The following is a 69897-nucleotide window of genomic DNA, read 5'->3' on the forward strand; positions in this document are numbered from 1 at the left end:
ACAACACACACACACACACAAACACAAACCACCCCACACACACCCACACACACACACACACACCCACACACACACACACACACACCCCACACACACACACCACACACACACACCACACACCCACACACACACACCCCACACCACCACCCCACACCACACACACCCCACACCACACACACCCACCTCTCCTCTCTCTCCCTCCTCTCTCTCTCCTCCCTCTCCTCTCTCCCCTCTCCTCTCCCTCCCCTCTCCTCTCTCTCTCTCTCTCCCTCCCCTCTCCTCTCTCTCCTCTCTCTCTCCCTCCCCTCTCCTCTCTCTCCCCTCTCCTCTCTCCCTCCCCTCTCCTCTCTCTCTCTCTCCCTCCCCTCTCCTCTCTCTCCCCTCTCCTCTCTCTCTCCCCTCTCCTCTCTCTCTCTCTCTCCCCTCTCCTCTCTCTCTCTCTCTCTCTCCTCTCCTCTCTCTCTCCCCTCTCCTCTCTCTCTCCCCTCTCCTCTCTCTCCCCTCTCCTCTCTCTCCCCTCTCCTCTCTCTCTCCCCTCTCCTCTCTCCTCTCTCCCCCCCTCCTCTCTCTCTCTCTCTCCCCCCTCCTCTCTCTCTCTCTCCTCTCTCCTCTCCTCTCTCTCTCCCCTCTCCTCTCTCTCTTTCTCCTCTCTCCTCTCCTCTCTCTCCCTCTCCTCTCTCTCTTTCTTCTCTCCCCTGTCTCTCTCTCCCCAATCCTCTCTCTCCCCTCCCCCCTCTCTCTCTCTCCCCCCTCTCTCTGTCCCCCCTCTCTCTCTCTCCCCCCTCTCTCTCTCTCCCCCCTCTCTCTCTCTCCCCCCTCTCTCTCCCCTCTCCTCTCTCTCTCCCCTCTCCTCTCTCTCTCCCCTCTCCTCTCTCTCTCCCCTCTCCTCTCTCTCTCCCCTCTCCTCTCTCTCTCCCCTCTCCTCTCTCTCTCTCTCCTCTCTCTCTCTCTCTCTCTCCTCTCTCTTTTCTCTCTCCTCTCTCTTTTCCCTCTCCTCTCTCTCTCTCCCCTCTCTCCCCTCTCTCTCTCTCTCTTCCCTCTCTCTCTCTCTCTCTCTCTCTCCCCTCTCCCCTCTCTCTCTCTCTACTTCCCTCCACTCTCCTCTTGCTTCTATCTGCAATTAGGAATATATCCTACTAGGGAATTTCTGTGGAATAAATTCCCTGCCACTGAAAGAAAACTTGGCAGCCTGTGATTTGCCTCCTCTTCACGGTCTGTGTTATAAACAGGGTGGCTGTTCTGTGGGCTGTATCCTGTTAGATGGATGCCCGTGGATTGTGATCGGCAGATAGAACAGCCCAGGTGACTCCTAGCTTGTGTGACACACATCTGTATCACCTTCTGAACAGGAGGAGGAGCTCAAGCAAAGCCCAAATTCTGAACCACTGTGTGGGTTGTTTGGTTTTGTTTTTTTTTTCTTGTGTCTTTACATCATTTTTGGGCTGTATTTACAAGCTCAGCAGGATAATTTAATAAAGGAAAAAGCTAGTCAGTCAGGAAATGTGCTGCAGATTCTCCAGCTTGGTGCTGAAGCACCTGTACTGATACAACATGTATTTTGTGCTGTCTGCACTCGCTCCTCTTCAGTTTTATTGGCCGTTGCTGTCAGGAGAAGAACGAAAACAGGCTGCCTGGTTTTTATGTTGTGGTTCTCCTGAACCGACGCAGGGTGGCGATGTTGACATTGCACAGTGTTCCAGGAGAGTGCTAAACACAAATCCCTTCCCCTCGGAGCCCTACATCCAAAGAGTCACAGGCCAATTTCTAGACCTGGCATCTTCTAGAACCTGACCATAAGGCACTCCTCTCTCTCCTTTGACAAAAGCTCATTGAATTTGGACTTCAGAGTGCCTTTTCCTTCTTTTTTTTTTTTTTTCTTTTTTAACTTTGATTATTTGGAAAGAGTTGAGGACAGTGGAACTTCCTGGCTCGAAGAGAAACTGTGTCCCCTCCTCAGCAGAAGCAGCACAGCAGAGCAAGTGTGAGGGGAGTCTTTTAGCTGCTGAGTGTGCAAAAGTGGTTTTCACACAGAAGCCATGGGAATGAGGATCCCCTTCTTTTGGGGCCCAGTTCTCTCTCTGGCCTCTGCCTGGTGGATTCTCATCTGAAATCCCTTGTCCTTTCAGGAAGGTGAGATCAGGGAGTTGTTGATAAGAAGAGACACCTGGAGATTTTGCCAGAACAAAGAAAAATTGTTCTCACTCTAAAACCTGAACTGGGTCTGGCTGGTGAGAGCTGAACAACAGTTCTTCAGTGTGTCAGGGGTTTTAACAAGGATTGTGGAAGCTGTCACCAACATCTGTGAACTCTGAAATGCTGCAGATAATCGTGGATCTCTCTCACTGATTTACACTGCTTGCACAGGTGCAACTGGAGAACATAATCTGCCTTGCTCTCTTCACAGACGCTGGACAAACTGCAGAAAGATAATGTATCTCTGAAGTCAGAAGTGGAGAACTACCAAGATTTACCTCCTGTAAGTATTTTTTTCCCCACTGTCCTACTGTATTTGCCATCAGGATAATTTTAATGTACTTGGGGATGTAAAGGATATTGTGGTGGTTTTGGTGGACAAGTAGGTCTGCAGGTCTGTCAGTGGTGTGGAAGGAAGGCTTCATTAATGGAAGCCAAGAAACTAAGTATGCTCACTGTGTGAACTTTGTCTAACAAAGGGCACAGATGTGGTGGGTGAGCTCATTAAGCTTGGGTTGGAAGGGACCTCAGAGCCCACCCAGACTCACCCCCTGCCATGGGCACGGACACCTTCCACTAGGCCAGGGCGCCCAGAGCCCCATCCAACCTGGACTTGAACCCTGACAGGGGTCCAGGGGCAGCCCCAGCCTCTCTGTGAACCTGTGCCAGTGCCTCACCACCCTCACAGGGAAGGATTTCTGCCTAATATCTAATGTAAATCTCCCCTTCTTCATTTTAGCACCACCCCACCTTGTGCTGTCTCTCCCTGCCCTTGTAACCAGCCCCTCTCCAGCTTCCCTGCAGCCCCTTTAGATACAGGAAAGCTGCTCTAAGGCCTCCCTGCACCCTCCTCTTCTCCAGGATGTACAAGCCCAACTCTTCCAGCCTGTCTCCAGAGCAGAGGTGCTCCAGCCCTCTGAGCATCTTTGTGGCTGCCACTGGACTCGCTCCAACAGCTCCATGTCTTTCTTATGTTGGGGACCCCAGAGTGGGATGTGGTACTGTGGGGTCTCAGGAGAGCAGAGCAGAGGGGCAGAATCAGCTTAGTGTGGCAGTTTTGAGAGTTACACACGCTGTGCCTGTCATCAGACTGTCAGCGTGGAGGATGCAGCACATGGTGCAGAGGTTGGAGCTTTGAGCAACACTTTAATGAAGAAACAGCCAAATGTAGGAGTTTTCCCCCTAAACAGCTCCTGTGCTGTGTGTGTAGATACTGGCTGCTCCACCCTGTTCTGTGATTGCTCCTGAGGGTGCTGGGTATTCAGCTCTTTGGAAATGCAGGTTTCTCTCTGGGGACTAAACTGCTATTTTGGAAGCCCAACTGTACTCCTTCATGTTATGTTTTAAGCATTAATCACTCTTGGCCACTGTTCTGGAAGTTCCTGTCAGACTGCTGAAGGGGAAGCATCTCTTGTATGAAAGAGTTATGCTGTAAGATTAGAGCACTTGTTAAAAAGACTGTTTCAGTTAAGGGTGATTTTGAGAACAATTTCATAGTGGCTTAAGGAAATCATGGCTAAACAAGACTGTAGTCCATGAAACAGGCAGTTTTCACTTTGTGTGATGCCTGCAGTTCCCCACCTGGGGTGTTTTATAGAATCATTGAATGTGTGAGGTTGGAAGGGACCTTTAGAGGTCGTCTAGTCCCACCCCATGCAGTGGGCAGGGACACCTTCACTGCATCAGGTTGCTCAAGAGCCCCATCAAGCCTGACCTTGAATGTCTCCAGGGGTGGGGCCTCCACCACCTCTCTGGGCAACCTGTGCCAGTGATCTACCACCCTCAGAGTGAAGAACTTTTTCCTAATAGCCAACCTAAATCTCCCCTTTTCTAGTTTAACACTGTTACCCCTCATCCTATTGCTACATGCCCTTGTTAATTGTTTTGGATTACTAAACCTAGGTGCACCCAGTCTCCTTTGGAAGCATGCCACTGCTTTCACAGGGAGCATTGAGGATTTTTCTCCTTGTCCTTTGGAAAAGTAGCAAAAGCTGCAGTGTGAAGAGTTGGGTGGGCTTTGATTTCATTCGATGCTTGTGACTGTCTAGTTTATGGCTTTGTATTTGAGTTGCTTAGTAGGTCCCCCCCTTGAGTGCCCCACAGCCCCCAGCAGAGCTAACCTCAGACATTTCTAAGGGGTGAAAGAAAATTACTCTGCTTCTTATCAGTGGGGCACAGAGGTCCAGAGAAACTAAGACACTTGTCCAAAATGACATTAAAACTCTGTCAGGTATCATGGCTCCTGTTTCACGAACTGGGGACCTGTCTGCTGGGCCCCACTTCTCTCCCCACCTCCTCAGCCCCTCCCATCAAGTGCCTGCCCCTCAACACATCCCCCTCATACAACTGAGGCCCCATCTGGAGTCCTGTGTCCAGATCTGGGGCCCTCAATACAAGAAGGATGTGGAACTGTTGGAGAGGGTTCAGAGGAGCCACAAGGATGATCAGAGGGCTGGAGCACCTGCCCTACAAAGAGAGGCTGGGGGAACTGGGCTTGTTCAGCCTGGAGAAGAGAAGGCTGCGGGGGGACCTCACTGCAGCCTCCCAGTCCCTGAAGGGAGCTTATAGGCAGGAGGGGATTCAACTTTTTAAAAGAGCAGATAATGGCAGGACAAGGGGGAATGGACTAAAGCTGAAGGAGGGAAGGTTTAGATTAGATATTAGGGGGAAGTTTTTGACAGAAAGAGTGGTGAGGGGCTGGAACAGGCTGCCCAGAGAGGTAGTGGATTTCCCGTCCCTGGGGGTGTTCAAGACCAGGTTGGATGGGGCCCTGGGCAGCCTTGTGTAGCTCCAGGCTGGAGGTTGGTGTCCCTGCCTGTGGCAGGGGGGTTGGAGCTCTATGATCCTTGGGGTCCCTTCCAACCCAGACCAGTCTGTGATTCTATGATTCTATGATTCTATGATTCTATGAACTGCTGCTGTCCGTTCCTAGAGGAAAAGGATGTAGGGAGAGGGTAGGATCACTTCTCTGAATCGATCTTACTCCAAGAGGCAGCTGCCTACTTTCCTCAAGCAAAACAGGGCAATCAAACTGGACTGGGTTCTCCAATTCCCCCCCTCCTAACCATCCTGCTGTGTGTGGAGACAGGGAGAGGCCTGACGCCTCCCTTCTGGTGAAGGGTGAACATAAAACTGATTGAATTACCCCTGAATTCCCTGGTGGCTCTTGCAGCGATGAAGGGACTCTGTTTCCAGCTAAAACAATGATGTTCATTTTTTTGTTTGTTTGTTTGTGCTATTTTCTCTCATTAGAACATTTTCCTTGCAAAAGTGAGGATCGAGGAAGTAAAACGAGAACTGGTAAGGTTTTTACCTTGTTTTATTCTTTCCATGTTTCACAGAAATGCTGTTGTTCCAAAACAAGCTCTATGTGTTAGTCATGGGTTTACCTACCTCAGGTCACAGCCTCGCTGCTCTCTAGAGGGAAATTGTGCCCTGGTAGCTGTGCACGCTGGTAAAAGGAATAGGTGGAAGCAAACTAGAGGCAGTTGGATATAGTGGTGTAATCTGCATCCCCCTGGATTTTTGCTTTGCCTCTCAGAAGGTTTATTCACTCAGCTGTGTTGCAGCTTCTTGGTCTCACAGCCTTCCTTGCCCCTCCTGAACTCCGAGGGCTCCCAGGGTCTGTGGTTTATTTAAGAGCTGCCCTGTAGCCTGCAATGGGGACCTTTCCCTGTTAAACATAATGCCCCTTTCATCCATGCTTGTGTCATTGGGAGGTAGGTTGGTGGGGAAACATCCCTGTAAAGCTGTTTGGAAGTTCATTCTCAGTGTTCCTGAATGAGCTGGGCTACATTTGAGCACAAACCCTGTCTTTATTTCCTTGGACTACTCTCTCTCTGGAGACTGCTCCTGTTTGCAGTAGTGAGACTTCCCAGTTCAATGCTGGGGCTGGTCAGTGCTAATGGGATCTCACACTTGCATCATCATAGATACGTTTGTCTAGCAAGAATGTAAGGAAACTGTTCTGCATGTCACCCACTCCCTTGTTTTTCTGTCCTGCTACAGAACTACTTGGAAGAAGAGTTCACAAAGGAGATCACCTTGCTGTCTATTGAGTTTCAAGAGATCCTCAGACGCTAGCTGACCTGAAGTAGCCTGCCTGGAAGATTTCACTCCTTTTAACTTCTTAACTTACCTTTCAGCATTCCTGCTGTCCTCCTGCAGCTTTCTGCCTCACCCTTGCTTGATGGCTCACTTGTGACCTTCCAGCAAGCCTGCTTGTTTTACGGGGTCGTGTACCCTGGTTTTTGTAAACTTGTGTTTCTTTAATTAAATGATCCCTAAAAGCAATTTTTTTTTTTTTTGTCTTCTCTGTGTGACACAGACCTGTAACTGCCCCTCAGGTCACACCTTCACCAGGAGCTGTGCCTGTCAAGATTCTTCACCGTTACCACTCAGAGTTAAACTGATCAGGCAGCCTGGTTTTGGTTTTCCCCCTGGAATGTGCTTTTTTTCCTGGAGTCCTCTCTTTGGTGGTGCAGGTACAGTGAGGACACTCTTTCCATCTGCTAGATCACTGGCTTTTGTTCCTTGTTTTTGTTTTCTCTGTCACTTCAGGACTGGGGACACCTAGTTGCTTTTTCCCTCACCCACAGCATGTGTGATGTTTATGAAGTTCATGAGGATTTCCAGGCTCGTGGTGGGAATGCTTCCTTTGAGCATTTTCCTTAAACAGAACTGAACAGCTAAGATTTTTCCATAATGTCTTCAGCAGGGATTTGATATGTTAGAGTGAAGGATTTACACAATAAATAGAGCTAAGGAAATGGAAGCAGATAAATAGCTTTATGGATAGTGAAGTCATAGAAAAAACAAACCAGGGCTTTACAGCAAGACCTTTCTAGGTCTGAAAAATGTATAGATATGTTTGCAGAGCTACTGTGGGATGTGACCATTCTGAAGCTCCCTTCCAGTCCTACCTCAAATGTCATCTTCCAAAAGGGTCCCCAGATGCTCCACCCCCTTATTTCCATGCCACCACCAAAGATCTAGAAATAGTGGCAGCACCTAGAACCGTCCAGACAAAGTGCGTTGACACTCCCTCAGTCACAGTTTGTAGCTACGTCAGTTTGCAGTGAGAGTTGCAAAGGCTTATGGTGTTGAGTTAGCATGGTGAGCCTGTGTTTGAGAGCTGGTACTTCACCATAGAAATGTGTTTCGCTGGTGTGCAGGAGGAGAGATTCTTCCTTTTGCTTTACATCCTCTCTTGAAGCAGTAGGATCGTGACATCTGATGATGCGTAGGACGTCGCTCTGATTTCTGAGAAGCCACAAGATGAGTGTGACACTGGAGTTGGTGTTTGACCTTTCACTCTGGTGTTACCTCCTCAGTAACTGGTGTGAAATCAAAAGCAGGCACAGCAGTACAGGGATGGCTGCAGGTACAGCTGCTGCTTTCTAAAAAGGTGGGTTTTTATATAAAAAAAACCAATCCCACAATAAAAACTTACCAAAGAAGGTAAGGGAGGAGTTGATCGTGATTTGGGGTAGGAAGATGGATTAGATGAGGGCTCAAGGATGCTACCAGACCCTGCCTTTCAATGAGAGCATCAGGACTCAGCTAGCATCAGATGAAGGCTTTTTGTCCTGCAAAAATAACCATGTAACCATGACTCAAGGCTTGGGAGACTTTCCTGAGGCTGTGGCACCATCTAACCACTCTGCAAGAGTTGTGAAAGCGAGGAAGGGGCTCTCCCTCTCTACCCGGGGGGGGCAGCTGCACACTGCTCCTGGGCGTGTGCTGTGTCCTGCTTGTTGGCACAGACCCCGAATGCAGAGAGCGCTGGGGCCAGGCTCTGGCTCAGGAAATGTCCAAAGCTGCCACGCTCTGATGGGATGAGAACAATGCCCAGCAGCTGCACCCGAGCTCAGCCACAGCTGAGCTGTCTGCAGGCACATGCAGTGTAAATCAGAGCCCCACTGTCAGCTTGGACACTTTTGCTTTTGGTGGAAATAAGGTTAAACTAAGGAGATTTATGCAGCTTTTGGTGACATCTGTGAGTTACCTCAGCTCTTCTGTGAGGTGTTTGCATGGGCAGTGTGCCTTGCAGGGCGGGGAGAGAGAGATGTCCTTCTTGCTGTTGGTGTTCTGGGGCGGTGCAGTTTTTCCAGCACAGGGATAACTCACAGAGGTCCTGCTCAGGCAGGAGCACACTGACCCAAGCGCTCTGCTGAGGAAATCACAGAATCACAAGGTTGGAAAAGGCCTTTAAGATCATCGAGTCCAACCATTCGTGTCCTGTGCTAAACCAGATCCCTAAGTACCTCATCTACCCTTTTTTTTGGAACACACCCAGGGGTGGGAACTCAGCCCCCTCCCTGGGCAGCCTGTTCCACAGCCCCACAACTCTGCCAGGGAAGAACTTTGCCCTCCCAGCTGAGCTGACCCTGCCCTGGGGCAGCTTGAGCCCATTCCCCCTTGTCCCATCTCCTGTCCCCTGGCTGAAGAGACCATCGCCCACCTCTCTGCACCCTCCTGGCAGGGCAGTGGAGGAGGGGAGAAGGTCTCCCCTCAGCCTCCTCTTCTCCAGGCTCAACACCCCCAGCAACCACAGCCGCCACTCAGAGGATTTGCCCTCCAGCCCCTTCCCCAGCCTGGTTGCCCGTCTCTGGACTCGCTCCAGGACCTCAATGTCCTTCTGATGGTGAGGAGCCCAGAACTGGACTCAGCACTCCAGGTGCAGCCTCACCGGTGCCCAGTCCAGGGGCACAATCCCCTCCCCAGACCTACTGGCCACACCGTGTCTGACACAAGCCAGGATGCCATTGGCCCTCCTGGACACCTGGGCACACTGCTGGCTCATGTTCAGTGTGGAGTCACCCAACACCCCCAGGTCTTTCTCTGCCTGACAACTCTCCAGCCAGTCTCCCCCAGCCTGTAGCTCTGCATGGGGTTGTTGTGTCCCATGTGCAGCACTCTGCCCTTGGCCTTGTTAAACCTTATCCCACGGGTCTCAGCCCATCGGTCCAGCCTGTTCAGATCCCTCTGAAGAGCCTCCCCACCCTCAGGCAGATCAACACTTCCTCCCAGTTTAGTGTCATCTGCAAACTTACTGGGGGAACATTCAATCCCTTCATCCAGGTCATTGATAAAGACCTTGAACAGAACTGGACCCAGGACTGAGCCCTGGGGGACTCCACTCGTGACCGGCCTCAGCTGGGTTTGATCCATTCACCACCACCCTTTGGGCCCGGCCATCCCGCCAGTTTGTAACCCAGCTGAGGGTCCACCTGTCCAGGCCAGTGGCAGCCAGTTTCTCACTCAGAATGGTTGGGTTTGGAGTGCTCCCTCTGCCATGGCAGCCCCTGAGTGTTTCCAGAGAGGTCACAGGGTGGGGAGGAGCTGCGTGGCAGCTGGAGGGGGGCTGCCAGCTGGACTTCTCGGCTGTTCCACGTTACGGAATTACCACCCAACCCAGGACGACAGGAATGAACGCCTGGGGAGGCCTCCCTGGCTTCCAGATTGCATCAGCTGCTCTGCTCTGAGCTCCCAGGGTGAATTTTGGAGACACCTGTCCATTAACACCTGTGAGCTGAGAGCAGTTGTGTTTGTGGGGAGCCTCGTGTGGGGCTTCTGCAGCTCTGGGGCAGCTGCCCATGGTGTGGGACGGGGCTGGAGCTGGGCTGAGCTGCGGATCCCGCTGTTCTGTGCACAGAATGCAAGAGATGCCTGTGCTTGATCATGGCATGCTCGAGTCCTCCTCCTGAAAAAGGATCCAAATTCCACCTGGGAAAATAAAAAATAATAAAAAAGAATTAAAATTGCACAGTAGATGTAAAGGCCAGTGGTCAGCCCCAAGTGAAAACTTGTGTGCCTTTTACCACAAAGGGACATGCCATTCTTGTCAGGAAAGTTTTTAGAAAAAAAACCCCTAGAATTTACCCCTAGCTTAGCTAGGGATTATTTAAGGTCGTTATTTAGGGTATTTATTTAAGAGAAATCATTCAGGTACTAAATCCATAATAATAAAATCCTAGAGGAATACAGAATTCGTGAGGCAAAACTGAGGCTGCTGAGCTGAAACCTCCATCTATTCACTCAAAATGCTCTGGATCAAAAGATGATGAAACATCTTTTAGGTAACTTTTTTTTTGGCTAGTACTACAAAAATGCCTGTTGCAAACATTTCGTTGTGGTTGCTCTTCAGTCTTCCTGCACCTGGGAGTACTAAAATTTTTTTCATTCACCTCAATCCTGTTTGAATATGAATATGGGACTTTAAGTAAATACTGGGTTTTTAGTGTATTAAAATAGCTTTGGGATTGACTTAAAAAGTAAGGTGGTGGCATTTGTCTCCAGTAAAACACTCCAGATGTTCTATTGATACTCCATGCTCTTTTGGGTACTAATAAACAAAAATTGTGATGTGTCAAATTTCAAATATTCAGATTATTTTTTTTTTAAAATTAGGTCTCATGGGTCTGGGAAAGACTTCCTATTTTTGAGCTGTTCTCTGTAAATTACAGGGTCAGAAGTGAAACAGCAGTAAAGCTGGTCTGTCACGCCGCAGGAAATCCTTCAGTTTGAGTATGCATTTGCTGCTCGTAACTTTAAGCAGCTTTAGAAACTTTATACATTCCATTTAAAAAACCAAACCAAACCCCAAATCCACAAAAACCCCACAAACAAACAAACCAACAAACCCCAAAACCCCCAGTCCCAGGCTAGAAGGATTCCTGCATCTTCAATTCAGAAATACTTCCTTATGGGAATAAATAAAAAGCAAACCCAGGAGTGAGTAAGCAGAGGCTTTACAAATAAATGTGTGCTCAAAGCAAAACTTGCAGCTCCTTCTTGCTGGGTACCACCTACGTGGGAAGATGCTGAGCTGCCTCCATCTGCCTCGAAGCCATTCAGCATTACACAGTCCTTCCTGAACCGTCCCATCTCTGGTAAAAAAACCCACCAAAACCAACCACAACACAAGCAACTCCCAAACTATGACCTCATCCAATAAACGCTTCCTCCAGCCCCTTGCTAAAGCCACCTTTAATACGAGCTGGTAAAACTCATCAGCAAGGGAAAGTTTGCTCTCTCCCCCTTCCCACAGCCAGGAGACGTGTGGATCGGGGTGGGGGGTGGGGGATGAACCCTTCAGTGTCCTGAGCATCCTTCCTGTGGTGCGGCTGCTGGTGGCTGCGGAGGAGCCTGGGTGGCTGGAGGGAAGCTTTTGGCCAGGGAGCAGGGAGGGAGGAGCTGTGCTCCCCCCCCTACCAAGAGCCGGGAGAGGGAAGCCAGCCTGGAAACCCTTTGAGACAGAGTGCTGGCTCCCACGGCCAGCTTTTACTTTGACACTTCTCCTTTTCTTTTCTTCCCTTTTACTTTGGCTCCCTGTCGCTCCTGCCCGCTGCTCCAATTTCCTCTCATTGTCTTTGGGGAAGCCAGAGGGAGGGAGGTGGCGGTGAGAATCCCCTGGAAACTCAGCCATGGGGCTACTCAGCTGCTGGGCCCTTTGCAGCTGAAGGAGTCCCTGCTGCTTCCTTCCCCAGGATCCTTTCCAGAGGTGTCCCACCGAGGCTCCCATTCCTCAGCCACATGTCTTCATAGAATCACAGAATCACAGAATCGTAGGGGTTGGAAGGGACCTCCAGAGATCATCGGGTCCAACCCCCCTGCCAAAGCAGCTCCCCAGCTCATATTGCACAGATAGGTGTCTAGATGGGTCTTGAATATCTCCAGAGAAGGAGACCCCACACCCCCTGGGCAGCCTGTCCCAGGGCTCCCTCACCCTCACTGTGTAAAAGTTCTTCCCATGTTGGTGCGGAACTTCCTGTGCTCCAACTTGCAGCCATTGCCCCTTGTCCTGTCCCCACAGAGCACTGAAAAGGGTCTGGCCATTTCCCCCTGCATCCCATACTTAATATATTTATAGACATTAATAAGATCCCCCCTTAGTCTGCTTTTCTCCAGGCTGAACAGTCCCAGCTCACTCAGCCTTTCCTCGTAGGGGAGATGCTCCAAGCTCTTCATCATCTTTGTAGCCCTTCTCTGGTCTCTCTCCAGGAGATCCCTGTCCTTTTTACACCAGGGAGCCCAGAACTGGACACAATACTCCAGGTGGGGCCTGACCAGGGCAGAGCAGAGGGGAAGGATCCCCTCCTGTGACTCTCTTAGCCCCCAGGGCACACTGCTGGGTCATGGCCAACCTGTCTTCATGGTGGAGAACTTCTTATCGCTTCCCTGTGGAAGTAACTAATGCTGAAATCATTTCACTCTTGGCTGAGGTGGTTGAAGAGAGAGAAAATGGAGCCAAAGGAGCCTAGAAGAGGCGCTGGGCTGTACTCCCAAAATTCCTGGAGCCAGCACCACCTCCTGCCTTCCCTCCTCTCTTCCCAGTCTTTCAACCCATCTCCCTGTAAACTCGGAACTCAGTCCCTCAGTACTTCTCCTAACCTGGCATTTAAAATCTCAGGCAATAAAACTTTCACCACTTCCCTTAGGGAGACAATTTCCCAGCCTACGGTTTCTCCATTCAAAAGCTTTCCACCCCGATTCTCAGCTTAAACGTGCCCTTCCTTAATTTCACCCCATTAAAACCACTAAGGCATCACCAGCCTTCTCCCTTCCTGCCACTTACTTCACTCAAATATTTACAGATCATTAATGCCTCCCTCCTCAGCTTACTAATCCCACTGTACCTATGACAGAATTCCCTGGGTTTCCCCCCCCCTCCCCACACACACCCACCTTTCGTAATGCCTCCAGGCTGCCGGTTCCTTCAGTCGCGGCTCTTGGAGCTCCATTTATGACTCCTCCTTGCAAATGTGAGGCAGATGCTCGCCGCCCTCGCCTGTGCCACTGTGTTTTGCTGTACCCCGTCCAAGGCTGCATCGCCTGTTCCTCGTCACCGCGTCCTGTGGCAGCAGCGTGCTGTTCCCCAGGGTCGCTTTTCGGGAGTCGTGCCTCCCTCAGCGCATCCTCCCCGGTAAAATACAGACCCAGAGGTAGCCAGGTGGCTTGTGGAGGTTGATTTTATGTGGTTGGGAGGGCACGGCTGGAGCTGCAGTGGAAATCGGGATTCTGGATTAGAGCCCCCCACCCCCAGCAGCCCCACGCAGGGCAGGTTCCATCTGCACACGAATTTCGTTAGCACCTCGCTTGTTCCCTCTTAACACCGTCAGTAGTGGAGGGAAGACAAGGCTGGTGCTCTTGGAAAGGAAGTTTCTTGGGTGTTTGGTGAGAAGTATCTGGCAAAGTACTGTTTCCAGAGGATTGTGAATTCGAGTATGTAGCACTACTTCTACCAGAACCTCTGTCTGACTCTTGTCTCTCCTTGATGTGACCCATCCTCCTGAGGGAGTGTGGGATGCTGTCATAGTTTTGCGAGGCTGGGTTCTGGCAGAGGAGGGGGCTGCAGGGGCAGCTTCTGCAAGGAGCAGCCAGAAGCTGCCCCCAGGCCCCACAGAGCAAACACCAGCCGGGAGTCGATTCTGCCCAAGGCCCAGCCCATCAGCGACGGTCACAGCGCCTCTGGGAATCACCCTGAGGAGAAACAACCACAAGCGGCTGCTTTTTGCCCCCAGAGAAGGGAGGGAGAAGGTGTGAGAGGCTGTGCAGGCACCAAGGGCAGGGAAGGGGGGAGGAGGTGCCTCAGGTGCCGGAGAGAAAGATGCCCCTGAGCCCCTGGAGAAACCCATGGTGGAGCGGGTGTCCCCCCACAGCCCATGGAAAAGGCCCAGACCCCACCTGCAGCCTGTGGAAAGGCCCCAAGCTGGAGCAGGGGGAGACATGCAGGAGATGCTGTGACCCACGTTGGAGCAAGACCCTGCCAGCACTTGTGGCCAGTGGATACAGAGATACAGAGATGAGTGAGGGAGAGAGGCCCATGCCAGAGCAGATTTGCTGGAGGGGCTTGTGACCCTGTGGAGGGACCAGGCTGGAGCAGTCTGGGCCTGGGAGACTGAGAGACATTCTGTGATTTATGACTGCACCCATAGCAGTGACCCACGCTGGGGCAGCTGGGGAAGAGCTGAAGCCCTGTGCGAAAGGACTCACGTTGGAGAAGTTGGTGGAGGACTGTCTGCTGTGGGTGGGACCCCACGGTGCAGCAGGGGAAGGGGGTGAGGAATGTCCCCCCAATCCCAGCTGAGAAGGAAACAACTGGTGAGGAACTGACTGAAACCCCCATTCCTCCAGTCCCTGCCCCTCCCCGTGCCACTGTGGGGAGCAAAAGAAGGGGACAAAATCCTGACTAAAGTGAAGTCTGGGAAGAAGGGAGGAGTAGGGGGAGGTGCTTTAGGATCTGGTCACACTTCTCATCACCCGACTCTGGTGTCACTGATCTCTCCCTGTCCTTATCTTGACTCCTGAGCTTCTCAATATCTATTTTCTCCCCTGTCCAGCTGGGAAGGGCAGTGATAGAGTGACTTTGGTGGGTGCCTGGCCTCCAGCTGGGGTCAAACCACCACAGATGCCTGCCAATGGCAGAAAGTCCCAAAATCTGGGTTCGCCGGTGTAGATACATACACGCTTTCCCATACCATCAGCCCTGAGAGTGCTTCTGTGCCAGGGCAGCGCCAGGGGAGTTGGGGGGTGGAGGGGATGAGGGGGGTGGGAGTGGGGGGCAGGATGCCCCACGGGTGCCCCCGGATTAAGAAACACGGGAGCGATGCTCAGTGCGCACCGCGATACCCCCCACCCAGCCCCCGGGGGAGGGGGGGTGACTCTGACCCGGGCAGCGCGGAGCCAGGCGGGGGGGGAGAACGACCCCGGGCCCGTGCCCGGCTGCGCATGGGGCTCTGGGGCAGGGCCCTAGGTGGGGGGGGGGGGGGGGGGGAGGCGAGAGGAAGGAGGGAGGGCACGGGCGGGGAGGGGGATACACAGGTGGGGACTCAGGCCCACCGCGCCCGCAGCTCAGTGCCGGGGCGGGGCGAGGGGGCGGAGCCGCGGCCCGGCGGCGCTTAAAACCGCCTGGCGGCGCTGGAGGGAGCCGTGGGCGCTCTGTGCGAAGTTCGGCTGCTCCGGCGGAAGGAGGGCGGAAGTGACGCCGCGCAGCGGAGCCCACGGCGTCCGGTGACATTCTCTGGCCTCGGGGGCGCGGATTGGCAGCGGCGGGGGGGGGGGAAGCGGCGGCGGAACCCGGACTCCTCCCGGCCGCCTGTGTCTCAGGTGCCGCCGTCCAGCCGGGAGGACAGGAGGGGCCTCGTGTCGGGCAGGTAAGCGGCGCCGGGGCTCGTCCCTCTGCGCGCTCGGACGGGGCTGGGCCGCCTCAGGGCGGGCGGAGCGCGGCCGTTACTCCCGCTGTGCGCGGGCGGGAGGCGGCGGGGCGTGAGCGGGGGGCGCGGGGCCAGGCGGGCACTGCCCCGATGCCGGCCTGGTACCTCTGACCCTCCTTCCCCCGGGCCGGGCGGCGCGGCCGTGGCCCGGAGCGGACGGGGGGGATTGGGGAAGGATGGGGGGGGTGGGGGGGTGGTTTGGTCCCGCCGGGGAGGCGGGCGGCCTCGGGTGGGCGGTCAGCCGCGCTGTGAGGGTGACCTCGGGCTCGGCGCTTGGGACGCGGGAGCCCGGCCGTGGCTGCCGCTTTTGTGTCCCGTGGGACGCCTCGCCGAGCCTCGCAGCTCCCGGGGGGCGGCTTCTTCCCCGGGGGCTTCGTGCTGCGCCGCTGGGGCCGCCTGGCCGCTCGGGTAGCGAAGCAAAGGCTGCGACGGCGCCGGTTCCGCACGCCTCCGGTTGTTTTTTTGCTTCCTCCTTTAACCCTGGGTGATGGTGTGGGGATGTGAGTCTTAGGCGGGGAGGGGACGGCAGCACACACGCCCCCCCAAACCCAAGTTCCAAGCTGTTTGTTCCTCATCTATCCCGCGTTCCCCTCAGCTCCCGGCTCCTGACGTGCCGCAGAGGCGGCTCTCAGCGGCACAGCCAACCGAGGAGAGGGTGAAATCTAACCACGCTGCTCGCCCGCTGCGAGGGGGAAAGGCAGGCACAGCCTGAGCGGGCTTGTAGCATCTTTAACAAGCTTCCCCCCCCCTTCCCAGTGGTGTAACTAATCACTCCCATGGTTATCGGGCAGACCTTTAAAAAGCAGCTCACTGAAAGGCCTGGGGTTTGGTTGGGGTTTGTTGGTTTTTTTTCCCTTGTTAGGTTCATGTTTTATAGCTGGCAGGGCGGGCTTCCGCCTTTGTTAAGTGGAACCTAATTGTACTTGTGTCTTTAGTTTGTTAATTACTGGAGCGAGGCTGCTTGTACTGAAGTTTGTAGGTGCCTCTGTGAACCCACAGCTGTAATAACTTAGCTGGATGAGGCCTTGGTTGTAGCTGGTTGTGTGCCTTAAGCCAGCAAAAAGTCCCTAAAAGCATTTCGAAGGCTGGGAAAAGGGCCCCTCTGTATAGGGGTGCTGTGGCATAAGGTGATCCTGTTTGGTACTGGGCTTTTGTCCCCCTGGAGAGTAATTCCAGTTTTAAAAAATGAGTAGTAAGTCCTCGAAACCTCGAGCATCCTTTTAACAACGCAGATTTTCTCTCAATTCCTCCCTCCCCCAAGATTGTATTTGGTTTTAAGCCTTCTCTTGTAGATGCCAAGTTTAAGACAGAACATAGTTTTGCTTACAGGCTGAGTGCTAGCCCGTTTCCAGTTCTCCAGCTAAAACCTGAAGGACAAACAGGAGCAGCTCCCCCTTTAGAGCAGCCAACAAGTGTGAAATTTAAAATGTTTGCCTTAAGTTGTTAAAATAGATTTAAAAGTTACCTTAATGTTTGACCTCGAGGTGGAAACCAGGTATGGTGCTCTTGTGAGGTCTTCATCCTGTGGTTCTCCTGCCCTGGTTAACACGTGTAATTGCAAGTCAGGCAGGAGCAGCAGTGCAGCTTCCCCAGCTGCCCCAGAGGAGGGAAACTCTGCCTTTAGCCAGCAAGTAAGTTTGTAACACGCTCCTGTACGTGCCCCATACAAAACCGGTGATGTGAAGCATGGAGAACCCCTCTGGCCATCAGCAATTGCTTTTAACCATAGCATTTTGAGTGTTTAGTGCACCTAATGACCTGGGGGTGTCTGGTGCTGGGAGAAGAAGCTCCAAGGGGGGAGGTTATGTGGCTGCTAAGAGATAATAAAATCTGCTTTTGGCGGTTCTGGTGTGCCAGTAACAGTGATGTTTTGCCTGGGGGATCAGGGAGTGACAGAAGGTGGTACGTGAGTTCGGGCAGCTGGTATTTGTGCTCGAGGACGAGGGTAGCAGCCATGACTCATTTTCAAACACTTGAATTTTTAATTATAACGAGCAGACTATTTCTGTTTGCTCTCCAGCCTCACTGCTAGCTGGCGTCACCGGGGAGGTGCGATGAGAAATTCTCGAGAAGCCAGAGGAGAGGAAAGCACTGTGGTCTTAGACCTTGCGGGGTACGATGCCCGCGGCGGTACGGCCCGCGCGCGCGCTCAGTGCACGGAGGCTGCCGGCTTGGCAGAAGCTGAAGTGCACAAACAAGTTGGGAAATGAGTGGATACAGCAAGCTGGGTGCTGCGAAAAGGGGGGGCGGGGGCAGGAGGGACGGGAAGGAACCTGAAGCCGACCACAAAGGCGGTTGAAAACGGTCAGAAACCAGGCACTGCGCTGGGTGATACGAGAGAGGTAGGAAGGATGTTTGTGCGTGTTCGAGAGATGGGCCGGTCATGGTGGCAGCTGACAGCGTGGAGGAGGTGGGGGGGTTAATGAGTTATGATAAAATTGGGTGGACAGAGACTAAATAGAGAGAATGATGAGGGGCTTTGAGCGCTGGGGAGATGAGTTGTTGTGACTTGGTCGGAGCAACAAGAAGTAACTGTCTCGGTTGTCCTGACCCCCATCTCCTTGCTGTGTATTTACCTTTACGATCTGGGCTCCTTTGCCTTGCCTTGATTTTGTTCACTTGCTTTGCTCTCCCTTGTACATGACAATGTCAGCCCCCTGTTCCTCCAAGGATATATGTGCTGCCTGTGACCTGTTTGTGTATCAGCATCTCTCTAGAAAATCTGTTAATGAGATGGGAGCCTTTATGTACCACGCTGTGAAAGCGGCTGCAGACCCCCTCATAGGCAGCTTGTTGTTACCCTCTGGCCCAAGTGCTGCTGCTAGATACATGAAGGCTTTGGGAGCTTTTTCAAATAAGTAAATGGTTTCAAGTGGTCTGTGTTCAATTTCTTACAATGTTTCAAAGTTGGTGTGTTGATGGTAGTTTCTGACAGAATTGGGTCTATGGCCAGCCTCAGCTTCTTGTGCTTTTATCTGTAGTTGAGTAATTGATTTCTAAAACTGTAAACACTGACTGAAACCAAGCAGCAGATTCAGTAGATAAGAGTGGAAGATTCACATACTGTAGGTGCAGGTAACTCGTGCCTTAAAACAAGCTCTCTGGAAAAGCAGTACCAAAGCTTGGGAGCCTTTGAACATCACTGCTACCAGGAACCAGAAACACAGCAGTGCTGGGAGAGAGGGTCAGGGTGGTGGTCTGAGGGAGCCCTGGGATGAAGTTGTGTGACACAGCACGTGTCGCTGTGCAGTTACAGCTCCGAGGGTACCTGAGGCTGACGTGGCAAGGAAACCTCTGCCTCTCTTCCCCAGCACGTGAATAGAAGTTCAGCAGAGAGCTGATGCTCGGGCTGAGCCGTTAGGGCAGCAGACTCTCTGGCAGCAGCAACTATGGCAAGGAACTGGGTGCAACTTTTTTCTCTTTTTGTGGTGATTTGTGTTGTCTTTCTGTCACATCTTTGTTCCAGCCTTCTAATGCATGATGCAGTTCCGAGTCAGCGACTTCAGGTCTAGAATGCAGCTTCTGTGGATGAGCAATTCTGAGCAAAAACTGGATGAAAGAGGCTGTATAGGAAAATGCACATAGTGTAAACGTTAGCCTCTGCTGTCTTCTTACCATGACAGATGTCCCTGAGGTAGGATGGAGTGACTGATCACTTGCCACTTACTCAGCGTTACTGCCACAAGTTAGAATTTGAATTTGTGGTTGCCCGTTCCCACTTGTTAGTGTTGCCCCTCCGCCTGTCTGATCAGCATGAGTAGAGCCTGCACGCTGTAGTAGTTTCTCCGTGGATGTGCCTTCCTTCCTGCAGCTCAGAAACAGCTCAGAAACACGTCTTTGATTACTCATTCAGGACTGAAAACGAGATGCGGCTCCACCGCGGAGGTGTTGCTGTTACACCGCCGCAGATGCATTACGGAGCACCCACGGGGGTCAAGTGACATGCCTGTGGTGGGCCAGCTTTAGGTTTGGAATGATCCAACCCAAGGTCCCTCTTTCATTTAAGAAGGTATTTAGGGTTTTATATCAGTTTGACTGTGGAGTTGTGTCTCTTGAGTGCTCCAGAATTGATTTTTAAGCTAGCAGAGTAATGCAAAAGCTCCACGTATATTGTGCCTGGAGCTATTTGGTCTCCAAGAAGACAGCTTAGAAGCTGTTAGGACTCAAGTCTGACAGCTTTTTTTAATCATAAGCAGAACAGGTGATCATGTCTTAATTAAGTGCAAGTATTTAAGATTCTTTCAAGCCAGCATTTTTGTGTCTGTATGCTTGGATCGTGGCTTTGATTTTGTTGTGAGATCTGTGCAGTGTCCTGCACGATGTTCTTCTGCTTTGATGCTTCCAGATTTCTTGGAAATGAGCAGGCAGAGCCAGCCCATGGTTGGATAAGTGTTCTTATTGCCATGTTTCTGCTGTAATGTCTTGTTTCGCCGTGCTTGGTCATTAGTCTTTCAAGATTTGTTTTGGAGAAGGCAGATTTCACATCCACTCATCCAAAATGGGTAGAGACCAAGTGACTCACAGGAGCAGAGCTAGGAATAGCTAACAGCCAGGACTTCATAATACCAATTGTCTGTGTGATGATGCAGTTTTTTTCAGTAAAAACAAATTTCAGTAATCTGTTTTTCATTGGGAATCTTACATTTCCATGCTGCTAGTTTGAGATTGGCACTGTGTGTGCCAGTAATACATTCAGACTTTCTGAAGTTGAAAGAAGCAACTTGCTGTGATAACTGGTAAGGTAAATTAGTTCTGTTCTCTGGTACTGTGGCTTTCTCATCAGCTGGTAATGTCCCGATGCCTCTGTTTCCTCTCCTATTTCTTGCTCTCTGGGAATGCTGGAGAGGGAGGGACCTCCAAGTAACCTGGCAAAAATGAAATTTCAAGGGAAGGGAGTGATATAGAGTAGGTCAGGATGCTGTCCACTAACTCAGAGCATGTGTGGTTGGAAATGCAATGTAAGATAAGGGGGTTTTGAGGCTGTTTCCTAATGAAGTTGAATGAAAAGCTGGTAGCCTGAGGCCTTGTAGTGTTAAAGATGTCTCTTGGAAATGTAGCTGTCCGTGGGAAGGAGTGGGCTTGTATGTAGTCGTGCCCATGAGCTGCATTATGGATAAAGGTAATAGGGTTGGTATTATTTCCTGTGGTTACAGTTGATGATGCTAAAAAGGCATTGTAAAGGCAGCTTCCAGGCTGTGCTTGACCTACAGCTGTTTCAGCTCACTGCAGTAAAGAAAATCCAGATACTGTTGAACACAGAGAAATATAGTACCTTACCACAGCTAATTACAGAGGGCTGATAAAGATGCAGACCCCACTTAGCTCAATTTATAGCTTGTTTGACAACAGACACCTGATTTCCTTTTTTTGTTCTGCAAGATCAAAGTGGTTTTTTCCACTTTCTAACACCTGTAGGAGGCTTCACTGATTGTCTGCATGGACCTCTTTGAGCTGCAGCAGTGAGGTGACTGTGGTGGACTAACAGAGTGGGGCTGAACTAATACTCCAGGCTTGATGCCTTTTTTCCTTGTATCTCTCTTTCTGATGCAGGAGTTGTAACTACTGTTTACATCTTCTGCTGGTAACCATTGGTTTTTATTCTTAAGAAAACTCTTGAAGCTGAGCCTTGTTTTTTCTTAAAGGAAGGGGAATAATTCAACAAATCATTTTGAGGTAAATGCTGCTTTTATTTAGGTTTTGTTTGTGGGTGTGTTTTTTCCTCCATCAGTACTTAACATGACACTGATGAAAACCAACTTTTCTTTTGCTCTTTTTATAGCTGGTAACTTGATATCTCCTTACATGCTGTTACTTAATTTCTGTAGTCAAATATGTGCAAAGTCTTCAGTATGTTGTGGGGAAGGAATGTCTGTTTCCTGGTCTGTTACCCTCTCAAAGCAGAGGTCAGGCTTCTTCACTGGGGGGAGGTACTGTAGGAGTTATCTGGCAGTAAAACCCATGTGTAACTGGGTTTTGACCCAGTTCTGGTTTGTTTTCTGTTGTTTTGATTTAAGTACCCAAAGTAAATTTTGTTCCTTTGTAGAACCAACCTGTGTATACTTCATACTTTTTTTTTCCATGTGTTGTTTGTCAAAAGTTTAAACTAAACCAGCCCCCTCCTACACTGTCCTTTTCCTTTACTGGGCTTCATTCTCTATCCACAGCAGACCATGTCACAGCCCCTCTAATTCTGCCTGTGTCCACGGATGTTCCTCTATGGCTGCTGCGTCCTGTAAGAGTTTTAACTTCTTTTGTTGCATTAGTTTCTCAGGGAAGCTTGACTTAAGGATGAAAGTGTCTGGGTTTGTGGAGATGTAGGCTCAGAGGTTGGCTGTCTTGAGTTAGCTGTGCTCTGGAGTATGGTCCAGGTGAGCTTTCTTGGTGAGAAGGTGGCAGGTTGTTTGAGTCCTGAGGTCATGGCAGAGTGCTTCCTTCCTCAGGGGTACTTTGGATGTGTAAAGACTATGATAGGAGTTAACAGCTACCTGGCAGGAGGGTGTAGCCAGGGGACATCAGTCTCTTCTCCTGAGTAACAAGCAATAAACAGGAGGAAATGGCCTCAGGTTGTGCCAGGGGAGCTTTAGGGTGGCTGTTAAGAAAAAATTCGTCACTGGGAGGATTGTCAAGCACTAGAACAGGTTGCCCAGGGAAGTCATCACCCCTGGAGGGATTTAAAAGAGCTGTAGATGTGGTGCTTGGAGACATGGGTTAGTGGTGGCCCTGGCAGTGCCAAGTTATGGTTGGACTTGATGATCTTGGAGGTCTTTTCCAACTTAAATCATTCTGTGGTTCTGTGTGGTTTGCAGGGTGGTGGATGCTGAAATCAGTTGGCACCTCTGATTGCTGTTAAAATCATCAAGGGTTTGGTGTCAAGAACAGCTGGACAGTGGTTGGTATTGTGCTGTTACTAACATTTTCATCACTTCAATGCAGTCTGACTTTGCCTTTAGTATATTGGTACCACTTACTTGTAATATATCTACTGCAAATTCCTGTTGCAATATTTAGATTTTGTGCTACTAGCTTAATGATTAAAGCAACAAATTAATGACACTGGTACTTGTGGATGAGAAGATGACTGGAGATCAGGGATTGGTTGGCTTAGAGCTCCTTTCCAGCCTTTTTGTAGCATTTGGGCATATCACCTGATCTCTCTTCTTCAATTAACCAGAATGTAAAATGGGTTTTTTTCTGCCTTGTGCTGGTGTTGAAGGGTTTCATAGAATCACAGAGCGGTTTGGGCTGGAAGGGACCTCAAAGATCATCAAGCTCCAACCCCCTGCCATGGGCAGGGACACCTCTCACCAGCCCAGGCTGCTCAAGGCTCCATCCAACCTGGCCTTGAACACCTCCAGGGAAGGGGCAGCCACCACCTCCATGAGCAGCCTGTGCCAGGGGCCTCACCACCCTCAGAGTGAAGAATTGCTTCCTAATATCCAATCTAACTCTCCCCCCTTCCAATTAAAAACTATTTTGCCTTGTCCTGTCACTCCAGGCCCTTCTAAAAAGCAGCTCCCCAGCTTCCTTCAGGGACTGGAAGGTGCTGTAAGGTCTCCCTGGAGCCTTCTCTTCTCCAGGCTGAATCACCCCAACTCTCTCAGCCTGTCTTAATAGGAGAGATGCTTCAGCCCCCTGGTCATCTTCATGGCCTCCTCTGGACCCATTCCAACAGTTCCATGTGCTTATGCTGGGGACTCTGGAACCGGACACAGCACAGTGGGTGGGGTCTCACCAGAGTGGATCAGAGGGGCAGAATCCCCTCCCTTGACCTGCTGGCCACAGGTTATTGCAGCTTTGAAATACCTGGGGGATGGTTTTGTTCATGTCCTGTGTAAAAAGGTCTGATCATAGAGTAGTTACTGACTGTGGAGTCACTTTATTTCTGCTATCCTAAATGGCTGTCACAAGTCCACACCTCTTCTAGTTCAGTGTCTTGAGCTTTTAATTGCTCTAAGAGATGAGGAAATGCTGGTGGCATCTCCCTTTGCCTGCTGCAGAAGTGCCCATGGGGCAGCCTGGGCAGCACTGTTAGTGGCACAGAATTTGTGAGAACAGCTCTTTAATCTGCTGAGGGTGTCTGTGCTCCTGATGTCAAGGGCTGTGCAGTCTGTGGAGTGGTGTTTCACAAGATCAGGTGGAATAGCCCCCCGCTCTCCCTTGCTACAGGCCTGCTGTCTGTTGTGTAAGATGGTCACCTTGTTTTCCTTCTGGACCTTAACTCTGGTCTCCTTCAGCCTGCTAGCCCTGTGGTGAGGTGAGCAGCTTTCTCCTGGGAAGCTGAGTCACACAGGAACGTGGTGGGTGCTCATGGGCCCAGCAGCCAGGTGCTTCCACCTCTCTGCAGCAGCACTGGACTGCATATGGAGTTACAGGCTCCTGGAGCTGCATCCCAGGGCATGCATGGACACTTCCAGATTTCCAAACAACAGCAGTAGCCAGATACATCTGTATCTGTGATGGACCAGCTTTGATTTTTGTAGGAGATGGGCACAAGTCCTCCTTGAAGGAGTTCTGCAGTACTGGGTGGGGTGACTTTACTGCTTTGAAGTTACATTGCAGCTGTCCTGAGCTACCAGTTGGAGCTGTTAGCAGGTAACGAAATGTGTAATTACTTTCAGGATATTTCAGGTGAATGCTCTTAATAGAAAGAAATCCAGTGCTCTGAGGATCACGATTTATCTCTCACTGTTATTCCCCAGCAGTTTAAAACATGGTTTTCTGTGAGGGTTACTTTATTGACCATGGTGGAACAACAGACCTGCATTTCCTGAGAGAGAGGTCTGTTCATACTGAACAGCATGAACCAGCAGAGGAAGCACAGAATACATTTCCTTTGAGCAACAGGGATAGATGGGTAAAGTGACAAAATATGCCTTAGGAAAAGGTGGTACACCCATAGGACCATCCTCAGCAGTGTGATCCACAAGCTAATAGGTGGCAGAGAGAAAGAGAAATGAAGTGTGGCTGTCCTAGCCTTGATTTCTGACACCAGCCTTGGTGCAAGAATAATGAAAAATCTTAAGAGAGCAGCCTGAATATTAGAAATGCGAAGTAATAAAAATATGCTCCCTCTAATTTCTAGAGTAGAGGGCATCATTGGCTGTGAATTGCTGTGCACTAAGCCACTGAACAAAAAGTAGTTTCGCTGTGAGAAAGAAATGAGATTTTATAGAAGGATGAGTGCAGCCAACCCTGTGTGCCTTTATCTATATGCTAATGAATTTATTTTTACCAGGACTGTGGTTTTGGGGTGGTTTTGTGTGTGGGATTCCAGTGCAGCCAATGAACGTTTCTGGAAGCCTGTGTGCAGGCTTGTGAGCTAACCCATGGCTGGTAGTTACCTCTCATTTTGAAGGGGCAGAACATGTGCATTAAGCATTGCAATGCAAAAAAGGTGTTTAAATGTAAAGCATGGCTCCTTGTTTAAGATGAGAAGCCTTGCCTTTCCAGGTTGCAAAGGATGCTCCACAAACCTTTGCTTTAACACGTACACTTGTGTCTTATTTGGTCTTGGGTGATTTGTATAGGCAGCCTGTTGAGCATGTGGTAGGAGCAGCCTATTTTTAACCTTCATTTGTTTATGCAAAACCAGTTGAAACACATCATTAGTTTAATCCTTCCTTTTGTTTCACACTGAAATGCTCTTACCCATCCTCTTGCCCTGTGTTTTGCCAAGGGTCCTGTCCTTTAGGATTGCTGCCGGGCCTGATTGATGAATCATCTGATAAAGAGCCAGCTCCACTCCCAGAAGTTGCCTTGGGTAGAATTGTGTGCCAGTGAGTCAGCTTTAGGGCAGGATTTTCAAAGGAATACTATATAAATTACATGGTGCCCATGTGGGGGTGGCTTAGTGTTTTGAAAAACCTGCTCTCCAGCGCTGTGCACAGACATCCTCACAGAGCTGAGTCAACTCTCTGGAGCCAAATTGAGTGTTGGTCACACATCTCTTGTTTTAAGTGCATGGGCATGTGTGACCTGAGAAAGTAAATTAAGAATGTATGGTGGTGTTTTGGCTTTGCCTGCTAAGGTTTTGATAGTGGTGGGAGGCTGCAGGGGTGACTTCTAGCAAAAGCTGCCAGAAGCTTCTCCTGGGTCCAACAGAGCCACCACCAGCTGGCTCAAGGATGTACCCGTGGCTGACCAAGGTCGAGTTCATCAGTGATGCTGGTAGCAGCTCTGGGGAGCAGAGTTAAGAAGGAAAAAAAACAAACCTGAGGAGCAGCTTTTGCTGCCAGAGAAAGGAGTGAGATGGTGTGAGAAACTTTGTAGACACTAGGGTCAGTGCAGAAAGAGGAGGGAGGAGGTGCTCCAAGCATGGGAGAGATATTCCCCTGTAGCCCATGGAGGATGGTGGGGAGCAGGGATCCCACCTGCAGCCCATGAAGGACCCCACACTGGAGTGGGTGGAGACACCTGAGGAACTCTGTGACCCAGTGGGAAGCCTGTGGTGGAACAAGCTCCTGGCAGGACCTGCAGCCTGTGGAGAGGGTCCCATGCTGGAGAAGCTTTACTGGGGGGAATTGTGACCCTGTGGGGGACCAGGGTGGAGCAGCCTGGTCTTAAACCCACCCCCCCACCCCCTTCCACCCCTCTTCACATCTCTTCTTCACAGGCTCAACTTCACTCCCTGCTTCTCTCCTTCCACCCCCAGTGGCACAGGGGGATGGGAATGGGAGGGGTTGAGGTCAGCCCATCATGTATAATCTCTGCTGCTCTTTCCTCCTCTCCAACATGAATCCTTCAGCTCATAACCAACTGCCCTATGGTCTGGTCCATGGGGTGCAGACCTTCAGGACCACACTGCTCCAGCCTGGTCTCCCAGGGGACACAAATTCCCCCAGCAAAGCTGCTGTGGTGTGGGCTCCTGTGTCCACAGTGTTGTCTCTGTCAGAACTGTGGGAAGCTTCTGGCAGCTTTTTTCAGGAACCACCCTTGCAGTGCCCCCACCATTACCAAAACCTTGCCATGCAAACCTAAAGCAAGTGGACAGTTGTGCCTTCAATCCCCAGGTCGTGTGCAGCTTCCATCCTTTCCCAACCCAGCATCCTTAGACACGTAGGCTGTCAGCTGTTTGATTTGTAGTTCTTGATGGGCTTGGCTGCATGTTTATGTTAAAGAAAAATTGACTCTTTTCATGGTTTGAATGGCATCAGCTGTATACACTTGTCACTTCTCCCTCACCTCTGATGTATTTCATCTGTGTGAAATGGGTAAGTGTGGGTTAATGTAATCCACTGGTGATGGAAATATTAATGTATGTAAATAGGAACCCCTGCCCTCCTTAGTGCTGTATAAATATGAAAACACACTGAGATACAGATGAAAATACTGGCTTCAGTGGCACTGGAGCTGTAAGGTGGTAGATGCTCAGGAAGGATAGAATCATAGAATGTGTGAGGTTGGAAGGGACCTTCACCTGACTGACATGGCTCTTCAGATATGGAGAGCGGCTTGGCAACTGCATCAGCCAATTCCTTCAGGACTCTGGGATGCATCTTAGCAGGTCCAATGGACTTGTGTACATTCAGGTTTCCAGCTGGTCACAAACGTGATCTTTACTTACAGTGAGAGGTTCTCTGTCTCCCTGGGAGGGCCTGAGAGCAGAGGAGAGAGGTCACTAGTGAAGACTGAGGCAAAAAAGCCGTTGAGAACTCAGCTTTTTCCTCATCTGTTGTCACCAGTTCACCATTGTTACTCATCACAGGGGGCACACTGTCTTTAAGTCTGGTTCAAGTACCTGCAGAAGCCCTTCTGAGTCTTTTGGCATCCCTTACCAAGTACAGCTCCAGCTATGCCTTGACCTTCCTGACCTTGTCCCTACACAACCAGGCAACATCCCTGTGCTTTTCCCAGGATACCTGTCCCTGCTTCCACTGCCTGTGTAGTAGTTCCATCCTGCCTTTTAGTTTGACCATAAACTCCTCCTGTGCACTGCTGTTTGGTGGTGGTCGTTGAGAGGGTTGTGGGGATGAAGTCAGATGGCTCCTCTCATCTCCACAAGTAACCTTCTGTTTTGTGCAGACTCAGTTACCCCTTGACTACAAACTACAAGTTTGGTTTCAGCAGGTTTTGTATATCTTCAAGGACAAGGGGGAGCTCGAACTAGCTACAGTGAAATCCTTTGCCTGAATTTATGACCAATTACAAGACAAGCAAGGAATTCATGAACAGATAAGGAGTTCGTTAGACCGATGGGGGGACTGGAACTTGTCAAAGAAATAATTTTATTTACTCAAAATATGGTGTTAGACTCAAATTTATGTCTCAATTGATGATTCTTCTTTATCAGTGAGGCAGAGTTGTTCAAGCGAGACATTGTTTATGGGAGGTCACCACTGTGGCACTTCAAACCATCCTGTTAGCAAGTTCCTTAACCCTTTACAATCATCTTATTGTAACAGTAATGCAATATTTCAGCAATGTTGAGACGTCCACTGGTACAGGCATTCATTGAGGGACACAGTACCTCACAATAAGTCTGGGTGAAACTCGTTTCCTTCTGCCATTGCAGTACAGACAATCATAAAGAACGACATTTACTGAGAGCAAACCAAACAGAAATGTTCTGAAAGGTATTTGTGTAGCCAGTTATTGATTGATAGAGGGCACGCATGCCACCTTTGTTACAACTTTGTGTGGTGTTACACACAGTACTTGTTAGCTTACAGTCTGTTGTAGTGGTTTTTAGGAAGCTGCTGACGTGTAATTATGGGTTTTTTTGCTTTTTAATTTTATACTAAAAAAAATACTTTCCCAAACCAAATAGTACTGTGAAAGAAACACTTGGTGCCCTGTCCTGTCTCTTGTCAGAACCTGTGAGTTCAAGGTATGATGAGGCCAAACAGCAGGTAGTTTTTAATCAGGGTTTTCTTATTTTTTTTTCCCCTAAAGGGATGGCTTATTCCTTGTCCTCCCTCCCCTCCTTTTCCTGCCAGCTCAGACAGGAAATATCACTGATTTTCTGATTTAATTTTCTGTTGGCTTAGTTAAGTGAAGCTACCCAAGAAAGGATGAGCCAGTTGTGGTGCAAAGGAGGGGATCTGATTGCACAGTCACAAGTGGGACCTAGAGTAGGGGGTAAAACCCATCCCTGTTAATGGCAGCAAGATGTGGGAATTTCTGGGTTGTCCCTGCTAATCAGACCTTCAAAATCTTCTGGATTTCTTCACTGAAGTGCAGGTTTCATAGTGTACAAATGATGTGCTTTTACATGAGGGTCCAAGCTTTGAAACTATTTCCCAGGTAAAGTTGCAGTTAAATGTTTAGTGTCTTCATCATACTGGTGTTTTCTGGCTGTGGCTGGTAAACAAGATCATTCCTTCTGGAAAAATCTAGCGCAGAAGTTTTTACAGAATTGCCTTTCAGAATCAGCAGTGCAGTATCTGTGCATCAGGAGAAGGAGAATGGCATTTCTGAGCAGTGTGTGATGAAGTATCCATCTGTGTCTGCAGGCATCACAGCTTATTTTCCAGTGCTGTGCTGTTCTCATTCAAGTAAAAAAAAAACTAGTCTCTTTAGCATCACCATGACCTTACCTCTTCTAGTATTGTTACAAGGAAAGGGAGTAGCAAGAAAGGGATGGGAGTTTTTCAATAAAGTCTTCCTTTGATCTGTGAATTCCTCAAGCAGAACTAAGTCAGTAGGCTTTTTTTTCTTTCTTTGAGACAAGGCTGTCCTTGGTGTGGATATTTTCCCTTGAACTATCTGTTCTTCCTTGCAGCAGAGTCTGTCTGAGTCACAACAGACTGAAACACACTGTCTTCCAACGAGGTAAACACCAAGTTTTTTTATGTGTGTACTAATACTAAAATTATTGACTTTTTAAATAGCCAGTTCAGGGGACCTGAAGAGTACACACACTTCATCAGAACAAGTATTTTATTTCCCACACAAACACACGTCAGTGTTGACCAGTTTCACATCTGTGAAGTTAGCAGTCCCTGTGCTGCCCTCTCACTGAAATACAATTCACTGGTGGCTCTGTGAGGGATCAAAGCATCATGGTTGGAGTAAGATCCTACTTCGTAAGAAGACTTTTTATTAAGTCATTGAGTAGACCACTGGCAAGGTGGTAGATGAAATCTATCTCTCTTTTTTTTTTCTGCCTGGTAGAGAGATGGAAAAGCAAGTGCAAGCTGTTGCAGTGGTCTCATTTGGGAGGTAGATGATGCTCCCAAGCTGGGTGGTTGTGGAAAAGAAGAGTCTCTAGTTAATTTTAGCTGCCCTTTAGTTTTGTGTTGAGCTCCATTCTTGGTGGTCCCCGGGCTAAAAGCATGAATAGTGCAGAAGCTGTTCTGCAGTTTTTGCTATGAATATTTAAATGCATTTCTTTTAGCCAGGCTAATATTCTTCTTGTATGTATCTTTCCTTGCATGTACACTTCAAAACTCCTGGGAAAGGTGTTTTTTTTTTCTTCCCAAATTGCATGGCCAGAGTGAAGGTGGGAGTTGCACTGTCAGGTACAATACATATCCTGCTGTGTACAGCTCTTGGCTGGTCATTTAATCAGCAAGTCTGTGTCTGCCTTACCTGCTTAATAGGAAAATCATTTGATAATGTAGATTTGCAGATGAAATATGTAGAAATAGTAATTTTATTATGTTTTTGGGATGTGTTTGTCTCAAAACTTGTTTTCATCCTTTGGGCTTGATGCTCTGCTGTGGCCTTAGGAGTAAATCGGTTCTTATGTGATACTTACTGTCTACATTAAATTACTATATCCAGAAATTACTCCTTTAAGTTGCTTTCAAGAGAACTTTACTCAAGGCATCATTTTGAGCAACATTTTTCTTTATAGATATGTTCCAGTGTGTTACACTGTGCATTTTATTTCTTTAAGTGTGTTGTGATTTTACCCCAGCTGTGAGCTGAGATCCACACAGCTGCCTGCTCCTTAAAGGAAAAGAGGAGGGGGAGAAGTGAGGGGGGAGTGAGGGAAGGGAAGGAAAAAGGAAGGACAGAAACCAGGACAAAGTGAAACCCTGGGTTTACTGTCTTGGAGGTTTTTGTGGGGTGTTTTTCGTATCTAGCAGACCTGGGGTTATCATCTTCATCTTTCTTGTATTGTCTGATATTACCTGAGGGTTTTTTTCCCTTATCTGGTGTTTCTCTTCCATAAATATTTTCATAATTCCCTTGCACCATCCCACATCTCATTCATTAGCCTGAAGGAAGCATTTTAATAGGAACTCTATTTTAATATTCCTTAAAAATTAAGTTTCAAAGTGGGTTAGGGCAGACAGGATGACTTTTCACAGCATCTTTTAGAAGCAGGAAAATACCCTTATTCTGTGCTGCAGGTGGGGAGGGGAAGCAGCAGGCAGTTACCTGCAGGTACCAGCAGTGTGGGATGGATCAGGAAACCGAAGAAAGATTGTTGGGGTGCAGGAAAATATCTTGGAGCCATCCATGCTTTCTCAGGCTGCTCAAATGTATGCAGAAATGCAGTTTTTAAACAGGGCAAGTCTTAATTTTTCCTTGCCTATGCTTTTTTTTTTGAAATGCTGTAAATTTGTTGCTTACAACACTTATGAAACCATAAATTATTTTTCCCATACCATTCATCTCTTAAGTGAATGTGGTAATTGAAAGATCATTTTTCTTTTGTTGAATTCCAAGTGAAAATTCAGGGAAAAATTATAAATATTAACCTCTAAACCAGAGTTCCTCTGAAGGTGCTTCCTGTATTTTGGGGTTGATAATGTGCAAGTCATCAATCAGACAAACAGCTTGCAAAGCAGTGCAATTTATTAAATTGTAACTCGAGGTAAAATGTAGGATGCTGGTGTGGGTGGATACTGTTTCTTGATTGCAGCCCTTAGTATTTGGTGCTGTTTCTGTGGCAGGTTTCAGAGAAACTGGGTCAGCCTGTAGGTTCTTGTGCAACCAGGGCTTGGATGGGAGGGAGGCACTTGAAGGTGACTTGAGTGACCTATTAGATAACTAATGTTTAGGTGACCCACCAGCTCGGAGGGTGGCTCTCTGCTGAGAGCAGATCTGTGCTGTACAGGGAATATTTAGCTGTGTGTAAGTTGTGAACCCTCCCCTCCTTGATGATTGAGGATCGTGTCACAGCACTTGGTGTAAGTACCACTTTGGTAGGTGGATCTGCCATCGGAGCGGTGCTGCTGCAGAGAGGAGCTGTGTGTAGCCTGGCCCTCTAACATCCAGCAGCTACTCAGGTTCAGCTCAGTGACTGGATCTCTCCTGTGCTCTATCAGTACTGTGAGTTTGCAAGTAGCCTTAAAAACACTTGATTTTGTAAGTTTGAGGGTCCCATTTGAAAGTACATTTCTCATAGATACAGAAGATGAACTATGTTCTGGTCTGTCCAGGCAGGTGGCTGCCAAATCTGGGCATTTTCAGGCTGGCATTGTTGGTTAAGGCTGAAATTCTCCATTAGAGTAAGTTATAGGTAAAGAAGTTCAAAATACGTTGCTTATATACTACATATTGATTTAAATTTTCTAAAGTAAAAGCTTAGGAATATTTTTTTGTTATTTTCTGGTCTGTTTAAATTACTCTAGTGACATGAACCATGTTTAATGTGATTCCAGTGCCATCTTCTATGGATGTGTAAAAGGCAGAACAGTTTGGTGTAACAGGATGAGTTCACTGGGAGGAAAACCAGTGTGATACTGAACTGTACTGGCTGTAACTGCAAGCAGTCACTTCTTCAGGTAATGCTCTGAAGAGCAGAATTGTGTCAATCTGGTAAATTATTCTTACTGTTCTGTTCTTGTGCAGGCTCCTGTGTTGCTGCAATCAGCACCTCATTCACAGAGTCTTCCAGCCCTTGTGCTTCATGTTTTGAGACCTTGGTGCTCTGAGATGAAGATGGAGGCGGTGGGAAAAGCAGAAGAACTTGTTGATTCAGAGATTCCACCACAGACTTCTGAAAAGCAAGAGGCTGTGCCAAGTGAATGTGGACCTATAGAACCTGAGACACAAACCAAGACGCAGAACGTGCCCAGTGCAGCAGACTTGCCTGTGCTGTCTTCAATGCCTTGCTTACTGATGGAGTTGAGGCGAGATTCCTCGGAGTCCCAGCTGGCATCTACGGACAGCGATAAACCAGCTTATGATAGTGACTCTTCGAATCAGCGCATGCTTTCCCCTTCTTCCAGTGGGAATTTGGCTGACTCTGAATCATTGTCTTCCTCAGAAGAGAATGAGCCCTGTCAAGCTGCAGCTGCCTTAGAGAAAGACTCTTCTGCTGTACCGGAGGCTGCAGTTGTGAGGAAGTCCAGGAGATCCAGGTCTGAAAGTGAAACTTCAACAATGGCTGCCAAGAAAAACCGGCAGTCTAGTCATAAGGAGGAGAGTCGTGTTACCAAGGTGAAAGGTCACCGGAGCCAAAAGTACAGAGAGAGAATCCGGCTCTTAAGGCAGAAGCGGGAGGCGGCCGCTCGCAAGAAGTACAACCTGCTGCAGGACAGCAGTACCAGTGACAGTGACCTGACCTGTGACTCGAGCATGAGCTCGTCGGACGATGATGAAGTTTCAGGGAGCAGCAAGACAGTCACTGCAGAGATACCAGGTAGAGGATGTTTTCTAAACTGAACTGTAACGCATCTGGCACCGTTTCTCAGCTGTCATGCTAAATTAGATGAGTAGTGCTTGGGAAAAGCCGTGAGAACTGCAGCTCTGACTAAATTTGAAGACTGCAGTGTACTAACAAGGTGTGGGTAAACTTGAAAAGTCTGTTCTGGGGTTTCAGTGCAGTTTTGCACGCCAGCAAAGCATAGAAATGGTCAATTGGAGGAAGGACCACTATTGAATTCTGAAGTTTTCAGATGTTTTTCCTTTGCAAGCCTATGTGAACTGCCAGTGCTGTCAAATCCCATAAAATGGTGATAACCTCATAGATACACTCTTCAGATAGGTGGCCAGCTTTGCTTTAATGTATTAAGACCACAGCTCGGGGCCTGTGTTAGAAGTGACATGGCAAACCTCTCTCCCCTGTTAAAGTAAGGCTGCGCTCACTGCTGCACTTAGGCTGTGCTTTCACCTCTACGGTCCGGTGCATGGCAGATCCACTTAGCCTTACTACACCTTCTTGTAGACTGCAGCTGGTCACCTATTTTAGGACATAAATACAAATTTGTTTATGCAGGTGCTGGAGCTATGTCCACACTTAAATTTACTTAACACTTTAGACAAAACTGTTACCTTTTTCTTATGTCATAAGGTTTAATGGTTTCTATACTTAAAACTTCCTCGCGTGTCTGTGTTAAGATTGCAGGCAGGAAATCACAGGGACCATTTCCATTAGAGGAAAGACTGGATGTGGTTTGTGGGGTTTTTTTGGCGTGAGTCTTCTTGTTAATTTTGTTGAAGTGCCATGGAGAGGGTTTTGTGTGGATTCTACTTGCAGTATATTATACTCCAGAACAGTTCACCGTATGGCAAGCAAAAATAAAAGAGCATTAAAAAAACCTTTTTGGCTTTCCAACTTTTACTGGGTTACATGCCTTTTTGCCTCTTATGCTAGAAGGGGTTGGGGTTTTTTTTGAGATAAATATCAGCTTTTATGTAAGGCAAGAATATTTAAAGGAAAACTGCAATAACCAGCCTTAATTTGCTCAACTAACGTTTGCTATATGAATTATTTAAAAATATTTGTGGCAGATTTTACAAACAAGTGTATTTTAGCCACAACTTGATTATGGTGAATGACTCTCTCACCATAAGAACTGGCATTTGCCCCACATATTGCTAGGAAGCAGGCTGCACAAAGGAAGTTGATGTTTATTATTAGGATGTCTAGGAAAGGCACAATCACAGTCCTCCTATAATTACTGTGTAGTGAGCTTGTGATAGAAATTCTATAGTTATTTTTACCAATTTATTAGTTAGTCAAACTTCTGGCTTTCATAGTTTTGTGCCTTTTTTTTTAAATTTACTGTCTTTACACTGTGGGCAATTAAAGCCTGATTAAAGAGCAGTTAAAGCCCACTGAAGAAGACTATTTCATTGAGGTTTGGGACAGGCTTCTCTCCAACCCTAAAAAATCACCCGAAACCACACAAAATAAATCCTTCATGTTGTATTCTCTTTTTTCTTAAGCCATATAAAAGTACCTTGTGACCCAGAAAGGCATTTTCAGATCTGCCTAGGTTTCGAACTTCCACTGCAGAGAGCTGGAGCCACTCTAGGGCACCTTTCTGTGTCACCAGGCTGTCCTGTATTTGAGCTCTGTCTTCACTGCGAGATGCTTGCAATGAAAAGGCCCCGTTGTGGTGCACAGAAGAACATGGTGATCCAGTGATCATTCCACCAAGGCCCAGTTTTACCTGTGGTGGAAGATGTGGGAGTGCAAACACCCATCCTGAGGAACCTTTATTCCATAGCATGTATTGTCTGCTTGGTGCTGCGTTTGAGACATTGAAAGGTTAGAGCTGCCCTTTTGGACTGGGGCACAGTGCATTACCAGCCATATTGTGGTTTTCCTTTAAACAAACAGATTTGGTTTGTGGGGAACAAGTCTCCAAGTACAAGAGAAAGACATTCTCCTTAGAGATAAGGACAAGGTTGGCCAAAAATGCATCCTGTTCTACTTGTGGGTTGATGAAACGTTGTGGTCTTCACAGGTGCAGTGGAGCTGTGAGTCTGAGTCGGATTCCCAGCTCTTCAACGCAGTGGTAGGTTCACATGCCATCTGTGAGCCCTCCTCTTGGAACTGGCAAAGTGCTTAAATTACCTTTTTTTTTTCCTGAGTAGAAAGCCACTTCAGTGCACTTAGCTTTACACTGTGAATATCTTCAACATTCAGGGAGAGAACATGTAGTTAGAAAATAATCAAAAAGCATTACTGGAAATTCGTGCCACGAGTGTCCTCTGCACACAGTCAAAAGCAGAGAGATTTATACTTGGGCTTGTCAAGAAACCACAGTGCACCTGTCAGGACATAAGCATAAAAGCACTTCTGCAGTTACCTTTTGAAAAAAAAAATCTCACATTGATGGAGGAAGAGTTTCACAGGTAACCTGTGCTCCCCTTAGACCTATTGTGTGTGGACACCGTGGCACTGATTACTGCCTCTACATAGCCTGTTGGGACAGGTAGTTTTTCAGATATCTTTTGTCTGAAAAAGCAGCTTTGCCAACAGAGATGCTCTAAAATTCCTTAGTGACAGTTGATGTGGCCTTCATGTACAGAGGTTGTACATAAACTCTGTCTCTTTGCCTTCTCTTGACATGTGTGGTGTTTCAGAAGACACTTTGCTTGTGCGTGGTCTGAAGACCAAAGGGCCACATCTGAGAATACAGTAGTCTTCTGTGTTGTATAAATAAAACTCTTCTGTTTACATAGTGCAGTCACTTTATTTATATTTTAAGCCATCCACATCACTGGGTCTGACATGTGTTTGGCTTAATTCTTCAGGCAAGGGAAGTGTTCAGTGAAATACTTACCATGAAGTAGTGAGCTGAGCAGTTGTGCAGTAGAGAGGCAGTTGTCTCTGCAGAACTCAAATGTGAAGTGGATTAAAGTACTGGCAGGCTTGTTTTTCTTCTCAAGGAAGACTGATGAGTAAAGAGTTGAGATTTTACAGGTGATAATTCAGTACAAATACTGTGAGGTCAGTGGGAGCTAAGTGCAGTATATGTTACATTACTCAGATGGGATTTTAGGGTGTTAATTTGCACCTGAAAATAGAGGTTCAATCTAAACTTCACGGGTGCTACTGAGAATCTTTTCATGACCTGAGCTGTCACAACCTTGAGCTCCTTAAGTCAGGGAATACCATGACTTGTGAGTTACTGCAGGTGAGGAATGATTTCTCATCTCTCAATGATTGAGCCTTTTTTTCCCCCTCTTTTAGTTTAAACCCATTCCCCTTTGTCCTACCACTACACTCCCTGACAAAGAGTCTCCATCTCCATCTTCCTTGTAGCCCCTCAAGGGACTGGAAGGCTGCTGTACGGTTTCCCTAAAGCCTTCTCTCATTCAAGCTGAACCACCCCAACTCTTTCAACCTGTCTGCATAGGAGAGGTGCTCCAGCCCTCTGAGCATCTTTCTGGCCTCCTCTGAACTTGCTCCAACAGCTCTGTGTCTGTCTGGTATTGAGCTGGATGCAGCACAGCCTGGGGGGAATGTCTCACCAGAGAAGAGGGGAAGAATCCCCTCCCTCAACCTGATGGTCATGCTGGTGTTTTATGACCCATGTGCAGGCACTTGGCCTTGCTGAACTTCATACATTTTGCATGGACCCACCTCTCCAGTCTGTCCAGGTCCCTCTGCATGGCATCCTTTCCCTCCAGTGTGTCACCACACAACTTGGCGTTGTCAGTCAAGCTTTCTGAGGGTGCACTCAATCCCACTGTCCTCATCTCCAACAAAGGTGTTAAATGGTGCTGGTCCCAGTACTGACCCTTGAGGAATGCCAGTCATCATTGGTCTCCACTTGGACGTCGTTCCAGTGAGGACCACTGAGTGTGTCCACCCAGCCAATTCCTTGTCCCCCCATCAAATCCACATCTCTCCAATTTAGAGACAAGAATATTCTGCAGGACAGTGTCAAATGCTTTGCACAACTCCAGGTAGCTGACATCTGTCACTTCCCTTATCCACCAGCGCTGTAATCCCACCTTAGAGGGCCACAGATTTTGTGAGGGCCTTAGTCAAGCACTTTCCTTCAGGTTCCTTAGATGGTCTTGAACCTGATCTGCTCCTACAGTGGGCATTTCTCATTCTCCCAATCCCTGCCCTTGCCTTCTGTGACCTGGGCAGTGTGACTAGAGCCCTTGCTGGTAAAGACTGAGGCAAGAAATTCATTGAGTACCTCAGCCTTCTCCATATCCTGTGTAAGCAGGTCTCCCATTTCATTGTGAAGTTTTCCTTCATCTCCCTTTTATATCTGACGCACCTGTAGAAACTTTTCTTGCTGTCCTTGATGTCCCTGGACAGATTTCATTCTATCAGGCCTTCAGCTTTCCTAACCTGACCCTTGGCTTCTCAGACAATGTCTCTGAGATAGTTTTTCATACGTAGAAATCCAGAGAGAGGGGAAGAGGGTGTGTGAAGGACTCTCAGGCAGGTCACAGTAAGAACTGTGCACAGACCATGGATGAAGCATCTTGAATTAGATTCAAGTAATTCAGAATGACAATTATATAAGAAAAAGGGGGTGGAGAAAGTTAGTTGGGTGATTTGTAGTAAGATGTTGGATATTTGCAGTCAGACTTTGGAAATGTGTGGAAGCGCGATGCCACGGAGGAATCCACCACTGCTAATTAGAATAAAGATACAGCATGTTGTTGTAAATTGTTGCCTTGTTGTACTTCCTAAATTACATAACTTTGAATTTGGCTGTGATTTAGGTAATACTTAACAGATGCCATAAAGAGACACCGCTGGGTTATTAGGTGCTGCTTCACAGGAGGGGCTGTCTGGAAGAAAAGATATGAGTCTTGGATTCTGAGCCCTTTGTGATCACAAACTTCTTTGCTTTTTAACTTGGCCTAGCTTCCAAGATGATAAAGTGTCATGTCCACAGGTAGCAGAGGGACCAAGCAGATAAATGCAGGCATTTTTAATGTAACAAAACTTAATTTTTAACCTTGGTTTTTCTTTTTAACCCTGGGAGCCATCAGTAAAGAAAAGATTGAATAAGGCTTGTTATAAGGCCTCCAAGGGAAGCATGTGAAAAGTTAATTTGCTGCTACTATAAATTATAGATACACTACGAGTGATGCCTTTTAATAATAATGTTGCAGGGTAATGCATATTTCCATACATAATCTCTTCAGTTTACAAACAGAGTTGTCAATTTGGAGCGTGCCAGTGCAGACTGAATGATAAAAGCTGATCTAGGGTCACTGTCGGTCATTCATCACAGCATCACAGAGCTGTAGGGGTTGGAAGGGACCTGCAGATATCATGGGGTCCAACCCCCTGCCAAAGCAGGGTCCCTAGGACAGGTCACACAGGTTGGTGTCCAGATGGGGCTGGAATCTCTCCAGAGGAGGAGACTCCACACCCCCTGGGCAGCCTGTCCCAGGGCTCCCTCACCCTCACTGGGAAGAAGTTCTTCCCCATATTGGTGTGGAACTCCCTGTGCTCCAACTTGAGGCCATCACCCCTTGTCCTGTCCCCACAGACACTGAGAAGAGGCTGACCATTTCCCCTGTGTCCCACACTTCAGACATTGATAAACATTGATCAGATCCCCCCTTAGTCGTCTTTTCTCCAGGCTGAACAGCCCCAGCTCACTCAGCCTTTCCTCACAGGGGAGATGCTCCAGGCCCTTCATCACCTTTGTAGCTCTTCACCGGACTCTCTCCAGGAGATCCCTGGCTTTTTTTGTACCAGGAGCCCAGAACAGTACTCCAGGTCGGAGTTTTTATTCAAATTGTGATTAAAACTTCCTCACCATTATTTAGTGAGCCTGTGGAAATTAGAAAGATTGCCATTGAGTTATCTGGTCTTAAGATAAGATCCCTGGCTAAAGATTCATAAACAGAGTTAATATATTAAGTGTTGAACACTAGGAGTATGTGAACAGAAGTTGTATTGTTTTTTCAGGGAGGAAAAAGACATTGACTGTAGAAACCGAACCTCATTTTATGGAAAAAGGTGCTGTTTTTCTTTACCTTTTAGTTAAAATGCAACCAGGGGGATGTAAGTTAGTTGCTATGAAGTAATTTATTTTCCAGCAGAGGACCTGAATGCTGCATTTCCAGCTTGCCCAGTAGGTAAGCAGATATGGGTAGACGGAGTAAGACTTAAAGCGTAGGATGTTAATAGAAGTGTTTCTGAGCACTGGTACTGCTCAGAAATCAGGGAATAACCCTAGGCTTTGTTCAGCTGTTGCTGAAGGACTTACATATACCTCATTTAAATAGCTCCTCAAAAGAGTCTGTTGTTTAAGTAATACTGTAATTTAATGTACAGAGAGAAATCCCAGTAAAGGTTTGGTGCCTTATGTTTTTATTGGTAAATACTTTCTTAGGCTGTGCAATGGTAGGGTATTTCCCATTAGTCTTAAGCCAGAAGATCCCACAGGCTTCACCTTTACAGGTTAAATCAGCAGGTTGTGCTCCTGCTTTGTGTAGTTTGGTGTGATCCTTGCCTTGTTTTGGAATTACCTTAGGCATGGTGCGTGCCTTCCGAGAGCGTGCACGTTGTTGTTCCTCACACAGGTACAGGGCCTGTTTCCTTGGGGTGTGACTGCTTCCCAGAGGATGCCTGGGTGAGCTTAAAAACACAGATACCTCTGCTTTTTCTTATGTAGAGTGAGATAATGAGGACGGGCTTCTGGCTGCTTCCTCATAATCCCAAAGCCAGTGATTTTGAGCACCTTTTTTTGATGGCTAGAAGCAAGGGGAACCATTTCCTTCCAACTAAGCCCTGTCTGTCTTCTGTATTGGCTGGAATCAACCCTAGAACACCGTGTGGCGGGTGCCTGGTCCAGCGGTAGCTGGCGTGAGGTTGCTCACTCCTGTGTGTCACACAGATCACCTGTGATGTAGGTGTGTGTCCGTCAGAGCGAGCAGAGGGTGCTTTCATCTCGTCTGTTAGCAAAGCATCCACGTATCTTCTGGTGTGTTCCTGTGTTTGTGTTGTGGATTCTCCTCATCTGTGTTCCATGTGTGTTCCAAAATGAGACCGAGAGCGTCGGGCTGGGCGACTTTAGGTGCTGCGATCGCTGTATCAGCCTTTGTCTCTGTCACCTTGTGTACGACGTTGTCTGTGTCTAACAGTCCGTTGGAGAAGGGTTCAAGTGTGTAAGTAAAAGATGTGTAATGACTCAGGTTTATAAACAACAGCCTTTTGGATCGCAGCTTAACAGAACTAAAGGTTATTGTGTAATGTTTTTTGACACCTGCAGTTGAATTCAAAGCATAAATTGCAAGGGAATTGGACTAATTTGGTTTATTTATATATAAAAAAAGATCCTAGTGGCAGAACTGTTTGAAAATAATTTTGAAGACAAAATTTCGCTTAAAACCTCAGTGTAAAATGGGTTTTTTAGGGTTTTTTTTCTTCTTTTGTCGGTAATACTGTTGGTTGGTTAATATTTGGTAATTCCTCACCTGTTGAAATACCCAAGGGATGCAATTAGAAAAGTTGTGTTGTCCTGAGTTAACATGCCTTAATAAACAATGCTGTGTTCTTACTTAACGATGTCTTATCAAATGGCCTCAATGTCTTTAAAGCTGGCTTCAGTCGTGCTGGGGGATCTGGAGGAGCGACCAGGGAAATTCCAGGATTGCTTGACAGGGGCACCGTGTGGGATAGGAACTGCATAGGCAATGTCCTGGAAGAGGCCATGAACTGCTTTGCCGAGATGCAGAGGCAGACAGAGGAGAAATTCCGCATGTGGATAGAAAAGCTAACCCGTCTTGACACGGATGAAGAAAGCAAGCAACAACTGGAGCCCAGGGAACCTAAAATTCAACTAGTTGGCCAAAGAATTCCCCCTACCACACAGTCAGGGGCTTTCATACAGATGCCTGATAGCCAAGTACTTCCACAGCAGTCGTTTAATTCTTACGTGGGCTATCAAAACGTTGATGCTACGCTAGAGTTTCCAATGACTTTCAATAACAACTTTCCACCTATCTTTCCAGAGAACGGGAACATTGCAGAGCCTGACCTGAATCAATCATAAACTTTAAAAATAATACTAATTATTAATAATAATAAAATCTGATTTTTTGCAATCTTGATGTTACTTTGGGTTATGCTAAAATCAAGGTTTGCTTTTATCTTCATATATGTTTGGTTTTTGGGCTTTATTACCATGGTATCATTTTTTAAAACTTTATTTTTAATTTATAGAGAATATATATGTAGTTTTAAAAAAAACAACCCACAGTATATCCATGTGCATGTGCCAACATCCACATACAAAGCCTTTAAAGGTGTGAGGGGGGAACCACCTTAAACATTTATCACCAAACTTGGGGAAATATAACTTAGAATCCTTGTTTATGTACCCCCAAATCCGTAGAGCTATGTTTGTTACAGTAGGAGCATTCAGAGTATTCATCCCAACGCTCTTTTTGCATGTTAAAACATTTATACGAGGAAATAAGTTTTATATTTAAAGATGTAAAGTACCCTAGGGAACCAGGCTAGGTATCGACCCATACCATTTCCTTAACTGTTTACTTAACAGTTCTGCAGCTTGAACATGGCACACATTAGGGTTGGGGTGGTTTTTTTTGTTTTATTCTTCCTATTTTTTTAGGCAGAAGTAATAAATAAGCTTACCCATAGGATTTCACTATAAATAAAAATGTGCAAAACTGATTATTTTTGTCTCCCATTTTCTGTCCAGACTTTTTATTAATGTCACTGCTGTGTTGCACATGGCATATTTAAGGAAGCAGCTGTCTTGCACTGTGTGCACAGCTACACACATGTATATAGCATATATATATATATGTGTGTGTGTGTGTGTGTTCAGTTTAAGGTGGAGGTCACCTCCTCTGATTTTGGAGTGTGTAGTTTGCTGCTCCCTGGATATCCTCAGTCAGCAGGAAGAGCTAAGCACCTGGAGAGGATACCTCCTGGCAGCATCTTTCTCTTCCCTTAATTGTTCAAACCCCCCTTAGAAGCATCTGAATAGATAATTTTTGGCCAAAATTAGGCGAGGTGAATCCCCCCCCCCCACCACCACCCCGGTGCGTGACCTGTGCACGCGAAGCGCGGCTGCTTCCCTCTGTATACACGATCAGGCTGCATCCTTCATGCTGGAATGAAAACAGTCCTGGCAGCCCTAAGATAAGCAGCCACTGGTGGACGGATTGAGCCTTGGCACAGGAATTTGAAGGGAGGTTTGATGGATTAAGGAATGCTGTGGTGGGCTGGAAGGTGTTGGGGTGAGACAACAGCAAGAGGTTCTTCTGAACCGTGTCTGAATGCCACTGAAATCATCATTTACTTGGGATAGGGAATGCCAGAGCATTAGTTTAATTCAAATAATACAGTAACTTGCTCTTGTGTGGATTTTTTTTTTTTATATACTGAATAGCTACCCTGAATAGACAGGCTTGAATCCATGATGTTAAAACTAGGATTGATCTAAACTATCTTTCAGAAATCTCTAATTCTCACTGTTATCAGTACACACAGGGATTTTTTTTTTGGGTCACCTCTCCATTAAGGCCTTTCTCCATGTCAAGTAACTTCTCTGTAGCTACCAAAACCGTGTATTTATCATTAATTGGAACCTGCTAAAAGTTTCTAATACAAGTTAAATCAGAATTCTTGTAATGGAAATTCAGAGTCTGCACAGATGTAGTGTAAGTGAAGACCATGGGTCTCCTTCAGCTGGGTTATTTTGCTTTTTAAAACCAGAGTCACTTTTTCCCCCCGATTATTTCAGTGCCATTCCTTTTCTTCTTGTTGGAAATAGCCACTGTGTCTTCTGTAGGTCTGATTATTTTCTTTTGGTTTTCCTCCCTGAAGTCAGTAGGAGTTTTTTCCATCAATTTATATGGAGGTTTGGATCAAACCTGTAACAGGGACTCAATAAACACTTTTTGTTCTCAGTACAATGCTAACACTGGCGTTTTAACATGTTAACATTATTCTTAGCCCAGACTTAAATTGCTTTTTTTTTTTTTTAATATATGATGCCTTCATTAGAAAAGAAATGAGGTCAGAGAGCTGTGTTATTTTCAGAATAACTGTTTGAAAGCCTATGCAGGAGACAATTTTTAAGTACTGGAATAAATTCTTTACAGATCTCCTTCATGCATAATTTTGATACAAAGATTTTGATACGAACTTGTAAGGAAACTCCTTCGTCTGGCATTGTGTGCATTTCTAACTTAACTGTAGGTAAAAGTTAAATGGGTTGTTTAATGTTTGACTGCAATTTAATAAACTTGTCCTTGTCTATTTAAAATTTAAGATCTTTCAGGGAAGATTGTTTGCTAATACAAAAAAAAATTGGATCCTTCTGGTGTTCATAGATTTGTTATATATATATATATATACATATATATACATACAGCTTTATGAGGATGATAAGAGCAGCATACTTTAAAGCATGACAGCTTTACAAGTCTTCCCGTGCATGCAGAAGCAGCTTTTTTGCAGTGATTGTTTTCTTTTAATGTGGAAGAGTCACTTAACTCAGTATGTCTGTAAGCATGCCCTTAGCCTTTTTTATAAAGTAGAGTATACGAAGCAATTAGGTATTGTGAAGGGAGATGAGTCGAAGTTATTTATCTCTGGGACTGAAACACATTGATGTCCTGATCTCTGAGTGGGTGATGACGTGGTTAGGTGTGTAGCCAGTGACTTTTCTGCCAACTTTCAGTGTTTTGGTTAGGTAATCTCTTAAAAAAGAAAAGAAAAAACCTGAAATAATTCAGTGTATTAGTAGATGAAAAATTGGATTTGGTTACTTTAGGCTAAAAAAAGGGAAATCTGTCAAACTTTTTTATCCATTTACATTGTTTTTCTTTAATGCAAGTGGCAGTGAGTGTTCAAAGAACCAGCAGAGGATTTCGGCAGGGGAGCATACAGACTTTAAACCTGCACTACTTCTAGGGTACACTTACTCTGAGGCACCCAGAAGACTGAGGGAATCATTCATATTAGGCATCATTTTAAGTTAATTTCCCCCCAACAAAAGCTACCTAGCATTAAGAATCCCTTGTGTGGGAGCAAGGGTTGTAAATGGTAAATAGTAATTGTGTTTGGTGGCTTCTTCCTCCTGGCCCCAGCCCGAAGCCAGATCTTCAGCTGTCAGAAACCAGCTCCTCTGAAACAAAAAGCATGTGGTGATTTACACACCTGAGTATCTGGCCCGTTAGCTTGTTTTCCATGGGAAGAAATAGGTTTCTCCTTATAGGAACTGGGAAGGCAACCCCACCTTTCTGTTATTCAGGTGTAGTAGGATGTAGTTCAACCTCAGCACCTCTCTCCTTGCTCTGCATCGTGAAAGATGCAGAGCACTGAAGAAGCCGACCTTCAGATACCAATACTAGTGACGAGTCTGTATTGTAAATGTGTGTGCAGCAGCCTTTGGCATCTCCTTGAGCAAGCAGGTTCCTCATACATAATTTTAGATATATTTCCCCCCCTCCTTTCTCCATGTTACACGGCTGCAGTTAAGTTTGTTGTCATTTGTGTAAGCTCTTAATTTTTCAAAGGGCTTTGACTGGAAACTTTCAGGGAGTTAAAATTTCTTCAGCTGAAATTTTAACATAGATTTTAATCTCATTCCGTGCTTCACTAAGGCAGGTCTGGCCTTATTTAAGACTATTTTAAGATGATCAGAAGGAAACTTTTAACGCTTTTTAACCCAGAGTTACCTTTTGGCCCTCACATCTCAGCAGATGACTTAAAACCCACCAAATTCAACAAGTAGAGGGGGAAATCAGTAGTTCTGCACAGATGTGGAGAATAATAAATGGCAATTATGAGTTTCTCTAACTGCCCTAGGTTTTATACTTCAGAGTGGAGTCAGGAAACATTCTAGTTTCTTTAAAGAATGTCACTTACCTTGTGGTTTGGGAAGAGGAAGTGCATCAGGTCAGATCATCTGGTGTAGACCAGTGTCATTCCAGGGGAGATCGGTGCCAGTTCAAACCCAACTGGGGTACACAAGTTTCCCTATGGCCATTTTTAATACCAAATTCGGTGCTTTCAGTGTGGCAGCTGCTTGCATGGGGGTAGCTGAACACCTGTATGACTCCAGAGCCAGGATGGCACAGCAGGCAAAGCACAGCTACTTTCTTAGCATCTTCTGTGCAAGGGCAAAAATGAAAGGAGCCTTTATATAAAGGCTTAATTCAAAAGTCACTAAATGTCAGACTGGCAAACCTGTAAATGAAAAATTAAAGTCTCCAGTCCTAGAATTGGACCTGATGTAGGGATCCTTGGAAACCCAGGGGCTTTAGAATAAAGCATTTTAGCAGGTTGAGGTTTGGCTGCAGGTTCTTCCCCAGGCATTTGTGCTGCTGCGCTCCCTCAGGTGGGGTTTGAGAAGGGAAGGGCTATAGGGAATGCCACCGTTCCCACCTCGTTTTATCTGAGGGCTTGGTGTTTTGCTTCTCATAAAAGACCTAAATCTTCAGGTTTTACTTAAGGGAAAAAGAACCCAAAAGGTATTATACAATATAAAACACTCAAGTAAAGGCAGTGAAACTTTATTCAGTGTTTTTATTGCAAAAAAAGAAGAAACAAAGAGCAGGGGAGGAAAAAAAAAGGAGAAAACCTTAAACTTCTCAGATATACTGCTCTTCAGTGTTATTTTTAACAGTATTAGGATAGAATGATTCAGGCAGAAATATACATCTCTATTTTTTTAAGTTCACAGTGTCTTCTAGTGCTTTTTGCAGATTGTTAGGTTACTGTATCTGAGCTGCTAGTGTTAAGACTGGAGAACCAATCTTAACTTCAGTGAAACAGGATTGTGTTTGGCAGTTATGTTACAAACTGAAACGTATTTATTGTCACTGATTTCTCTTGTTAATATATTTTGTCTCTTACTGTATCCATATACTGTAAAATCTCTTTTGAAAAGGAAAAAAAAAAAAGTAGAATCTCAAGGGCATTAAGAAATTAAACCCGAGCCCCACAGAAGCCATAGGAAATGCCACCAATGGGAGCTAGTGTGTCACCTCAATAGAAATTCGGCTTATTCTGCAGCTTTTGGTCACAGAATCCTTCTGCTGACTTGAAGGGGAGTCTCTGCCTGATGTGTATGTGTAAATCAGGCCGTTTGAGGAGATGTTTTTAAAACAATCTGGGTCTGCAATGTAACCGCTGCGTGATCTGTACTGCAGAAGCAGAAACACTCAGGCTGATGGACAGAGATGGACAGTACCTTGCAAAGCACGAGGCTAGGAGTCGGTGTTTCTCATGAACCTCATTAGTCTCATGGTGTTAGATCAGCAGGAAAGAAGGCACATGGAAAACAGGCTAATTAAGTTAGAAACGATTTCAAGTGCTCTGTTAAGTCTCGTGGAATGATTGGGCTTAAGTCTGGACCATAATCTGTTCTGCACTGAGGATGTGCTGGTCCTTCCACGGAAGATGTAGCTCGTACCTGCTAAAACATGATGGTTTTTGGAGGGGCGTGTGCAGGGTGTGAGTTTTCCTGACTTTTCCCAGGTTGGATTTACAGAGGGAATTCACATAACTATCACAGTTTTAAAAAATATGGGAGTACAGTGTGATGGTTTCCAAAACCTTCCCCATACAGTTTTGCAAGTAAATCTGAGGAGGAGATCTGGCTGATATATCTGCTTCCATAATTAATGAATCATTAGGTATCATCAGTGAAAATTAATACGATGAGATAGAAGCTGCATGCCTCTTCTATACACTTTCAACACCCAGCCACGTTCCATGTGCCTTTGCTTCATGCAAGATGAAGACTTGATGTCTCTCTGTATAATGTAGTAAAACGAACCCAAGATATTTTCCATCTAGTCATCAAAAAGCCTGAGAGAACAAATGGTGACCATCAGGACTTGAATTTTTGTGAGGTTTCTTTTGACGTGATACGTTAAAAATGATCCAGTCTGAGGACAGGTGCTCATTTGGTCATGTTGTTTTGATTTTACTGCTCTGTTATTATGGTAAAAAAAGAAAAAAAAAGCAAACCAAAAACCAAAAGACCCAACAACCACAAAAGCTTTACTGTATGAAATGAAGGAAAATGTGAGAAAAGTGGATTCATCGATAAGTTTTTGTTCACTTTATGATTTCAGAGAGAATGTTATTACCACTGCTATTGGTTTTTTAACTGTATTTACGATGTATTCTTTGCCTAACCCTGTAAATTTTGCAATGTAACTACTGTAACCTGAAACAAATAAATAAATATAACCAGCAATGGAGTGTTCATGTTGCTGAACCACACAAGAAAGCCAGATCCCCTGCCCCGTATCCCGCTTTGGGAATTGTTTCAGGGTCTGGCTGGTTTATGCCGTTTGAACTGCATGTACTTGAGTGAAACCTCTGCTCTGGATCTAGATTTAATTAATACCAGGTTCGTATTGTTTCCGTAAAACAAAATAGCTGTGACTTCTCTTGTGTACGGAACCTTTCCCTTTGGATCAGGGTTACTGGACGTGTCTGCTGTGAAACTGCTTTGGGAAGTCCTTTGGGATGAGACCCCTAGTTCCTTGACCAAAAAAATTTATTATTTTGACTGCAGTAGTGATCATACTGATCTTAAAAAATGTGTAATAGGTGTTATAATCTGTCCTGTATTTCCTTAATCTTGAAGTATATGGAGTTATCTCTTAAATTTAAGATCCAAGCGTAAATAAGGGCATCCTTTGATCTTTTACTAATTTAAAATGACTCGGTATTCTCTTCTGTTACACACGTAACAGCATAGAGCACTTAGACTGAGATAAACCAGTGCCAGTGTTAGGAGGTGAGGCTGGAAGGAGCTGCCTCTTGCCAAGCACCTGGCTGCCTCCCTGTGTTGCTTTTCTCACCTTTGCATGTTTCAGTAAAGCATTCCTAAACACTTTATTTTTAAACTCCTCAATAATTTCGTGGTTAAAAATAGCTCATTAATTTGAAGGGAGTGTTGTTTTCAACCCAGCTGAGCTCCTCTGCTTGCTAGCCGTGAGCACGCTGCAGATCTCTGCTTGCCTCAGTTTCCCCCATGGGCGAAAGGAGGTTAATCACCACCTTGGAGCAGTTTTGCATCTAATGGAAAGGTTTGGGTTTTTTTTTTAAAGAATAGAGCGCTGCAATTATTACTTCTATTATTATAATTGTACCTGCTCTTTGTGTTTCAAAGCATAGGGTGATGCACCTAAGCAAGGCTCCACAGCTTCTCGCTGCAAAGACCCCGATGACTCCAGAGGGCCATTCACACCGCCAAAATTAGGCTTTTAATTTGGAAATAATTTCAATCAGGGTAGTCCTCTGGAGATTTCAAGTCTTTTGGGGTTTTTTCCCCATTACTTGTAGGGAAACACAGAGCTCAGTTCAAATCCCATCCCTAAGGCTGGGACTCAGTTTGGTGAACCTCCGCGGTGCATCGCTGCCGTGTCCGAGGTGGTTGGCTGAGCTCTTTCTGGTCCCTTTACGGTACCTTTGGGGTTCTGCTAGCCAGGATCTTTCCTTTCCTGTGGTAAAAGGTTTCCACCAACACACAGCTCGCTCAGCACAAAGGTACAGTGCTCCTTATGGAAATGATGTTGAAATTGTGCGGTTGACTCCCCCTTTTTCTCTTCTGCTGCCTTTATAAAGAGTTAAGTGATAACAGGAGCATGGGTGCTGTGCCACACAGCTGGATGTTGGGATGCAGCAGCTCTGTAAAAACCATCCGAGTGGCCAGCAGATAAGAAGTTGGATTTTCTGTGTTCCAAATTTTAAAGGGAAGCTGATACACATAGACCAGGATTTTTGTGCCTGTGGCTTCTGATTCAGTTGTCCTGAGTGGAATTAATTTTGATGAACTGTGTAAATAAAGGGAGGATTGGACACTTGGCAAGGCTGTCCCCGTGATGACCTCTGCCTCTGCATTCTTGAGGAAAAAAAAACAACACAACCCAAAACAGGCTTTCCCTCCCCCTGTTAGCATTAAATGTCAACAGCTGTATTTTGCTGCTGGTACTTATTAACTTTCAGCCTTGGTGGGTTTTTCCCCCCCCCCCCAAGCATTTATTGCTTTAGAAATGGATTAAAGCTTATTGCCAGTGAAATTAAGTCTTCCAGCCACCTTTCCTTCTCAAAAGGCACGATTTTTCCTAAATAGATTGCTTAAATTATTGATCAGGGACCCCCTGATTGTACTACATCAAGTTTTTATTCTATCATGGCTTGGTTTTGGTCTGTTTTTCTGACCATAGAAATCTGGATATAGTCGATAATTGTGAGGAGTGGCTCTGTTGCAAAGAGGAGATGGTAAGTTACAACTGGTTGTAGTTAATCCTTTTAGCTCTTCAACCTGAAGACATTTTTCCCTGCTTTCTTCCTGGCTGAAGCCCGTTGTCCTTATTTCTTGCTGCCACACATTCACTTTGCATCACATCATCGGATGGTCGCGTAGCTGGCTAGGGAAGTGTTACTTATTTCCAAACTTAACTCCTCCTGCCCCAACCTTATAGCATGGAAAAGGAAACAGGCTTTTGGGAATGAAGGATTTTTAGAAGATTTTTTTATATATAAGCTTTCACTGCAACTTTAACCTAGTTGTAGGTGACTGCAACTTAGATTGGGTTTTTTTAAAGACACATGTAGGTTTATTTCTTCTTTTATTTCTTCTTTTATACATGCTGGGAATGCTAGGAGTGTGTTATTTTGGCTTTGTTGGTCATTTACTAGTGACAGGTACGGATAACCCTGCTGTCAGGGGCCTTTCATTCCCAAATCTGGTCCTGAAAGGCAAGGCTGAGAAACGCAAAGATAGATCTGTGCTGTGACTGCTTTGTAAATAGGCAGCTTGCTGTTATTTTTTTTTCCAGATTGTTAAATTGGTCGCTGTTACACTGACAAATATAATTACAGTATGTAAATTATATTGAAAATATTTTTGTCTGTTTGATGTATACTAAATTTAAGCTAAGTTATAAGGTGTGCTGTTTGGAAGTGTGGAAGATACAAGAGTGGAGCTACAGATAACAAGTTTATGCTTGTATTTCCTACTGATGAAGACTTTCACACAAGTTATTTCTATGGGTAGGTGATGAGAATATCACTCTGCATGTATATACATTTATTATACATTTTTGCATGATTATACATGTAGGAGTGGTACAATTTTGACTTGAGACTATTGGTGCCTTTTGTCCAAGTATAATTCCACTTGTGTAGACACGTCTATTGCCTAAATTCAAATTCTGCTCCTGCTTTTTGGAAATCCTAGTAGGAAGCACACAAGACCCAAAGGAACAGTACACAGCTCCTGAAATTTTAGATAACCTGTTGAAAAAAATGGTCAAACAGTCAATATTGTACTTGACCCTCGTATCTTCTGCACTCAACTGTTTATTTTGATAGATCACATTATATATATATATATATGTGTCCGTGCTGAACTCTGATGATGAGACTGAAAGAAAACATGCCTCTCATGATTCAGTCCAGCCCTAACCTCTGCATGTAATTTAATCATCGCCTTTCAGAAATAATTAACTGAATGCTGGACTGCTTTAATTTTGGGCTTGGTATCCCATTATTTTCTAATTGCCTTTTGAAAGGGCAGAGATTGCCTTTCAGCTAATTGTCGGGACTTCTTTCCCAGTCATCATCAGCGTTCTGTGTTGCAAACAGTTTGGTCTTTAGTACATTGGCATTTAACTACCCATTTATTTTGTCTGTTTTAAGTCGGTGAGATAACACTTGTTTTGTGAAAGCTGCTGCTCTGGAGGCAGGTCTGGTTGGAAGTATTTGGGGGATTTCTTCATGCCTTGTTGCAAAACTGATCTTTAGTGCAACTTAAGCAATACGGGCGCTCGGTAGGGAAGTGTGTTGCTAGTGGCAAATCAGGCATTTCTTAAAATAGGGGGTTATGTCGCAGGGACCAAGTCACCAAAAAAACCCCAAACCCCAAAACGAAGCCCGCCCCCCCCCAAAAAAAAGCCCTACCCCAAAACACTCAGTAGAAACAGCTTTTCAGCGGAATATGTTTCAAACTTGTAATTCATCATGCTCTTTCTGTCTTCAACAGCCATTTAATGCTCCTTAAAGAACCCAGCCTTTCCTGAAAAGTCTTTTAATTTTATTCTCTGTGAATGTCCAAGATTTCTTTAGCCAGTCTGTAACACTGAAGGTTCCATCTTCCTAAATACACTCTTAGTTTTTGTTTATTTTCTATTATCCTATACAAATTACACCCTCTATGTATCACACCCATAACAAAAGAAAGCATTTTGTCATTCCTCAATAAAACATTTCAGAATCACATAAGCAATTTTTCTCCCTCTTTCCCTTTCCACTTTGGCAACTAAAAAAGTATATGGTAACCATACTGAATTAAAAGTCTATTCACCCACTCCGTGTTATAGCTTTGTTTCTAATCATGCTTGATCTAAAAAAATTTTAAAATTAAAAATAAATGGACATTTTTAAAAACTCCTCTGCCTTTGACAGATAAATTTATGAGAGGAAAGTTGTGTAATGTTAAATTTATTGTCATTGGATCAGTTGTGTCAAAAAAGTTAGTTTTATTCAGTCAGCCCTAGAGTAACAGAAGCTGTCACTTGAGTTTTGTAGAGTTCTCTAGGCAAACATCTTCTCTTGCCAAATTTTATGTCCTGTAACTTACTGATTTTTATTTTAAACTGAAAGTTTTATTCTTTTAAGAGTGTAAATGTAATGCCAGATATGGAGATGTCTCTGTTAACGTAAAAGATAAAACACCAATAACTGATACATTGATAATTGTGTTTTTCTTAGCTTGTGGGATTTTTTTTTACTCTGTGTATTCAAAGGTTAAAATGTCTCTGTAATCTCAGGCTGTGTTCATTAACTGAAGTGCAGCAATTCCTATAATTTATAGTTCTCTAAGAGCTCCGTGTAGGAGTTTGCACAAATCCTTAAAATGAATTATTTGTACTTTTAAGGGCATCTTCCCTGCTGACATCTAACACGTTTTGCTTCTCTCTCCTGCAGATGGACCTCCAATCATAGCTCACTACGATATATCAGACACCAACTCAGACCCAGAAGTGGTAAATGTGGACAATCTGTTGGCGGCTGCGGTAGTTCAAGAGCACAATAATTCCTTAGGGAATCAAGACTTGGGATCTGCCTGGAGAACCAGAGGGCTGCTAGGTGAAATAAGGGCTGATGCAGGTTGGTTTAAATCTCTTGCCTTTCTTGCTTTCACTGGTTTTGGTACTTCATACAGCTTTTAAAACTGCCCGAGTGGATTTTGCAGTAAAACAGTACAGGTGCTTCTCAAAAAGGCCATCCCAAAATACAACTGGGAAAAATTGGCAAAAATTCCTGGCCAGCAAACAGTTTGGTCTTTAGTACATTGGCATTTAACTACCCATTTATTTTGTCTGTTTTAAGTCGGTGAGATAACACTTGTTTTGTGAAAGCTGCTGCTCTGGAGGCAGGTCTGGCAGATCCAGGCCTGGAGGTTGGTGTCCCTGCCTGTGGCAGGGGGGTTGGAGCTCTGTGATCCTTGGGGTCCCTTCCAACCCAGACCATTCTATGATTCTATGATTCCTGCAGTGTATTCTTGACACTGATTTTCTTAATATTTTTTTTCTCCTCCTTTTCCCTCTAATTCCTTCTTGGAACTTAGGTCTGGGGTTTTGGAGGATTTTTTTTTAAATGGAAGTGAGCTAAGCTCGTTACTGAAGGGGTTGGTTATGATGACCCATGCCACCAGCTAGTAAACTGATGGTCTCATTTCAAGTGTCACAATTGTCTGTGTATGTCTCTCTTGTTCATCTCTTTGTTCCTTTAAAACACAAGCACTGATTACTCCCATATCCCACCTGCATTTCTAAGATACCTTAGGAAATCGGACAGACCAGCACTGGATGAAGAGTAAGGGTGAAAAGGTTCTGGTAAGTGGGTTGAGCATCAAACAACAGCATAGACATTCAAGGAAGCAAGAGCAGGGATACTGTGTAAAAATTTGGAGAAGCTCGTGTAGCTCATAAAAACTGTTCAGCTTCACTAAGCACCCACAACCCCTTGCTCACAGGAGTTCAGGACATGAAACTCTGCCCTGGTTTTGGCTGCAGAGAGCTAACAAAATATTTCCTACAGGCTTCATCTCGTACCCTTGCACATCAACATCCTGCCTTCCTTCCCACTCATTTTTTTCAGTGCACTGTGAAGATGTTTTTAATCTGTACGAAACACGGAGTCCTGGCTGCACTGGTGGAGCACAGCAGTTTTTCATTTCACTCTGTGTTTTCCAAACTTGAGCCTGCTTGAAGGCATCTGCTTGGAAGTATCCCGGTGGATTTCGAAAGACATGTTCCCTTATTGGGTAGTGGACAAGTCCATCACTCAAATCCAAGAATCTCTGCTTCTCGGTGGCTGGACATTGTTCCAACCTTGTGGAAGCAAGCAGGTGTTTTCCAGGCTCCCTGGTATTGCTTGCAGGGTAGTCATCTATTAAATGATTTGGAACAGCTGAAATTAACTTTTATCCCATAGCACCGGTGGATTGGCACTTCAAAGGAGTGTAAGGAAATAAAAAGTAATACTTCTTACCCAGCTTCCTCCACTTTCTGCTTACCAGTACAAGGCTGTGATGCTGGTAGGAATTGGTCTTCCATCCTCCAGTGATATTCCAAGGGGTTGCCAGGTAAAAAAAAACTAGAAGACTTCACGAAACTTCTTCATTCCCTACCCAATGGGAATGTGTCCAAATTTGCTCCCGGTGCTACAGCCATGTCAGCATCTGAAAAGATGAATCTTTCCTTTCTCCTTTTTCCCCCCCTTCCTGCATACACCTTGCCCCACAGCCCTGTAGCCTCCCTACACCTCTGATTGCACAGTTGTCAGGACTGGCCTTTTCTTACCATGTCTGGGATTGTATATGTGGAAAGCAGATCTTCCAAGTCTTACATCTGGCTCCCAAATTAAATCTTCAGCCAGTATCTAGTTTAACAGACATTAAATAATGTGTTCCCATGGGAAAACAACAACATGAACTTTATCTAAGTGAAATATCTCATTAGGACCCACTATCACATCTTTGTGCACGGGCAAATGTTTTGGGCTGTTTTGCAAGAGCCAGCGATGTGGGGCAAACAGAACATCTCCTTTGGGCGTCATTCTGCTGTTCATGATGAGGCCTGAAATTTGTATGGCCAGAGGCTGCAGATCTACCTGCCAGCTGTAATCCTGACGTAAACTCAGCCACTGTTGCAATATTTACTGTGCTAATGATGGTTTCTCTGCCTTTAAATTCATTAATTTCTTTCATTAAGTTTTTTTGCAGTGGCCTTTTTGCTGTCTGAACATAAAGATGTGTTTATATGTAACCGTGACCCATTTTGGGACTTTCTGGCAGTGATACTTGCCAAGAAATGTTCAGCTGAACTGTAACATCAGGAAAAGTCTTCCTGGGCTATTAATTCCTTTTAAGTTCAGCTGACAAATCTTCTTAGTCTGGCGAGGTGCAAACTCCTTTGAGTAGACAGGCATCCTTCTAACCCTGACCAGATGTTGCACCAAGTGTCTTAGCTTTCCAAAAACAGAACGTGCAGTATGTTCTCTGCCCCTCTTGTTTCTTTGCATCTCTTCCAAGCTGTTAGAAGCTTTCCCTGGCACTCGTTTCAACTTTGATTTCTTCTCTCTGTGTCCTCCCAACCTGCCTTGGGGGTATAATCAGCCCTGCACATTCGCACACCTTTGAAATTCGGTGGGTTGTTATTGCATCTTCCTCCTCCTCTCATCTTTGAGGAGGTGTCCAGTTGAAATAGATACACCAAATATATTCACCTAACCTCAAATTTTCGTCTCAACAAATGATTGTTCTTCTGTGTAATACAGCTGAGTGAGTGGTTTCCACGAAGTAGGTAGTATCACATGCTGCAGGGCTGCTCAGCATCTCCCAGGTTACTGCCACAGGGACAGTAGAAGAGATTTTGGTTTTCATAATTTCTTAAAATTGATTTTTAAAACTAATTTATTTTCCCTAAAACAAGACTTTGGGCTGGTTTGTCTTTTCTGTGCAAGTATCATTTAATCTGTCACAGCACAGCTTCACTAATTGTGGCACAGAACATCCTTACCCATACTTGGCAGGAGAGACAAAACTCTCCACGCTGGTGAGCATTTAGAAGGGAGTTGTTTGTTCAAGAGGCTGATGAACTGGATAGCATGGAGGAACTATAATAAAAGAACAACACTTCCTTATATGGAACTTCTGAAAAACAGTTATATTTTTTCCCCAAAATATTTGCTATAGTGGTAGAGTAGATGTGTGAAGCAGCGTGACCAGAAACTGATGAGGTTTTTGGTTTTTTTTTTCTGGTTTGTTTTGGTTTTGGGTTTCTTTTTTTCATTGACTGGCTTCCCCTGTTTAAAAAAAAAAAAAAATTAATTTTCCTTGGGATGTGTGTGTGATATTTCCATCCAGCCTGTGGGCTTTGTTGCCACGGCATCGTTGGCTTTGATTTATTGAGAACAGATTGTCCCGTTTCTTTATGTCAGGGAGGTTTAGGCACAGTCTGACTCTTAGCACTGATGTAGAGTAACAGCTGGAAAGCCTGGTTACGTCAGGTGCTCTGGATGCAATGGTCAGGCTTGGCTCACAGCTGTGTGAGAACCACGTTACTGAGCTGTTGAGAGTGGCCAAATCCTGTGATCACCCTCTTCCATGGGAACTGGAAGTTGGGTAACTTGATCTTAATAAGATTTTTTCCGATTTCAGTCTTTGTTAGCTTGGGAAGTTCCTTTTCCAGCTGATTCCCGAGTAGTGCACAGTGTTAAACATTGGCTCTATTTGCATCTTCCCCATCTACAGGTCATGTGGATTCTGGCTTCCTTGCAAGTGACAAAACCTCTTCTGGTAATGCCCAGATCAATGAAGAAATCAATATCCCCTCTTCCGATAGTGAAGTGGAGATCGTTGGAGTTCAGGAGCATGCCAGGTATGAATTCATTATTCTCCATCTAATATTTCTTTCCTTTTTATCAGAATACCTGCATTGCCACAATTACTAAAGACAAACACCCCATCCTGCTGACTTCCACTTTTGTAGTCCTCCCTCTGTGACTGATGCCCAGAAGGCAGCAAACAGAATCACAGAACTGTAGGGATTGGAAGGGACCTCCAGAGATCATTGGGTCCAACTCCCAAAACATTAGACTTGTTTTTTCTATTCCCCTGGTCACTGTGATAACAGAACGTGTTTTATTCTAGAATGTTGCCACCTTGATAAGTACTCAGATTAAGCTTATGATTTGATATCTAAGAGTAACAGGCTAAACCTATGTACTATTAAAATACCAGATACCAAAATACCAAACTTGTATACATCAGGAACCACTGTTAGGAATTCAGATTTTAAGGACATAGTGTGAATACATCAACAAAAACATGTAAGTTCTTGTTTCTTTTTCAAAATACTTACTTTAAGCATTTAATCAGCTTCCAGTGTATCGAATTAATCAGCAGTTGTAAAAATACTCTCAACTTTTTGATGTCACAAGAGCCCCTGTAGATTAAAAATGAGATCCTTATAAATCTGGGGTTTATTTCAAGGTACAAGAGAATTCAAACCCCCAACCTGGATGAGAGAGGAGAAGCCAGAGGTTTCAAACAGAAAGCTCTCCAGCTGTGCTTCAGCTCTTGTTCTTGATAGGCATTTTTTTGATGTTGCTCTTCATCTTCAGCCTGTGATCTAAGCTGTTACGAAGCAGTTGAACAAGACTGATTTTTTTTTTGCACAGTGTGGAGGTTAATTTGCTGGAGTAAAACCAAGACAAAACCAGACAAGCTCTTTTGGAAACTATTCTGCTGCTTGGTGAATGCTTGGAGGCAGAAAGCGGGGTGAGGGACAAGGAGCAAACCTGTTCCTCGTTGTCCCTTCACTGCATCTTTCGTAAGGAAAGGAAGAAGGAAGGTGTGTGTGACTCAGCTTGCCAAGCAGGAAGCTGTATGAAGTGTGGGTGCAATCCAGTGCTGTTGAATGTGGGGGAAAAAAAGAGATTTTAAGGTGCTGAAGGAAGAGATTTAGTTCTTTGATTCTAGAACAGCCAAAGTCCTTGCATGGCTCACTCTTTTGGAGGCTGATTCCTTAGGAAGTGGCTCTCCTGGCTGTTTATCCAGCAGACCCAGGGCTTGGTGGATCTTTGTCCTGGTAATAAGCAACGTGGGCTTGTCCTCTGATACTAGCTTGTGTAAATCCAGAGCAGTGTACACACAAACCTGCTGCTTCAGGGCCCCTGTTCAGAAGCTCTGGGTGCTGCTTGCCTTGGTAATATTTGCCATGTTAGGCATGGAAATGTTAAGTAAATGCAAAGCTGCTGTTTAAAATAAATTTTAGTCGATACAGATCCAAATAATTTCAGCAAAGACATAGAGCAGACTTCTGAGCTCTCCTTTGTTCACACACCTGTCTGCCATCTCTCAGAGGTATGTGTAGATGGGTATGGTAGCTCTTACTGGTTCCATTGAATGCTCACACGTGTCTGTTGTGTGAATCCTATTGAGAATTTCATTTCCCTTCCAGAAGTATCATAGAATCATAGACTAGTCTGGATTGGAATGGACCCCAAGGATCACAGAGCTCCAACCCCCCCTGACACAGGCAGGGCCACCAACCTCCAGGCCTGGATCTACACAAGGTTGCCCAGGGCCCCATCCAACCTGGCCTTGAACACCCCCAGGGATGGGGCATCCACCACCTCTCTGGGCAGCCTGTTCCAGCCCCTTACCACTCTCTCTGTCGAAAGCTTCCCCCTAATATCTCATCTCACCCTTCCCTCCTTCAGCTTCACTCCATCCTCCTTGTCCTTCCAGTCTCTGCCCTTTGAACAAGTGGATTCCCCTCCTGTTTCTCTGCTTCCTTCAGGGACTGGGAGGCTGCAATGAGGTCCCCCCACAGCCTTCCCTTCTCCAGGCTGAACCAGCCCAGCTCCCTCAGCCTCTCTTCGTAGGGGAGCTGCTCCAGCCCTCTGATCATCTTCCTGGCCTCCTCTGAACCCTCTCCAGCAGTTCCACATCTTTCTTGTATCGAGGGCCCCAGCTCTGGACACAGGACTCCAGCTGGGGCCTCCTGAGGACAGAGCAGAGAGGGACAATCCCCTCCCTGTCCCTGCTGCCACCCCTTTTCTGGTGGAGCCCAGGATCCCATCACCCTTCCAAGCTGCAAGGGCACACTGCTAGTTCATGTTAGGTTTCTCATCTACCATGACACCCAGGCCCTTCTCAGCCAGGCAATGGGCTCTTGACAGCATTGTTCAGGTTTTTGATCAGCATCTTCTGTGTGCTTAGTGTGGTGTTTGGATTCAGCTCTTGGTTCACACTGGTTTTTAACGTGCCATGTGTTCCATGTCATGGGACTGGCGTTGAGTCGCGAAACCCCGGAGTTGGTCCATCACCTGTAGTTTTTCAGATGGGGAGTGACTTGGTGGTGTTCCTTGTCCCTGGAATATTACCTGGGGTCTCTTTAGGACAGCAAGTCGTGTTTTTAAGTCTGTCCAATGGATTTCTAATTTTTAAACCTTCTTCTGTTTTTCCCTAGCTTCTCTTTTGTTTCTCCCTCTTTATTCTGGTTGCCTTTACTCGGTACACATTGGAAAGCATCTTCCCTAAGCTGATGTTCCATCAAACATTTTACTGTCAGCTGCTTGTGTGATTTGTTTGAGGACAAACCCTTTTATTTTTGCAAGGTACCATTCCTGTGAGATAATTAATACCTTGCTTTTTCTCATCTTTAGGTAGGAAAGGTAGTATTGGCTTTGGGTAAGCATTGAGGACTCTTCTAGGTCAGAACAATGGACCATAGTCCCCAAGGCCAAGCAACATGTTTAGTTTGCTTTAGCTACAATCTTTTCTTGTCAGATATGCTTAAAAATATTTCTTCTTTAAGGGAAGTTTTGTTTGGGGGGAGTTTCTTTAAGCCCCCAACATTTGTTAGAGTCTCTTAGCACTAATTCTTTGTGGAGCCGTACTTTCGGTACGCATTTTTAACACTGAGGAAGTAATAAAAAGTCATTCTGAACATCACATCTAAAACTAAATAGCATATCTGAGAAGGAAATGAGACATTTATATTCTGAGAAGTTCGAGCTTGGAGAATGAGATTCTTTTTCAATCTATTTGATGAAACTCTGTCTCTAACCAGAGCCAAGAGAGACGAGCGTAACCTCAGCACTTCTGGAGAAAATAAATTGCACTGCCCTAAATTAAAACAAATAAAATGTAAATGTCAGGGATATTTGACCAGAGCAGAAAACCTGGATTCCTGGAAGAGGGTACACATACCTTCATAAAGAGATGGGGAAAAGGTTACCCAGCAGCCAAACATCCCCTGCGTGTGTTTTGCAGCCAGAAGCAGCTACAGCCACCGCCAGTGCCTACAGAGGCAGAGCATCTTTTGGAGCAATAAATACCAAGTTTTCCTACCACTTGTTTTAAGATTTACAGCTGGAAGCGGAGCGACCATCCCCAGTAAATTCCTGCCATCGCTTCATCCTGGAACAAAATGAGTCTGTCTTTCATTTGGGGGGCTTGGGGTGTTGTTCCCTAATTGCAGTTGCCTGTACGGCCACCGCCGTATGCCTGTTAACACAACAGGTAAAAATACTGTGTAAATAAGTAGGTACACACCATGCTGCAGCACAGCACCTGGGCCTGCCTGTTGTCTTTAAATACACAGTGTAGTCTGGCCAGCTGTAGTCTTGCTGGCTGTAATCACTGACCGCTTACGTGTTCTGCTGGTCGGGGCTGTGCTGTCACCAGTGAGCATTTCCCAGCACGTCTGAAACTCTTCATTAAGACCACCAGAGGAAAATCAAGTGCAGTGGCAGTAGTAATGTAATCAGAAGGTCTCTCCCGTGATTATTGCAATGGAAGTATCACCTGTCTCCTTACTTAGACATGGGTTTGGTTTGACATGAAGAGAGAGCTTTTCTCTCTCTTTCATCAAGCCTCACTTAAAATCTTTCACTTCTTAATAAGTCCAGTGAGTGAAACTGCGCTTCCAAATAATGCATGGAACTGCATGTGATGGGGCAGACCTCTTCCTGAGCACGTGTTTTGTAAGAAACATCACTTTACACCTACCAGCAGAATTCAGTTCTTAAAATCAGTGTAATCCCCACCGCCACCCCTGCATTCAGGCTTAGTCCTAGCTTTGTTTCTGGGTATTTCAGACATCATGGACCCTGCAGATGGAAAAATCCAGGAGGATGGTTTTGGGAAAGGGGCGTGTTCACAAGGTGCCTTGGTGGTAAAAGACTGATTATCAATGGCAGCTCTAATCCTTTGTGTTTTTGCCTCACTCCAGGTGCGTGCATCCCAGGGGAGGTGTGATTCAGAGCGTGTCTTGCTGGAAGCACGGCTCCAGCTCCCAGTACCTGAACGCTCAGCAAACACAGTCATGGACAGCTGTGACTCCCCAGCAGAATTGGTCTTCTCCCTCAGAAGTAGTAGACCTCACTTTGGATGAGGATACCAGACGCAAATACCTACTGTAATGCGTTGTCACTGTGTTTGTGTCCCCACCCCCCTTCTCTCCCAGTCGTGGCACAGAAGTTCGTTGTTACAGCTTCAGCTTCAGCAGCCCTGTTCCTGGCATTAGGGAATTCAAACTCTCCAGAGGGTTTTTCACTTCCGTAAGAATGTAGTATAACTTCAGTGATATAATTTAAAATGTTCTTGCCTTCTCCAAGGAGGATGCCTCCCAGAATTAAAAGCCAACAGCTCCCAATCTCAGACCCATCTGCGGTTACTAACTTGTTGCGTGTGTGTTCACCTGAAGAGGTGACTGTGTGCAAACTGAACGTCCTCCCGCCCTTCCCCACCCACCTCACGACACTTTTAATCTATCGGTGTATCGAGTTTGTTGGTAGCAGGTAGCGTTTTGCTGTGTCTGCATCAGTCATCCTGAGAAATGCTGTGTCCTTACTGATTTCAGTGGAATTGGGGTTATTCAAAAACCGGGCCAGGAGTATGGATACCCACTCTGGTTTGGTTTCGTTACCAACAGGGGGGACTGTCTTTAATACCGACGGCCCGTAACATATGCACTGAACAGCTTTTAATTAAAGGACTTTTATTTTCTATATTAATTTATAGTTTACACTCTCTTCAGTGGTGAGTCTTCTGTCTACTTGACTGCTGTGTTTCACTGATCGTTTCCCACAGCTTGTCACCGTTCCCAATAGTAGTTCACTCACTAGCAGCTGATTACTGGAAAAGCACAAGAAGAAGAAGAAAAGTAATAAGAAGGTCCAGCATCTTTGTCCTTTTTAGCTATAACTGAACTTTTTTACCTATATCCAAGTCTTGCCTGGAGTAGGAGGAGGAGGAAAACACGACATTTCGCTTCCAGTCCTCGTTTCTTCTGTCGCTCGTTCGTTTCACTGACCGTCTCAGAAAGAAAACAAAAACCCCCCCACAAACCCCAACCAAAACCACAACAAAAAAACCCAAGTGCAAAGCCACCTTGCAGAGCACTTTCGTGGGTGTGCAGCGTCGAGCTCAGGCAGTTCGCTGAACCTGCTGGGGGCCGTTCGAGCGCTTCAAACTTGGTCCTAAAAGATGTTGTCAGGGACTAAGGTTGTGGGTTGGGGTGTTTCTTTGGTTTTTTGGGTTGTTTGTTGGTTTGTTTTGGTTTTTTTTTCTAAGAAAACTAGTTCTGCGCCATTTTCCTGTCTTTAGGTCATGCCTTTTATCCTAGTTTCAGAATTCTTTTTAGGTTATGATCCAGGAAACTCTTAATACCAGGACATTTACCCTTCCGCAGCCGGTGGAACTAGTTACTTTAGCAGGCTGAAGTTTCTGTGGTGTATATAGATAATTCCTGCCCCCTCGTCCGTCGTCCTGAGCCTTTCTCGAGGCAAAGAAAACCAAAGATTAGACTTGTAACAAGATGATGCTCAACTTTTAAGTGTCTGTTGTGCAATTTGAAACGCTCCTTTGTATTCAACACGTTCCTCCTTGCAGGAGTTTTGTACAGCTCTGCCGTCAGCTGCTTTGCCAGATAGGGGATAGCCTGGACAAGGCAAGTTTCTGTTTTCTTTTTGTGTCATCTGGCTCCCAAATTTATGTGGCTTCCAGTAAATTTATCTGTGGGTCATAAACAAAAAGAAATAGCGGAAAAAAAAAAAAAAAAGATGATAAAAGAATAGAATTACCTATGCTGTCACTTAAATTAAAGGAAAACCTGACCTGCCCAGCAGTGGTGGTATTGTTAGAGCAGACGGCTTTCCAATCAGCAGAAGGGTTATGACTGCACTTTAAGGAACAACTGGGTGAAGGGGCTTGATGCTCTGATTTCAGGCTTCCTAAAACATCGGTCATAAGCGTGTTGCATGGCCAGAAAAACATATGTGGTGCTTCTAGTGACCTGATTTCTTCCTCTGGGAGAGGGAGGAGGGATGGAGCAGTGCTTGGATGGAGCCCTTAGCGTTGCGGTCAGGACAAGCCCTGCGCTGTCGGGGCTCTGTAGTGGCAGCAGCTGTCAATCTTTCCTCCCCATGTTTTAACCAGACAGCTCAGTGGTCGTCTTCAGCGGGCTGGCACATGTAGGTAACCAGGGCAGGGGCGTTGAGCCCTGTGAGGATGGGCTCTGACCAAAGCCGCAGGGACCCGCTTGTCACCCTTCCACGAAGAACGCAAACCAGCCCTCTTGCTTTTCACTTCATGTAAGACACGACTTCCATATGTGTATATAGAGATGACCACCTCCTAACCAAACTTCCTCCAATTGTGCACTGTGTTTGTTTAAACAATTCATGTATTCTAGGCCGATCCAGGTTTTCTTTCATGTAAAACACTACATCATTTTCTCTCGCTCTTAACCTATTCGAAAGGGCAGTGCTCCGAAAACCACAATCACTGGATAGCTAGGCAGTGTTTTGTTTTGCTTTGTTTTTTCTTTTCTCTCTTTTTTCCTTTTTTTCCCTTCCCCTCCCCCCTTTTTTCCCTTTTCCCCACCCTTTTTTTTCCTGTTTTTCCTTTTTTCCTTTTTCCCCTCTTTTGTTTTTCCATTTTTTCTTCTTTTTTTTTAAAAAAGGGTTTTTTCTAAAAAAAAAAAGAGAGCAAAAGGTGCCTGAACGGTTGGTTTTGCTCTTCTCAGCAGCAAAGAGAAATGTTAGCCATTGTATGGCTAAGAACCAATGCACTCCAGGCCTGATCCAGAACCCACTGGAGTCGATGTGTGTGTATCTGAGGGGGATAGCAGAGGGGGTGGTGTCTTCCATCCCTTTTGGTGCGCATTGGCTCGAGCCATTCGGGGCTTAGCAGATCTGGAGTTGCTGGAGTGTGAACTTGGACTCTTCTGTAGTGAAGACAAATCATTACTTAGAATATAAACATTTAAAACTCGCGACTCTAGTTAAAAAAAAAATCAATTAAAAATAAAATCTGATTCCCATTGACACTCATTATTTAGTTCTCATTTTCCATCTAGTATTTAATGGTCTTTGGAGAAAAAAATAATAATAAAACAGAGTGTTATATATATATAAAAATATATATATTTTTGGTGCAAGATGAGACCTTCTGTTTTTTGAAACAAGTCTGTAGCATAAAGGTTAAACTATTTTAAGACAAAAATAAAATAGAGTGTATTATTTAAACAATATCAACTTGTTTGGGATTTATTTGCCCTCTGTCCCCCCTCCTCCCTGCTTCCATTCAATAGGCTGCTGTTTGTCACACCTCCAGAAATAAAGCCTTAAACCCCAGGAATGGGTTACAGCTGCTGAAATTCAGCACCAATCCCTGCTGTAACATGTTTAATTTCCAGTGTCTGGGATACAGACATGATTTCCTGACCTCAGAAGCTTTGAGCTTTCCCCTCCCAGACCTAGGGCAGGACCACCACCCTAGGTACCACCCATCCCTTCTAAGGATGCAGTTTCTGCCCAGCCTCCATCACCCCGCTAATTCAGCTGCCCAGGCAGCCTTCACACTGGTATTTCTCCGGCTCCATCCCCGTGTCCCACCCTCACAGCTGGTCAGCAGGGACATTTGAGTGAGAGATGGATGCTACACTTGGGCTTTCCCAGGCAGCCAGGGAGTGCTGGCAAGCTGTGAAGCCCTGGGCACATCCTCACAGACCACAAGAGAGAGGTGATGCCACACTGAGTGGCCTTGGGAGAACCCCTGGATTTTACCAGGGAATTCACGGCCCCGACTGAAGAGGAAAATGTGTGTAACTGCACTGCACAAAGGTCCTGCTGCCCACCAGCCTTCTCATAGCCAGTGTGGAAATGGTAAATAACAAAAACAACAGTAATAAATAATCCATTACGATTCCAGCTGCACAGAGGAGTTTGCTTTAGCTCTGATGTGTTGATCATGAGGAGGCTCTCAGAGCTGTTTATCCAGGTACTTTTAAATGCCATGACTGCTGGTGAGGGAAGCTTTTCAGCCCCACTGAGTTCTTGGCTTTTGTGAAGCTTTTGCAGACACAGATTCTGGGCTTGGTGGTGGTTGTGGAGCTGGACACCAGGCTCAGGTTTTACTTCACATGGTGTCATCAGCTGAGGGAGAAGAGCGCTGCGGGGTTTGGCGCAGATGTGGGAAGGTGAGAGCTGGTGTGTCTCCTGCAGCTGTTCACCACCACCCTAGGGATGCCCAAAGCCTTTGGGCTTCAGGGCATGTGGAAGGGGAAGGTGAAGGTGAAAACTCCGCCCCAGGGATGCCCAAAGCCTTTGGGCTTCAGGGCGCACTGAAGGGGAAGGTTAAAACGCCTCCAGCACTCAGCACATCCCTCACGGCTGCTTTGCTTTCACTAGGAGCCACTTGGCCTTGTGGGAACTCTTGTTTCTGGGGCCAAACCAGAACTGATGAAACCTGCCCAAACAGGTTCAGTTTTCTCTTGCTCTCCCCAGTGAAGTCATGGCAACGCAGATGAATTTTGTGACCAAAAATTTAGTCTGTCTGCCTTAAAATGGGAACTTGGAGGGGTTTACTCCACTCCAGTGGATTAGTTCCCCAGTTCCCTGGAGGATCTACAAGTGGTGTCCTTTGCTGAGCGCATCACCTCCATTTGCTAAAACACTACCTGTGTTTGTGTGTGTGTGTCTCTTCTTTTCAGGGTTGTGTCCTGTGAATGTCAGCTGCTGTGGCTTCCCCTCCAGAGTGTCACAGGGATGTGGTTTCCCTTCCGACTGCAAAGGAAAGGAGCAGCATGTCTGCAAAACACGAACTTGGGATGGACAAAGGCAGCGTTTACTCTCAGCTTAGGTGCAAATAAAGTGTAGACTGAAATGAAACAGGAGAAGGCCAAGGAGTTTATGATGGTGTAAATGCATTCCTGGGGGTGCTCACATCTAGTGATTCATAAATACTCCTTGGGAGTTTTCTCCTGGAGCTGGTTACAGGTCTAGATTTGTAATTCAGTTTAAAATGAGAATTGAGTGCCAGCCCCTGGGAAGGATGTGTCTGTCTCTCAGACAATGTCAGGGCAAAGCTGGTGTGGACAGAGAAAAACTGTCTGCAAGTTTATCTTCAGATAGATCTCCGTGTTTATGAGCTGCATCAGCTGCTTTGCAGGGCAACCATGCCAGAGCTGGAAAAATAAACAAGGAGGAACCCCCTGTCAAATTAATTTTTCATTGCTGTAGAGGATGCAGATTGAATCCAGATCTCCTGGACTCTGGCCGATGCTTTTCCAGGGGGCTTCCTGTGTGTGGCTCTGACAAAACACTGGCTGGTACAGCTGAGGTTTGCACCTGCTTTGCCCATGGCCTCGCAGCATCAGTGGCATCTGACTGGCCTGCGACCACAAACACCCAACCCTTGCCCATTTCCATTCTGCCAGGGGCTTGTGTGCCCACCTCAAGCTTGATGTGATAGAACTCCAGTGTCGCATCCATCACTCCAGCTCATCCAGCATCATCCACCTCTTTGGGCACTGACACTTCTGCTGCACCAACTCCATGTGACCAGCAGGTTCTAGCTGGAATCTCCTGCTCTGCAAAGTCACTCATAAAAATTGTGACTCCCCCTTCTTTCCTTGGGAATGCATCTTCTCCACTGTTGCCACACACAGATCATGAGAGCAGAGAATCATTTAGGTTGGAAAAGACCTTTTAAGACCAACTGAGAGGAGGTTGTAGCAGGGTGGGGGAGTTGGTCTCCTCTCCCAAGTCAGTAGCAATAGGTTGAAAGGAAACAGCCTCAGGTTGCACCAGGGGAGGTTCAGATTATTGGATATTAAGAAATATTTCTTCACTGATAGAGTGGTAAGGCATCAGAATAAGCTGCCCAGGGAGGTGGTGGAGTCACCATCCTTGAGGGTGTTTATAAAACAGGTGGGACAAGGTGCTTCAGGAGATGGTTTAGTTGGTGGGGTGAGGTTGGACAGACAGTTGGAGTTGATGATCTTAAAGATTCTGTGATCAGAAGAGTCCGACCTATTTATCTACATCCTAAAGTGCTACTGATTTCCTCCCATCTTCACAGCTACAGCCCCTGGCTGCACCAGCATTCGGTAGTGTGGATCTGTCTATCCTGAGCTCCATCAGAAGAGGGGTGGCAGCAGGGATAGGGAGGGGATTGTCCCTCTCTACTCTGCCCTCATGAGGCCCCAGCTGGAGTCCTGTGTCCAGAGCTGGGGGCCCCAATACAAGAAAGACATGGAACTGTTGGAGAGGGTTCAGAGGAGGCCACAATGATGATGGGATCTCCTTCTTCTCCTGGTCAGCAGTACATCCCTGAGAGGAGGATGCTCCCATCACCTCCATATTGCTCAGAGCAGGAGGAGCAAAGGGTGACCTATAGCACCTGTTTCATGGTTTTCCAAGAAATCCATTTTGCACTTAATCAATAAATATTAATTAAGGGGGTTAATTAATGAAATTTGGGGAAAGCATTGGATCTTCTCAGCATTTGAGGCTGGGTCTTGAAGAGGAGGGACTGCTGCGCTTGCTCAGCTTCCCACCTCATTGAAAGGGAGTGGGGAAGGATGGAGGAATCTTCACAAAGTGGGGTACCAGTGAGGATGGGACCCTGGGGAGTGGGGTGTCACAGAGGGCAGCCAGTAGGAAACGATTGCTCCACAAGATTTGCTTCTGGAGGAGACCCCCAAAACCCTGGGCAGAAGGGTCACCTCCAGCACAGTGGTAAGAGGTGGCCAAAATCTTGGTCTGTAAACACATCCCTGGTGGGGCTGGTCTACAGATTTCTCAGCGAAGGTCCTGCCTGTCTGTGAGATACTTCTCAAGGAGTTGGAACACAGGTCTGGGCATTCTGTCCAATCATTTTTGTTTCTGGTGGCTCTTTGTGTGTGCCAGGCCTTTTCTTGGTCCATTAGTGTCACGTTTCCAATCCCACAGTGAATACTGGGTTGCACAGGCAGTGACAGCAGCCCCTTGGTCCGTGGAAGGACCAGAGCTTTTCAAAAAAACATTTTCAGCTCCAGAGAGGTAAGAGATGGAGATTATCTGGACAAAATCCTGTCAGGGACAATCAGATGTGGGAGCACCAGCTTGTAGGAACACCCCAATTTCTTTGCGTCTCAAATACCTCTTATTAAAAAAAGTCCCTGGCACAATGAAAAGTCACAGGATCACAGAGCTGTAGGGGTTGGAAGGGACCTCCAGATATCATGGGGTCCAACCCCCTGCCAAAGCAGGGTCCCTAGGACAGGTCACACAGGTTGGTGTCCAGACGGGGCTGGAATCTCTCCAGAGAAGGAGACTCCACACCCCCTGGGCAGCCTGTCCCAGGGCTCCCTCACCCTCACTGGGGAAAAGTTCTTCCCCAGATTGGTGTGGAACTCCCTGTGCTCCAACTTGAGGCCATTGCCCCTTGTCCTGTCCCCACAGACACTGAGAAGAGGCTGCCCATTTCCCCTGTGTCCCACCCTTCAGATATTGATAAACACTGATCAGATCCCCTCTCAGGTTTCTTTGCTCAAGGCTGAACAGCCTCAGGTCACTCAGCCTTTCCTTGTAGGGGAGATGCTCCAGGACCTTAATCATCTCCATAGCCTTTCACTGGCCTCTCTCCAGGAGATCCCTGTCTTTTTTGTACCAGGAGCCCAGAACTGGACATGATGCCTCGGAAAACTGGAATCAAAACTCAGTAGCCTTGGTGCCTATGAAGCAGGTATTCTTTGCTGCAGCACTGGGCACACAGGGGATCGTTCCTCCCAATGCGTGCGCCCATTAAAGCCAAATGTCTCATATTTATACATTTTAACTATACATACTCATTATAATTCCTAAGAAAAGGCAGGGTTATGCAAATTATTTCCAGGAAGTCATTTACATTATCTCCTCCCAGACAGAGCATGCTCAGTGACACTCAGGGATGAAGGATGAACATCTTCCTCTCTCTCTCAGCGCATGCTCTTTACGTTTCTTCTCCATGGTTATCTGAGCTCAAAAACACATTCCTTTTCCCTGAAAACAAGTTACACTCCATCTCCCAATGCCCTGAGACAGAACTACCCATTTGTATCGATCAGCTGGCTCAGCCTTGTTAACTGATGGCACAGAAAAGGCAAATTTTTTACAATCACAGAATCACAGAGCCATAGGGGTTGGAAGGGACCTCCAGAGATCATCAGGTTGAAACCCTCTGCCAAAGCAGCTCCCCAGCTCATATTGCACAGGGCGGCGTCCAGACGGGTCTTGAATCTCTCCAGAGAAGGAGACTCCACACCCCCTGGGCAGCCTGTCCCAGGGCTCCCTCACCCTCACTGGGGAAAAGTTTTTCCGCATGTTGATGTGGAACTTCCTGTGCTCCAACTTGCAGCCATTGCCCCTTGTCCTGTCCCCACAGACACTGAAAAGGGGCTGCCCATTTCCCCCTGTATCCCATACTTAAGATATTTATAGACATTAATAAGGTCCCCCCTTAGTCTGCTTTTCTCCAGGCTGAACAGTCCCAGCTCACTCAGCCTTTCCTCACAGGGGAGATGCTCCAGGCTCTTCATCATCTTTGTAGCCCTTCTCTGGTCTCTCAAGGAGATCCCTGTCCTTTTTACACTAGGGAGCCCAGAACTGGACACAATACTCCAGGTGGGGCCTGACCAGAGTAGAGCAGAGGGGAAGGATCCCCTCCTGTGACCTGCTGGCCACACTCCTCCTGATGCACCCCAGGATCCCACTGGTTCTCTTAGCCACCAGGGCACACTGCTGGCTCATGGCCAACCTGTCATCTACCAGGACCCCCAGGTCCTTCTTCACAGAGCTCTTCTCAATCCTGTTCTGCAATAGGAATGGTAAAAAAGCAATCCTTCAAATCGATTGTATGAATATGCCTTTACCAACTGTTTAACAATATTCAGGCGCTCTTGACTCAGTGACCACTGCTCCACCCATGCTGGCTCATTAGTCAGCCACGTAAGGGCTATTGGTGGTGGTGCTACAGTGGCCAAGGCTAAAACCCCTGATTTATTAGCCACACTCCCATCTGACCAAGCACGTCCCTACCGAGCAGCATCTTTAAGTTGCTGGGCAGACGAGCTACATGTAGCAGCAGGGTAACTGGATTTTCCCTGGTAACTTGTACAACAACTGGAAACTTTGATCGTACTGTGCTGGTTAAACCCCCAACTTGTTGATCAGTCTCACCATCCATGACACCCCCCACCCCCCCCCCCCCATCTTCTACTCCCCCCAGCTTCAAGGCTGTGACACGACTGTTATGACTACGTTTTGCAGCTGCGTTGGCGAAACAGCCCGTGTGATGATAGCCAGACTCTGCCAAAATCAAAGCTAACCCAATTCCTAAAACCACACAAATTCTTTCTTCTTTATCTTCAAGGCTGTTACTGTTGCATTGTTATGGTCAAGTTTCGCAGCCGCTTTTGTGAGCAGCTTGCACAGCTACAGCTGTCTCTTAAACGAATCTGTTCTTAAAACCAGGCAAATTCTTACATCAAAGTTATATTAATTGTCTCTTAAGCTGCACCTACATCAGTCCAC

General features: G+C 46.2%; 2 protein-coding genes across 3 annotated transcripts in view; both read left to right on the top strand.

The window, feature by feature from the left end:
• Positions 1 to 6475, top strand: part of HAUS1 (HAUS augmin like complex subunit 1) — a 13309-nt gene extending 6834 nt beyond the window's left edge. Inside the window, exons 5-7 of the mRNA XM_084278887.1 lie at positions 2405 to 2476; positions 5446 to 5493; positions 6202 to 6475. Of these exons, the coding sequence (XP_084135013.1) occupies positions 2405 to 2476; positions 5446 to 5493; positions 6202 to 6276 (195 nt within the window). The 3' untranslated portion in view covers positions 6277 to 6475. The remainder of the gene's footprint in view (positions 1 to 2404; positions 2477 to 5445; positions 5494 to 6201) is intronic.
• A 25756-nt stretch (positions 6476 to 32231) lies between these two features.
• ARK2N (arkadia (RNF111) N-terminal like PKA signaling regulator 2N) lies at positions 32232 to 60480 on the top strand (the record flags this gene model as incomplete). 2 transcript variants are annotated; one of them, XM_084278136.1, is made up of 4 exons in its annotated part: positions 32232 to 32949; positions 51967 to 52149; positions 55799 to 55925; positions 60291 to 60480. In XM_084278136.1, 4 exons carry the CDS (start codon positions 32241 to 32243, stop codon positions 60478 to 60480), a joined length of 1209 nt encoding a protein of 402 aa, XP_084134262.1. The 2 variants fall into 2 exon arrangements, with proteins under 2 accessions (XP_084134262.1, XP_084134261.1); XM_084278135.1 differs by lacking the exon at positions 51967 to 52149 and having other exon boundaries at positions 32241 to 32949.
• Between the last annotated feature and the right edge of the window lie 9417 nt (positions 60481 to 69897).

This window comes from Gallinula chloropus (genome assembly GCF_964237585.1).
Source record: "Gallinula chloropus genome assembly, chromosome: Z".
In the NCBI taxonomy this organism is placed as follows: Eukaryota; Metazoa; Chordata; class Aves; order Gruiformes; family Rallidae; genus Gallinula; species Gallinula chloropus.